General features: G+C 43.0%; 3 protein-coding genes across 4 annotated transcripts; 1 reads left to right on the top strand and 2 right to left on the bottom strand.

The window, feature by feature from the left end:
• Positions 1–21,892: 21,892 nt before the first annotated feature.
• LOC108318934 (uncharacterized) lies at positions 21,893–22,851 on the top strand. The gene is made up of 2 exons (XM_017549927.1): positions 21,893–21,952; positions 22,285–22,851. Exons 1-2 carry the CDS (start codon positions 21,893–21,895, stop codon positions 22,849–22,851), a joined length of 627 nt encoding a protein of 208 aa, XP_017405416.1.
• A 21,459-nt stretch (positions 22,852–44,310) lies between these two features.
• LOC128194435 (uncharacterized) lies at positions 44,311–46,317 on the bottom strand. Its single transcript, XM_052870039.1, has one exon. It carries the CDS (start codon positions 46,315–46,317, stop codon positions 44,311–44,313), a length of 2,007 nt encoding a protein of 668 aa, XP_052725999.1.
• A 1,105-nt stretch (positions 46,318–47,422) lies between these two features.
• Positions 47,423–52,733, bottom strand: LOC108318939 (uncharacterized). 2 transcript variants are annotated; one of them, XM_052869951.1, is made up of 10 exons: positions 52,456–52,733; positions 49,544–49,669; positions 48,845–49,461; positions 48,690–48,771; positions 48,526–48,615; positions 48,314–48,413; positions 48,107–48,235; positions 47,912–48,015; positions 47,737–47,827; positions 47,423–47,664 (listed from the first exon to the last, which is right to left on the bottom strand). In XM_052869951.1, the coding sequence occupies exons 2-6, from the start codon at positions 49,604–49,606 to the stop codon at positions 48,375–48,377; spliced, it is 891 nt and encodes a 296-aa protein (XP_052725911.1). In that variant the 5' UTR covers positions 49,607–49,669; positions 52,456–52,733; the 3' UTR covers positions 47,423–47,664; positions 47,737–47,827; positions 47,912–48,015; positions 48,107–48,235; positions 48,314–48,374. The 2 variants fall into 2 exon arrangements, with proteins under 2 accessions (XP_052725911.1, XP_052725910.1); XM_052869950.1 differs by lacking the exon at positions 52,456–52,733 and adding an exon at positions 49,754–51,001.
• Positions 52,734–72,089: the final 19,356 nt, after the last annotated feature.

The raw sequence follows: 72,089 nt of genomic DNA, 5'->3' as shown, positions 1-72,089 counted from the left end.
GGAGTGCAGGCAGCAGCAAGAGAGGTGATGAGATTGGAGAAGGAGGCAGCTGGTTGTTACTGGACGTGTAGAGGGGTGTGACGGCCTAGAGCTGGGGCAGCCACTACCGAGAAGACTTCTTCATTTATCTTAATTGGTTCATGCTTGAACGGGAGCGTGGAGATGAAGGGAAGATTGGTGTGTCATGGCTGAAAGACGAGGATCCACCACAGAGGAGAAGGTCACGGTTCTGCATGCACAGCAGAAGGAGCTACAGGAGTTTGGAGTGTGGGCACCACCGTCCAAGGAATTTGGCAATATTGGAAGAGGGAAGCAGAAAAAACACACGAACAGCACAAACGGAGGGCCTTTGTTTACTTTTTGGCACCTTTAATTGAAGAAAGACAAAATGCTAAGGAGACAATGGAACGGAAAAGCTGGCTGAAATTCGGCTGGAATAAAGGAGGGGTACACAGTATGTCCAGAGCATTGGTAATAAAAGGGCATCAGCAGCAGATTTAGGAGGCAGTTAGTTTTTAGGAATAGCAACCACGGACGTTTTGATTCTGAGCGTTTATTTTTCCTCCTCCCCTGTTGGGGAGGTTTGGGTTTATGTGTTTCAATTTTCTAGTTTCAATGTATTGGAATTTCATTGATGTTAATTGCAATTTCCATTTTGTCAGTTTTCAATTTACGGTTTCAAAACTTTATTCAATTGTTTCTCAATTTTTATTTTCTGCACTGTTAAATTCTGCCATTGCCTTTTACCGGTCATTTTATTTTCAAACGTTTTATATTTTTACCGTCGCTTGGTTTTACTGCTTTGAAATTTATTTCAGTATTTTTAATTTTGTTTTATTTAATTTCCAATTTTAATTTACTTTATTTTCTGCATCAAAAACATCCACAAAAACACCCCCCACTTCGTGTTAGATCTGAGACTGAACCCCAATATTGGTCCTTGAGAGACGATCTAGGAGTCACATCCTAGTTATACTGCATATTCTTAATTGCACATCAAATTTGTATGACCGCGACAGTCGTATCAGTGGTATTGGGTTGGACGGGATGGCGTGAGGCCGCAGTGGCGCAAGGAAGCTGACGGCTTTCAATGGTGGCACTAATGGCTATGACGTATCAATGGGGAATGGATGCGGTGGTCTCGATGGTGGCTTCGTTACACTCACGGTGATTTGGTTTGAAGGTGGTGTAGACGATGACAGTGAAGGGACGGGTTTCACTGCTGAGTCGCGTGAAGTAGTATGGTAGGGGTGATGAGTTTTCTAAGTTTTCCAAAGCCATGGTCGGGTTTGTTAGTTCTGAAGCTGGCGAAGTGGTCATGGTGGTAGCAGGGTTGAGAAGGTGATGGCATGCGGAGGGGAGTGAGCTGCGGTGGTGACTGTTACAATGGTTGTGGAGGTGCTGTTGCCGCAGGTCATGGTGAAGAAAGTGGTTTCGGTGGCGGCTTACAGTGACTGCCACTGTGGTGTTGGGTTAGATGGGAACATGATGAAGATGGAGGTGCGATTTGAGAGGAGGAGAAGTTTGGATGGGAGTAGTGAGGCAAGGTGATAGTGCGGCGGTGACTAGGATGACAGCAGCGGCTGAAGAATGGTGGCAGCAATTTGGTGGTTTGGATGGAAGGCTTCCGAGGAAGATGATGACGATGTTAGACTGGTCACGGTGGGGAGTTAAAGTTGTGCAATGGTGATGAAGGATTCGAGATGATAAGGCAGTGAAGCAAGAGTTGTAGAGGAAGAGATGATTCCCGGTAGTATCAGGCTTCCCGGTTGGTGTATGGTGGGAGGTAACAGTGATGAACCAGTGGTCTCAGTGATAATGGCGCAAGGTGGCTGGGTGGTTTGGTTTGTGTTAAGGATTGTTGGATGCATGGATATGGATATGGTTTATTGATAGAAAGATGAAACAATGAATTGGTGGATTATGCATGAATCTTCGAAATTCAGATTGAATAATGGGCATGGGAAAGATAACATGAACTCAGTGCAACATTATAATTCACAGTAACATCAACACACAAGATGATATTTGGCATGCATTTCAATATCATAGCTCAATAACTTACGTACTTTTGAAGCATTTCAACAATGAAGTACAGTCACAATTTAAAGTACACACCTCTTGAAGCTTCCTTTTGTTTCTTCCGCTCTCCGTAGCTCTTTCAAGTGTTGCGCCCTTCTCCTTTTTGCTGCTGCGTCACACTGGTAATACCTCTTCCCCCCAGTTCAGCAGAACTCTTCCCCCCTGAATGCGATGGTGTCCGTGAGAATGAAGAAGAAGGTTGTATGGCCGTGGGGTTGGTTATGGGAGATGAATGAAGAGTGGTCAGAGGTGTAACGATGATATGGTGAAGGAGCGGAGATGGAAATGACGGTGAGGTCCCGCCGGTATGAAGTGTTGGTAGTGGAGTTCGGTTTGAATATGCAGAGGTGACCTTGCTGGAGATTCAGTCTCGTTCTGTGAGGATGATAAGTGTAGTGAGTGATGGTCATGTAGTTATGAGGTGTTTTAGGGTGGCTGTGACAATGGGTGAATATGTGTGGAGATGGTCATTGGGTGAGGATAGGGGGTGGCCTTTTGGTGTTGGTAGTGGTTTTCGAGATGAATATCAGAGGTGACGAAGCTGGAGCTTGGGTCTGGTTTTGGTGAGGATGATAGGTGTAGAGAGGGATCAAGGGTCACGGAGATGAGAATAATGATGCTGGAGGTGGTGTCGGAGGTGAAAGTGATGATAGGATGTTGACGATGATTACTGGATATTGGTTGATGATTGGGGTGAGGAATATGGAGATCTCAGAATCAGGACGATGGGGTTGGCCGTGAGTCTCCAGCAATATCTTGGTGATTGAAAAAAAATGAAGATCCGGTGCAGTCAGTTTCCCCCGGTCTTGGAGATGATTGAAGAAACGTCCGGAGTGTAGACTGTGGGTCTCCTCGCTCTTCTCGCGAATGACAGTGTTGCATTCCTTAAATTGGCAGAAGATGATGAAGTTGTCGGCAAGCTTCCAATGGAGAATGGTGGGAAGTGGGGATAGTGGAAGTTGTTACCGTGGGACTCAGTGGAGCACTCAATGAAGTGAGCGGTTGGTGATGGTGAGTGGAGGTTGATATGGTGGGGAATGGTGGAATATTATGGGAAGGTTGGTAATGGTAAGTGGAAGTTGATACGGTGGGAATCCCTTTTTTAGTGAGTGTGTGGGGGCCCCCAAGATGAAGGTTCATCGTCTGTTCTATTGAGCCCCCGAAGGTCCCTGGGGCTGCCTCGTGGAGGACAAAAGCAAGTGGTGCCCCATGAACTCTGAAGTGCGAGCAAAATATTCTCCCTCTTTTTTAATTGCCAGAAACCCATACTGTGGATGCTTTGTCAGACCGTTAATGGCGAACAGTGGCAGCTGGAGGTGGGAATCCTTGGTGGAAAGCTTAGACCAATTTTAAAATGTAGCCACCAACTATTTGGACGCTCGGTCAAACAGAAAACAAACGTCCGTTCATATTAAATGAACGAACGCTCAAACCAAACGCTCACGAGGTAAAACAATCTGATACAGGCCGAACGCAAACAGTAACAAAGAACGAACTTTGACAAGGTCAACCAACGAAAACCGAATGCTCACAATCACTACCCGAACGCTCGACATCTCAAACAGACCGAACGCTCGGCTTGGACGTTCGCTAAACTGAGAACAAAAACACATTAAGAACGAACGTTCAAATAGTACAGACCGAACGCTCACAAGCACTGACCGAAATGTAACCTTGTCAGGCCGAATGGTTGATGACGAACGTCCAGAGGAAACGAAATGTCGAACGGTTGAACAGTGTAAAGGACGAACCACCTAAAAGACGAACGCTTTAAGATGAGGACGAATGTTCGCAATAGGCATAAAATGAACGGTTGGAAACAGAGGACGAACGTTCGCATAAAGGCGAGGACGAGCGGTTCGAAACAGAGGACGAACGTCCCAAATTAACACATGGCCGAACGGCCGAATAGTGAAAGACCGAACGCTCAAGCAGTCGCTTCTGGGCGAACGGTCGCAGAAACAGTGGGTGAGGACGAACGGTCACTGTGTGGACGAGCGGCCACAGTAACAATGGGGAAGGACGAACAGTTTCAGCAACAGTGGGGAGAACAGAACGGTCACTGTTTGGACGAGCGGCCACAGTAACAATGGGGAAGGACGAACGGTTTCAGCAACAGTGGGGAGAACCGAACGGTCACTGTTTGGACGAGCGGCCACAGCAACAGTGGGGAAGGACGAACGGTATTTGTTTGGACGAACGTTTTCAGTAACAGTGGGGAAGGACGAACGGTTTCAGCAACAGTGGGGAGAACCGAACGGTCACTGTTTGGACGAGCGGCCTCAGCAACAGTGGGGAAGGACGAACGGTATTTGTTTGGACGAACGTTTTCATCCCTTTTTTTTATTTTATTTTTTTTCTTTTTATATACATTTTTTTTTAATTGAGTGTTGACAAGTGTGATAAGTCATCATATCATCCATCCTTCTTTGTTGCATAAAGGCCATTTCTTCAATTTGTCTAGATATACTTTCTAGACTATATTCTTGTGGAGGATGGGATGGGCCAGCAACATTTGTTGGATGAGGCAGAGGAATATCTTCATCTTCTTCAGCTGATGCTTCCTCTTCTTGTGCAATATCATCTTCAGCACGGACAAACATATTTCCTTGTCGTATAAACCCCATTTGATGCAATGTTGATTCCTCAATTTCATGATTTCTTAAGACGGTGAGAGATTTCTCTCCCGTAACATCAACTCCTTTATAAACACAGATTAAGGAAATAAGGAGGGGATATGGAAGATGACCTCTATCATACCTCTTTGCCCTTACAATAGTGTCGGAGATGAGATCTGCCCAATTGATTTTGATATTTTGAGTAATGGCAGACATGATCATGAGATCAATTTCAAAGCATTGTGCTAAGTTTGAGCCTCTTGGACAAAGCAACCATACAATAAGATAATGAAGAACCCTTTCCTCCATTCTAAGATTTCCTCCAAGAAGATATCTCCTATTTGGTAGATGTTGTTGAGGGTTGCGCATGAAAGAGCGATATGCCAAAATTTTGTTAAAATCACCAAAGTCATTTGGCACATGCATGGTATTTTCTAAGATGGGAAGATGAGCAACATTTGTCCAAATGTCATTATCCAGAATGATATCTATCCCTTTTACACGAGTGTAAATAATACCATTTTGGGATTTTAGATTGTAGTAGAATACTCTTACCAAATCTGGATAGTAACTCCCTTGAAGTTGCAGTAGATGCTGAACACCTTGCTCAATCAATTGCTGAGAAAATTGAAATTGATGTGTGGTAAACCAATTGAGATCTACAAATTTTTGATGAAGAATCTTGCGTTCTTTCCACTTTTGTAGATATTCTTCATGCTTTCCATCATCGGAAATCCACCCATGAATATTTGGACCACGTGCAAGAGGTGTGCTTTCCGATCCATAGCTTCTTCTTCTTCTTCTTCTTGATGGTTACAGAGGGCCGAGATACCAATGACAAAAAGCAAAATGTTTGATTGCTTTGAATTTGAAAATTGGAATTGGTTGAAATTTTGAAAAATTTTTTTATTTTTGATTTTGATTTTTGATTTTTTTTTTTTGAAAATTTTTAAATTAAGAAACAAGGTGTTGCATTTTTGTACAAGTATATGGAATCTTGATATGCAAGAGAAACTTGGTTGATGAAAATTTTGAAATTTAGAGAAGAAAACTTTGATACATGTTGATTTTTTTGTCTTTTTGAAGAAGAAAAAATTTGATGAAATTTTGAAATTAGAGAGGAAAACTTTGATGCATTTTTTTTTGTCTTTTTGAAGAAGAAAAATTGATGTAATGTACATGGAGGGGAAAACTTTGATGCATTTTTTTTGTCTTTTTGAAGGAAGAAAAATTTGATGAAATTTTTGAAATTAGAGAGGAAAACTTTGATGCATTTTTTTTGTGTTTTTGAAGGAAGGAAAATTGATGAATATACATGGAGGCAAATTCAAAGTTGATGAAAACATGTACATGATGTATGGGTAGATTATGAAACTGTGACACATTTTTTTTAGAGTCAATTTGTTTCCTTTGAAATCATCAAATTTATGACGATCTAGACTTCCAATTTCCTTTCAATGGATGTCCAATTCTAAATTCAATTGTGCAAAATGAAGTTTGTGTGCTACGCATTTCTTGACGAGATACTAGTGTGTACATGCTTGATATCAGAGGTTGGTTAAAATATGTGGAGGATGATTGGAAGGATTTGGAGAGTACCGGGTTGGCTACTTGAACCTCTTACTCCTTAAACGGCTACAAAGGCCCATGTGAGGTAGTAGATACCCAGAAGCTGCTCCAGTTTGGAGCATGCTAAAAGTATTTGCATGGACAAATGTATCTGTGAATTGTGAGGGAATAAGTCACGAACCCGGGGAGTGAGAATATCATGTGGGATTTGCAAATTGCCCCAATTTTGGTGGTGATGGATTTCTTTGAAGTTCGGGGCTAACCAAGATCATGCAAGGCCCAACAAGGGATGCCCCAGTCTTTGTATGAGCTTTGAATACTCAGATGAAAAAATTTGAGATTTAACAAAGTTGCTCAATACTCTGAATGGGCTGAAGCATATGAAAGTCACGCCTTGGTTTTGGGTATGAGTCAATTAAGCGAGGTTCAACAAAAGGTTGCCCCCCATTTTGAGTTTACGAATGATAAGATGGACTCAAAATCATACAAAACCCCAAAGTGTCTGCCCCTGTTTTGAGGGTGGATCTATGAATTTCAGTACGGACAAATCTGAGAGGCCCAACAAGGGTTCAGATGGAACAAATCTGAGACTAACAAAGTTGCCCCAAGTTTGGGACCCGGGGGAAGAGTTTGAATGGGATTTGAATGTGTTCAGGAATTTGTGATGGATATGGAAAGGATTGGCTTGAAAAGATTGCCCCAAACGGTTTGATTTTCCTTTGTAAAATCTTAATCAAAAGGGAGTTCCCTTCATCCGAGGACATTTATTTTTCATCATTTTTCATTTTTTTTTATGACTGCATTGTTAGTCATTTTGATTTGTCTCGAAAATTAAACTTTATGAAAAATTAAGCAACCATTATTCAATCTGTGTGGACTTTTATTGGGCTGGTAATGTGGCTTGCGCTAAAGGGTGTTGAAAGAAAGGATATAAAGGCTCAAATAAATTTTTGTGGGTATTTTTTTTTTGAAAAACAAGGGTTACCATCTATACTTTGTATCAGTTATTCGTCAAAACTGTTTTGACTACTTTGCCCTTTCTCAAATTTCATTCTTTGCTTGCCATCACTTTGTGATTCTTTGTATTTTTACTTCACTTTTGAGGAATTTTCTTCATTTGATCACTGAGTGTGTTCCTCTTGCAATTTGAGTCGACTTCTACCGTGATGGTAACCCTTGTTTGGGTAAAATTTTGAAAAGAAATTTCTTATTGGCTCAAATTGGGTATCAAAGGATATATTTTTGTTTTTTTTTTTTGTTGTTTTTTTTTGGATGAAGAAAAATGGCCACACATCATTTCAAATATTGGTTGTTTCATTTTCAAAAGATTAATTAAGAGACAAAGACTAAATGATCTCAACAGAGTCATTTTTCATTCTTTTTTTCATTTTTTTAATTTTTTTTTCTAACGGATTCCAGGATCTCCCAAATGAAAGCAGTGGAGGTAACGAAAAAATCTGCCCCAGTGTAAAACTTGATGTTTATCATTTGGGCTCAAGAACATGATTGGGCCAATCTATTGGTATAGCGAAGGCTGAAGGATGATGTTTTCAAGCAATGCACACACAGATATCTCTTAAGAATATGTGACTCAAACATTTGACTACAGGAGATTATGACATCCATTACATTTTTTTTTTGAAATCTCATAAAATGGATGATTTGCATCGAAAACAAAATGACTCAACTTTTACGTATTTTTGGTTTTATGCATGAAGAAAAGTAAAATGAAATGAAAATGATGATACTAGTTGAAAAACAGATTTTTTTTGTTTGAAAATCGGGCTTCGCGGACCAGCCTGGAAACTGGACCTTGTGAGCCATTGGGGAAAATGAGATTTTTTTGGAATCTGGGTCTTGCGGGTCAGTATGGAAACTGAGCTTTGCAGACCAGCATGGGAAATGGGCTTTCTTGGCCATTGGGGAAATGGGATTTCTTGGCCAATGGAAAATGGGATTTGTTTTTGCCAATGGAAACTGGGTCCTGCGGGTCAGCATGAGAATTGAGCTTTGCAGACCAGTATGGGAAATGGGCTTTGAGAGCAAAAATGGAAACAAAGGCTTGGGAACCAGTGCAGAAACTAGGCTTGGTGAGCAATGCAAAAATTGATATGAGAAAACTTGATTTAGAAAAAACGTTTGAAAAATAAATGTTTTTTTTTGTTCAACTTTCTGACACGGGAAAATCCAGATCGGATCAGCCCTGAGGAGAAGTAACAAAGAAGGAAGTTGGACTTACCAGGTACATTGACCCAATGGATCAGATGACCTGAGCCGTGTAAACTTGTCACAAGAAGATGACGAAGAAAACATTTTTTTTTTTTGCATTTTTCAAAGTTTATGGAACAAGCTAAAAGAAAATCATTTTTTGTTATGAGAAGATTTCACAAGATTGAACTAGAGAAAATTTTGTAACACCACCAGACTCAATGAGTCCAACACTATTCTTGTTACAACCATGACAAAATCTTCAAACAAGGATCTGAATTCCTTTAATTTTATCTTTTGCACAAATACTTGTTCACACAAATGAAAAGGAAAATTTGAATTCAAAACACAAGATCTACAAAGACATGCATTTTTTATTTTTTCAGAAATTTGGATGCACCAGTTTAAGAGAAACCTCATATGACAAAGGGGCCTAATGGGCTCAAAAACTGTTCATCTTTCATTCTCAAATTTTTGTTACAAATGCAAAGAGAATTACACAAGCCAATTTGAACAAATGTACAAAACATCATTCAACAGCAAAAATGTGAAAACAAAATATTTTTGACATATTTTCAAAAGAAGTATACTCGAGAGAAAACCACGAAGGCCATTGGGCCTAATGGGCTCGAGCACTGTTCCTTTTTCAATATTTTTGTTCTTAGATTTATTCAAAATGTAGAAGAAGAAATAAAAACAAACAAAATGGTGTGATGTGAAATTACAAACCTGCCAAAATAATTCTTCACTGAAATTTATATTTCAGAAAGAATTGGGTTTAAAGAATGCTAACATGGTAATGAGGCCCAATGAACCTGAAAAATGTCCTTTATCATGCAAATGAAAAACAATTTTGAACACTTCAAATTTTACATCACTCCAATTATTATTTTTGAAAATTTTCCATTTATCATATTTTTGATTTTTTTGTTTTATTATTTTTTTGTGAAATCGGATCATCTAAGAAGTCTTGAATTGGGCCGGATCGACCCAACAAAACCCTACCCGTTTTCAGATTTTCAAATTTTTTTTTTTATGAATTCAGAAAGATCAGACCGACACCAGACATTTGCAGCGACCGGAACTGTAGCCACAGTGGATTTGCTCGGCAATAAAACGGGTATCCCTTCGGGGTCGAGCAAAATTTTCTGATTTTACTCTCTGTCTATCCTTCACTCTTCCTCTCTTCTCTCTCTTCTCTCTCTGAGCGTCTGGATTTATGAGAGGAGCCTTTGTCCCCGCGTGCCTTCGAAGGCGTCTGAGTCTTCCGAGGAGCTTATGTGTGTGTTCCACTTCCAGGTAAGTCTTCTGAGCTCTAAATCCTCTTCCTTTCCTACTCTTCTGATCTTTCCTTCTCTCCTTTCTCTGCTTTTCTTTCCCTTTACGCTTTCTTTGCCTTTCTTTCCTTCACGCTTTCTGTTCTTGCCCTTTACTCTTTAGCTTTCTGCTTCTGCTTTTCTTTTTACGCTTTCGCTTTCCATTTTTGCTTTCCTTCCCCTCTCCCCTTTATGTTTTTATTTTCTGCAAGCTCTTCCATTCTTCCTTTTGATTTATCTGCTTTTATTTCCGTCCTGCCCTTCTTTGCTTTTCTTTCTGAGTCCTCTTTCTTCCTCTTTTTTTTTTTAATTTTAAAAACTTAAAACATTTAAAAACACAACTGTCTTAAACTTAAGGGGTATATAGGCTGGAAACCAGACGTTTATCTCCCTTCGTTTGAAGGTATGGCAGAGACAATCGGGTAGAACAACGCCACGTACCCCATAAAATCAGAAAACTTAAAAAGAGAATTAATTTGTATGAACCGGACATGGACAATATGGACAAAGACAAAAGGACATAGATCCGTTTAGGACCCTCTTCCAAGGACCGTGAAACAGATCCGAGACCAGACACTGAAAAAAATAAAGACTGACCAGACAAAAAACTAAAAGGACACAAAAACGAAAAAGAAAACACCGAACAAAGAATCTAAAGAAAATTTTGTTATGCTTTTGTTAAGTTTTTGTTCTTTTTTTATTTTTTTATTTTTTTTAGAAAACTTAGAGAGGAAAGATGAGCGAGATGGAGATGGATAGGTACACCAGTCAGCGGTGGCGACCTACTGACGATCAGGTCAGAATGATGACCAATATTTACAATTACGGGGTCACACATCCCAGCAGAGCGCAAGTCGTCGAGATTGCGTCTCAACTAAGGGTTTTCGCAGATGTCAGCGAATACAATGTGCACTGCTGGTTTAACAACCACGGCAATCGGGTCAGGCGCTGGCAAGCGGAGATAGACCCCACTGGCACTCAGTTTTCACAACTGCCGCTATACATGTATGATAAGCATCCTGATCACCTCCACCCCTTTTTTTTTTTGAAAATTTCCCTCTTCATCTTATTATTGACAATTTTTTTTTTTATTTTTTTTTTGGAAAGAATACGACTGGGTGATCATGAGGGCGCCGAGGCTGCTGGACTTGTTCCCCGTTCCGATCATCATCGACGACGACAGGGACACACGACAAATCGCTCCACCCATGCTTCCCACATTCCGCACCAGAGCTCCCTCGACGGAGCTCTCCCTTAGACCACCGCAACCAGCCCGGGAATACTTTCGCTAAATTTCCTTCACTTATTATTTTTTTTGGTCTGTAACTTAACGATCACCAGTGATCGAACTCTGAACATTGTTTATTTGCTTTGCTTCCGCTTTTTTCGCTGCTTTTTTTTGTTTTATTTTGCTTTTATTTCCGAATTTGTAACTTTGCACCTTTTGTTATATCTGCTTTTTTTCTCTTTTTTATGCATTTTTTTTCAAATGTTAAGATCGTATGAGTGTATTTAAATTGATGTCCTTGTTCAAAATCATCTTTCCGACCTTACTGTAAATCTTGCCCAAATGATGAAATAAAATAGATTTTTACGGTTTTTCTTTGATTTCAGTCTAAACAAAATTTCTAATCTAAACGAAATAATGGAAAACCAGGTTCATCAGAAAATAAATTACTTACAAAGAAAATACGGAAAAATGACTTCTTATGAAATGAAATCCAAAGCGAACGCCACGAGCATGAAAAACAAAATTTTGAAATCATTATGCATATGAGACAATGCAGAAATAGGAAGAGAGGAACAATGAACTTGTAAACAAAATTTGCACAATTCGAATTTCGACAAACCTTTTTTTTTTATATCATCATTTTTTTTTGTTTGGCGACACCCTATTAGGACATGATTTCCAGTAAACCTTGGAGATACCAAGTAATGAAAGTTCACATTAAAAGTTCATGGATGAAAGCGTAATATCAATGAGCATAAACCTCATAGTGAGACAAATTAAAGCTCGAGCAAAACAACATCAGTTCCCACTTTTACAATAACTTATGCTTTCCAAATAATCCGAGAGTCCTCTTCACTCGTCCATGGCATTTGTAGAGGTGAACTCACGCCTTGCCGCAGTGCTAGATTACATTTCTTCAAACTTTAAACATCCTGAATCGATCAAAGATTGCACTTTACGTTTTAGAGCCTTGCATGCCTCAGTTGAATGTCCACATGGCATTTACGTCATAGTTCTTTGGGTACGGAGGTCGTATAGGCCTAGTTGGACAAATCTTCATGAGGTTTCTACGGAGAAGATCTGGTAGTAGCTCCGTATAGGTCATGGGGATAGGAGTGAAGTTGGCGACCCTCTCATCACGATTGTAATTTCTTCGTTCAGTGGCTCGACTAGACCCATAGGAATGTGACATTTGAGGATAGGCAGTAAAATGGGAATTAGCTCTTCGCTTCTTATCTTTCTCATGTCTAGGACCATACTCGTTTAAACTGGCTACTAGCTCTGGGCCTAGTGCAATTTTTCCATTTCTTATGCCACTCTCAACCCTCTCTCCAATTACTACTATGTCAGTAAAACTTGAGGAGACTGAGATGCTTAACATGTGCTCATAAAATGGTGGTTGCAGAGTACTCAAAAACGTGGTAGTCATCTCCTTGTCACTCAGACGCGGTTCTACTTGAGCAGCTATCTCTCTCCACCTTTGGGCATATTCTCTGAATGATTCAGATTCTTTCTTCACCATGTTCTACAGTTGTGCTCTATCAGGTGTCAAATCTTTATTATATCCATACTGCCTTAGGAATGTCTCAACCAAATGCTTCCATGAGTAGATGTGAGTAGTATCTAAGTGCATGTACCAAGTTAGAGCCTCGTCAGTTGAACTTTCTTGGAAGAAATGAATCAAAAGTTTTTCATTGCGGGCATAAGCTGCCATTTTCCTGCAGTACATGGTTATATGGCACCTCGGGCAAGTATTTCCCTGATATTGCTCAAACTCTGGCAACTTGAACTTTGGAGGTATCACCACATCGGGAACTAAACATAGTTTTTTAGCATCTCCAGATTCAAAACTTCCTTCACCCTCTCTGGCTCTCAACCTCTTTTCGAGGACTTCTAATCTACTCTTATCGTCCTTAAAATCTGCTGGTGTAATGACACAAGATGGAGACTTCGTCTCAGGTTGTTTTTTCATTATCATGATCTCAATACCTGGTTGGATCGTCTGCCTAGGAATTGTGAAAGTGGTTGCCCCAGGCTCATCTTCTACTTCAGCTGTATTACCTTCGGCCTTTTGAGTGTCAAGATGTCTCGAGTCCACTCCTGAGGGTGGAGTATAATTCGGGGGAAGACCATAGGAAGGGAAAGTTTGTGCTTCTGGAACTCCTTGTTGTGATCATTGTGTGCATAAACATCCAGGACTTTGTAAGGCATCCAGGGTCTTTAGGACCTGTCTCATTTGTTCCTTCAGCTGTCGGATATCGGCTTTCATTCCCTCTTGAACTTCTACTTGGTTCTCCATGATTTTGCCACTGGTTCGTGTCCTTTAGGGTGTCTTAGATGCTTAGCTGTATTTTTTGTGAAACAAATTAAGAAAAAAGAAAAATAAAAATAAAAAAGAAAAGAAAAGAAAAGAAAACATAGTTCAAATTCTCTAGTCAGAAACTATAAAGCTGTGAAAATATTTGCCCCGGTATAATTTTGGAAATTAACACGAAACAGAGTCAATAAGGTGGTTCATCATTCTGAAATCCCCAAAATGCTAGACATAGGAATTCTTGGTCAACCATCGCAGGCTTTAGTCATCTCATTCTTCATTTGTCTGATCAGTTTCTCACAGCAATTGAGGAATGTTTCAATCCCCTTAGGCGGGTTGATGATTGACATTACAGACCCAGCATCAACTAATATCTTAGGAACATTTTCAATGACTTCATTGATGAAGAAAGCTAATTGTGAGTGACTTGTCCTTCTTCAACGACATATTCCTTCATCTGACTCATCAACCTTTATGTCCCCTTTTAGCTGAATGGCAACGTTCCTTCTCTAGTTTTGTCATTGTTGCTTCTATCCACTGCTCATCATTTTGAAATTTCTTTTCGCAATTTGGGTTAGGGAAATTAATTACAACTTGATTGTCTTAACCCTTTCCGTGATTCATTGGCTAAGGGAAACTTCCACTAACAGTCCATGATCTTGGACCTTTCTTTGAAGCGAACAACATTTCCCCGAGTGTCTTTAACTTGATGAAACATTTCAGCAAAAGATTCATGCCTCATATGATCTGCAATGTGGCGAGAGATGCAGGTGTTAGCGATCCTCTCAGGATACTCAAATTATTTTTTGCGCTAACATAGGATTGCAATTAATACACCACCTAATACCCATGAGGGGTACATTAGGATACCTCCTGCAATGATATGTAATCTGATCTATGCTGCCAAGGGACACACCATTTATCTTGTTCTTCGTTTAAACTTGCACAAAGTTGCGCCCATTCATTTGCTCTTTTCACATGTGGTTCACAAGGAACATCCTAAGACAAGTGCAAAAGTTCCTAAAAAATCATATCTTTTTCCAATGGTGACCCATGTTCACCTGACTGAGTACCTGTGATGGACTTTTTGTACAAAATCCAACTTTCTCTCGGGTAATCGTTTACAATGTCCTTGTAATCGATTATATACCACAATAATTCGTCCATGGGGTACAGGGAATTTAAGGCATCTCCAGTCTCACGGGAAATGAACCACATATACAACACTGGTAGACAACATAACATCCTTCCCCCTTTAAGTTCATAACAACGATTAAGGGTCTCATAAACTTCAGCCAGGATGGCACTGACTAGATTCTCACAGCGCTCTTTGTCTCCCACAAATGCATTCATAGCGGCATAATCGACGAGGTTTTTGACATTTAGGAGAAAGCATGACACCATAGAGGAGAAGAGCTAATACATCCGTAAACATTTCCCAATTTTCCTCTTAAGCCAAATGATGTAGGTATTCCTATAAGTATCTTTGAGGAAGGCCCCTCACTTTGCCCTTGATTGTGAACTCGCTTTCTAACTTCATTGGCTGTACTTTATACTGCTCAAGGTAGTTGTATGGAGCTTTTTCCTTGAGAGGTATATTTAAGACCTTCTCGAATTCTTCCACTATTGGTACTAGTTGGAAATCTTGGAAAGTGAAGCACCTTAGTGATGGATCATAGTACTGGGCTAAAGTAGTAATTGCTGATGTTTGGACCTCCACCTCTAACAGACTCAACAAATTCTTATACCCCACCAATATTATCCTCCTTTACTCGACGTGCATCTTTTCGTCAAAATGTATGAACTCGAATACCTCTTGACTCAAACTTCCATGTTAATTCCCCTTTTTAGCTTAAGGCCTTAATCACAACTTTATAATTTTTGACTAGAATCCACAAAACATGACAAGACTATGAAGAAAAACAATGAGCGAAGAAAAAGGAAAAAGCAAAAGAAAGAAAGAAAAAACATAAAGAGATATGATGATATGTACGCGGTGCGTGATTTTTATTAAGCGAACATGAGGGTTATAGGAAAACACAATTCTCCCTTTTGTGCCTTATCAAAGGTTGGATGACTGAAGTTCTAAAGCCAAATATATGCACTCACAAGGATAGCTTCCTAATGCTTAAGTCAGGCCACCAGAGCTATGGCTCTTTTCACTGTTTCTCCACAACAGTCAGAGTAATCAACTAGATGTGGAGACACAAATGAAAAGAACAGACTCTGGCTGGGGTTCTCACGATAGCCAAACAGGAAGTACATCCCAGAGTGACACCGCTACACAACCCCTCTATTTCTAAGTTGCGCTCAGACCCGGGTATAGGGCCTCTCTCATGATATGCATATAATGTGTGTGTGTGAAGGGAGAATGCAATTGTACACCCCAAACCCTCACCTGCAAAACAACCAGAAAATTCCCAGGCAGATATAACATGTTTTCTATCCTAGGGTTCAATATAATCAAAACAAACACAGATACAATTATGACAAATATCAAATAAGGATAAAGAAAAAGAAAAAAAAAGGAAGAAGAACACAAAGAAAAACCACATTGAATTTGCACATCTAATTAAATGGCCTGACTCTCTGGTGATCCCCAGTGGAGTCGCCATCTGTCGCAACCGGAATCGCGACGGGACGACGATCCAATAAAAGGAATAAAATATTGAAAAAGAGATTTTGGAGTCGCCACCATAGTTTATTCTGGAAAACTACGGAAAAACCATAAAATTATAAGGCATGGTCAAATTGAACCAGATTCTTGGTTCGGGAGTCGGTTACGTGTAGGGAAGGTATTAGCACCCTACAACGCCTGCCCTAAGGCAGTACCTTTAACTAAATGCGCGAATGTGGATGTGGTTTTCAAAGTGTTTAACATTCCCTTGAAATAAAACTCTAAAGAAAACAAACAATATTTTTTAGCTTTTTGGGCCCGACAAGGATTGACCTTGCTCCTACGTATTCTCATGTGAGAATGAGAAATCAGGGTTCCGTAGTTCATTTAGAAACTGTTTGAGAAATTTGTTTGGAAAATTGTTTGAAAACGTGTTATGGATAATTTGGATTTTTGGGAGAATGAGCCTGACAAAGACTGGCCTTGCTCCTACGTATCTGCACTTTTGATGGAGAATCAAGGATCACGTAGTTCTGCAAGGCGATATTTTTTGTAGTTTTGAAAAAGTGAATGTTTTTGGTTTCCGAAGATTTTTATATTTTTTGGTATTTTTTATTGTAATATTTATATTTTTTTGCGTAATGAGTACTAGGCTGATGCGTACGATCGCACGAGCACTCACACGGCTTTTCCTTTATTGTTTTGCTTAACGAGTACTAGGCTGATGCGTACGATCGCACGAGCACTCACACGGCTTTCTCTTTTTATTGTTTTGCATAATGAGTACTAGGCTGATGCGTACGATCGCACGAGCACTCACACGGCTTTCTCTTTTTATTGTTTTGCGTAATGAGTACTAGGCTGATGCGTACGATCGCACGAGCACTCACACGGCTTTCTCTTTTTATTGTTTTGCGTAATGAGTACTAGGCTGATGCGTACGATCGCACGAGCACTCACACGGCTTTCATTTATTACATTAAATGTTTTTTAAGTTTTATATATTTTTTTTATTATTTACAATTTTTATAATTTTTATACAAAACAATACAAATAAGCTTACTATATACAAATAAACAAGGGGTTATAGTACAAGGGGCTACAAAGAGAAAAACTTTTGTTTTTTATCATTTTTTTTATCATGGGTCCGAGCCCAAGGGTAAGGACAGGGGGTGCGTGAGTGAAATATGGGGTGTGCAGGTGAAATATGGAGGTGCGGATGAAAGATTGAGGGTGTAAGAAAGGAAGTGGACGCAAGGCCCAAATTCCTTTTATCTCCAGAATTACAATAAAAACGGCTAAGCCCTTTTTCGGGTGGCCTAAGCCTTTCTTCATTCTTGCTAGGCAGAGAATCCCTTCAATCTTCACGCGGAGGCCAAACAAGACCGCTCCTACAGATGTGATCATTCCTGGACGTAGACGGCGGCCGCTATAGTGACCCCGAGATCGGTGCAAGTGAGGTGATGGGTTGATGATACGGCGATTGAGGGTTTCGCTGCAGATGAACGGTTGACGGCGAACGGTGATGGTCGGTGTGGGCTGGTGTTACAGGGGGAAGTTATGGTGGGAGTTTCACATATGGTATGGGTTTGGTTGCGAGTTTTGGTGCTCAAGAAAGCATGAGAGTATTCGGTGGTCGAGGAGATGAGTGGCTCGCGAAGGTGTTCCGGGAGGTTGATGATGGAAAGAAGGTTGTGTTGTTGTGGTGGTGGTTGGCTAGGATGACGCGAGGCCGCAGTGGCGCAAGGAAGCTGACGGCTTTCAATGGTGGTATTAATGGCTATGACACGTCAATGGGGAATGAATGCGGTGGTCTCGATGGCAGCTTCGTTACACTCAAGGTGATTTGGTTTGAAGGTGGTGTAGACGATGACAGTGAAGGGACGGGTTTCACTGCTGAATCGCGTGAAGTAGTATGGTAGCGATGATGATCTGGAGTGATGAGTTTTCTGAGTTTACCAAAGCCATGGTTGGGTTCGTTAGTTCTGAAGCTGGCGAAGTGGTCACGGTGGTAGCAGGGTTGAGAAGGTGATGGCATGCGGAGGGGAGTGAGCTGCGGTGGTGACTGTTACATTGGTTGTGGAGGTGCCATTGCCGCAGGTCACGGTGAAGAAAGTGGTTTCGGTGGCGGCTTACAGTGACTGCCACTGTGGTGTTGGGTTAGATGGGAACATGATGAAGATGGGGGTGCGATTTGAGAGGAGGAGAAGTTTGGCTGGGAGTAGTGAGGCAAGGTGATAGTGCGGCGGTGACTAGGATGACAGCGGCGGTTGAAGAATGGTGGCAACAACTTGGTGGTTTGGATGGAAGGCTTTAGACTGGTCACGGTGGGGAGTATAAAGTGGTGCAATGGTGATGAAGGAGTTAGGCAGTAATATTGAGAATGGAAATGGTGGCTGAGGGGCTTGAGATGATGACGGCTGTGACCCAAAGATGGGTTCCTGGTAGTATCAGGTTTCCCGGTTGGTGTATGGTGGGAGGTAACAGTGATGAACCAGTGGTCTCAGTGATAATGGCGCAAGGTGGCTGGGTGATTTGGTTGAAGTGATATGGTTGAAGATTCGGGTGTTGGAGGTGTTGTAGGTGATCGGGATGAAGTTGAAAAGGAGCGTTGTCCGTGAAAACAAAAGGGGCAAGGGTATATGGCCACGAGGTCTCAAGATGAGGATGATGATGTTGATGTGTATAAGGGTTATAGGTGTAGTGTTGGAACAGTGTTGGAGATGGAAGTGATGCAGTTGGTCGAATGGTAATGATGAAGTTGGTGGGCTGGAGTGGACGAGTATGGGTGTTTGGCCGTGGGTGTTAGCAGTGGCCGTGGGTGTCAAGATGGTTGTTCGGTAACAATGGATTGGTACGAATATTCACACAACATCTATTTAACTTAATACATGCAAACTTATCCACATGCAAACGTAGCAACAGTATGACAAAGATACACTCAAAGACGACTAACCAAACTCAGTAAAACATGGAACGGGCTGCATTACTTACCTCTTGAAGCTTGGTTTATCTTTGTTAAGCCCTGGGTCCTCTTCGTGGCTGGCTTTCCTCTTTCGATAAGGTGCTCCTCCCTCTGAATGCGGAGTATTGTAGTGGTCTCTCAGTCGTTGGAAGTGCTGGTGTAACGTGCTGCTGGCAACACCTCTTCCAGGCACTCCTCTAGCCATTGGATGTTCCTTGCTGGGATGTTGTAAAGCGTTTTCAATGCTGGATGAAGGCTTACTGGATGAAGATGAGTGCGATGGAGCTGGAGTTGCTATGTGGATGGTGTTCGAGAGGAATATCAGAAGTGATGAAGCTGGAGCTTCTGTCTGGTTTTTTCGGTGAGGATCCCCCTATAGTGAGTGATGGTCGTGTCTGGTTTCGCTGTGGTTGGTAATGAGTGAAGAGTTTTTTTTGGTTCAGAGATGGATGATGGGTTGGAGGCAATGGACGTTGGAGATGAAAATGAAGAAGATGAAGGTGGCCGACCGTGAGTTGTTGGTTGTGTGGGAATATGGAGGTGAAGGCGGCTTTTGGGAGGCTGACCCGTGAGGTGTTGGTGATGGGTGGTGGTCATGCGATGTTGGAGTTGAAGGTCATGGTGTTCAGTAATGTGGTAAATGAATATGGATGAAGGTGGTGATGATCTCGGCTGTGTGCCAAAAAATGGAGGATCAAAGAATCAGGATCATGGTGTTGGCCCTCCGTATTGGTTATTGGGAATAGGTGAAGATGAGGTGATTAACCGTGAGCCCCCAAAACCAAGGTTGGTGTCCCCTCCCTGTATCCATGATGATGAAAGAATCCCCCCGATCATGGTGTTGGCCGTGGGTGAATGTCATAGTGGCGTAGCAGGCTTTATAGATGCCATACGGAATCTGTACAGAGATTCCAGATGGGCGCTCGTGGAAGACCAACTCAGGTGGAAGTGTCAGCTAGGAATATTCTCTTCTTCTTTTTTTAAATTGTGAAAACCCTACTGCGAGTTGTTTTCACTTTGGCCGCGTGCTTGCTTTCACCACGTGCCTCCAACAATTTCTCTGCCGTCTGGGTGTTGAGTGGAAGCCAGGGTGCTGAAGGTAAGTGGGAGCAAGATGAATGGGAGGCAGACTCAGGTGCCAGCAAAATGATTCTCCCTCTTTTTTAATTGCCAGAAACCCATACTGTGGATGCTTTGTCAGACCGTTAATGGCGAACAGTGGCAGCTGGAGGTGGGAATCCTTGGTGGAAAGCTTAGACCAATTTTAAAATGTAGCCACCAACTATTTGGACGCTCGGTCAAACAGAAAACGAACGTCCGTTCATATTAAATGAACGAACGCTCAAACCAAACGCTCGAGGTAAAACAATCTGATACAGGTCGAACGCAAACAGTAACAAAGAACGAACGTTCACAAGGTCAACCAACGAAAACCGAACGCTCACAATCACTACCCGAACGCTCGACATCTCAAACAGACCGAACGCTCGGCTTGGACGTTCGCTAAACTGAGAACAAAAACACATTAAGAACGAACGTTCAAATAGTACAGACCGAACGCTCACAAGCTTGAACATTGACCGACCTTGTCAGGCCGAATGGTTGATGACGAACGTCCAGAGGAAACGAAATGCCGAACGGTTGAACAAGGTAAAGGACGAACGTCCTAAAAGACCGGGACGAACGCTTTAAGATGAGGACGAACGTTCGCAATAGGCATAAAACGAACGGTTGGAAACAGAGGACGAACGTTCGCATAAAGGCGAGGACGAGCGGTTCAAAACAGAGGACGAACGTCCCAAATTAACACATGGCCGAACGGCCGAATAGTGAAAGACCGAACGCTCAAGCAGTCGCTTCTGGGCGAACGGTCGCAGAAACAGTGGGTGAGGACGAACGGTCACTGTTTGGACGAGCGGCCACAGTAACAGTGGGGAAGGATGAACGGTTTCAGTGGGGAGAACCGAACGGTCACTGTTTGGACGAGCGGCCTCAGCAACAGTGGGGAAGGACGAACGGTATTTGTTTGGACGAACGTTTTCATCCCTTTTTTTTTTTTTTTTTTACTTTTATTTTATATACATTTTTTTCAATTTTTCTTTTTATGAGGAGAATACAATAAAACAAAAATATTTAGTCAATCCGGAGGAAATTGAGTGTTGACACGTTGCCTTTGGGAACCCATTCTCCTTCATCATTTTGCATATAACCAAATGATGCTACAACTTCACAACCAATTCTTTGCTTCAACTTCAGTTCTGAAATGGGATAACTTTCAGTAGGCACTTCAAAGTGTTCCATGAAGATGGTTATCAAATGTGGATACGGCAACTTTGCGTTCTCCCTTAATGCTCTTTTCATCTTATATCTAATAAGATGTCCCCAGGTAATGTGAATGGAATTGAAAAATGCCCATAGCAGCATAATATCCTCTTCGGATGCCTGACCAATATTGGTTGCACGAGGAATTAATACTCTAGTGAGAACGTAATGAAGTATCCTTGGTTGAACCTTCATGTGCCCCGCTAGTATTCTAGATTGTATGGCTGCATCATCTCTACACACTAGTTGCCTTGCAGTGACAGAATCGTATTGTTCTTTCCACTCATCTACAACTTTGCCTTCGTAACAAACACCATCAGATGGGAGATTAGTCAGTTGTTGAAAAAGATTAGGGCTGACCCTAATTTTTACACCTCTAACTTCGCTTCGAATAACCCCAGTATCCGATATTGACATGTTGCTATAGAACACTCTGACTAATTGTGGGTGGTAATGTCTTCTTAAACACACAAATTCAGTCAGCCCAGCTTCGTGTAATATGTCATAGAATTGAAAATTTTTTCCTTGAAAGTATTCGTCCTCTAGATACTTACTCTCCAAAATTTCCCGATTTACGAAATGTTGGGCATATTTCTCCTGTTGCTCATCCGACGAGAAGAGATCATTGGTAGCCATTGGAGGGGATGACGATGGTGACGGGGTTGGACTCCGCCGACGGCGACGTCCACCAATGGAAGAAGATGCCTTTTGTTTCTTCGTTCCACGATCAGCCATTCTATTTCGTTTAGGGTTTTGCACTGAGAGAAGAGAGGTTTTCGAAACGAATTTGAGGAAGGATGTGTTTTGGGCGGTTATGAACACGATTGCAAGTTATACACGTTATCCAGTGGGATAATTTGGTTTAATTAACTGAACACAGTAATCGATTACCACAGGGTCGTAATCGATTACAATAGCCTCGTAATCGATTACCTGAGCCTCGTAATCGATTACAATAAAAATACTGGTGTGGTAATATGCATTAGATACTTTTGAAGCTCTATATGGAAGGAAATGCCGAACGCCTTTGTGTTGGTTCCAGGAAGGGGAAAAGGTGTTAACAGGACCAGAGCTCATTCAGCAGACGACTGAGAAAGTGAAGCTGATTCAAGAAAGGTTGAAGACGTCCAGGAGTCGACATAAATCTTATGCTGACAAGAGGAGAAGACACTTGGAGTTCGATGCAGGAGATCATGTCTTCCTTAGACTACATCCGACCACTGGTGTAGGGAGAGTTATCCGACCAAAGAAGTTGTCTCCCAAGTTCGTCGGACCTTATCAAATCTTGAGGAAGATTGGGCCAGTTGCGTACGAGTTGTCTTTGCCGCCTCAGTTATCAAACTTGCATCCAGTCTTTCATGTTTCTCAACTCCGGAAGTATGTAGCCGACCCCTCTCACATATTGGAATTAGAAAACATTCATCTTCGTCAAGATCGTACGTTGGAGATGCAGCCGGTACGCATTGAAGGCAGTGACACCAAATACTACAGAAGAAAAGCAGTCAGATTGGTAAAAATAGTGTGGGACGAGAAGACAGGAGACTCTACATGGGAGGTGGAAGATGCCATTAAGGATTTGTATCCCCATCTGTTCGAGACTCAGTACTAATTTTCGAGGACGAAAATTTTTGTAGTTGGGGGAATGTCAGGCCTCGAAAAACGTGCATCCACGTGGCGTCCACGTGGCAGCAGGAGAGCACGCCACCTCAGCAGTACACATGGCCGACAACAATGCCCGACACCCACTGACGAACGCCAACTGTCGCACGCCCAACTGAGTCAGAGCACAGTGGGAACGTGCGTCCGGCGTAGTGGAGAACAGTGTGTCAGCCAGACTGAACGTGCGTCCGCGGTGGTGGAAGACGCGTGGCAACAGTGCCGTGGTCGACCGTCCGGCATGGGCTGTCAGAGGCGTAGTGGAGTGCGCAGGCAGAGTGCAGACGTGCGCTGGCGGGATGGAGTGCGCTGGTGGAGTGCGAACGTGCGCTGGCAAGTGGGAATTTTGAACTTATTCCCCACTTCCCCTGCATGTCCCTCTCTTTACTTCATTTCTGAGAAACCTAAGTTCTCTCCTCCTTCTCTCTACACTCTCTGCACCCTTCCCTCTCTAAGGAACCACCACTGCACCTCCTCCGATCAGTATCTCCGGCGCAGCTGAAGGACGCTCGACGTAAGACTCCAGAAGGACGTTCGGTTCGTTAAAACTGAACCGGTAAGTCCTTTCCTTCCTCTCAGACGTTCGTTCTTCGTGCATGCAAACTCAATTCTGAGTTGTGCGTTCGTTATTTTCTTTGAGTAGAGAAGTTCTGAGTTTGGTCTTTGGGGTTCTTCTGAATAGTGGATTAACGAGCGATGGCGATAAGGATTTGAGTGGAGAGCGTCTGTGTGCGTCTGTGAACGTTCGTTCATTTCCGGGTAAGGGAAGCTTACTTAATTTATCTGTTTTGATGTATGTATGTGTGTGAACGTTCGTTATTTTACTGTATAAGGAAATGCATGATGGATGATATGAATGATGATATTAACGTTCGTTATTTCACTGTATGATGTTGCTGTGGTAGATTGCATGAACGTTCGTTTTTATGGAATGAGAATGATATATGACTAAGTTACATATTATGCATGAGATGTTGGATAAAATGAGATATATGAAATTTGAGATTTTGGGTTGATATGAACGAATGAGATGAATATGATTTTATGAGAAATGAACCTTCCATGAGACATTGTACGTTCGTTCTGGACGGTCATTGACCGTTCGGTTTTTCTTTGAAACAGTGCATATTTCGTTCGTATTACTTCTTCAAAACTCCCTTAGTTTATTTTCAAGATCTATCAATCTGAGTTATTGAACGTTCGGTCTTACACCTGACGTTCGTCCAGAATAGCGTTCGGTCTCATACCGGACGATCGTACTGGAAAGCGTTCGGTCTTACACTGAACGTACGCTTAGAGTGACGTTCGGTTTCACACCGAGCGTTCGCTATAAATGAGGCTCGGTCTTAATCCGAGCGCTCGCTCAAATTGGGACTCGGTCTCACACTTAGCGTTCGTCCTAATAGTGCTCGGTTTTGAAATGAGCTTTCGTCCTAATAGTGCTCGGTTTTGAAATGAGCGTTCGGCCTAATAGTACTCAATTTTGAAATGAGCGTTCGTCCTAATAGTGCTCGGTATTATTTTGAGCGCTCGTTCTCTTTTCCCATCAAATAGCGTTCGTCCAATGAACAGTACCATACTTGGCCATTTCCTGAACGTAATTGTTTCTCTGCCGTTCGTACTTTAATACGAACGAGCGTTCTTTTAGTCTCGCTCACAGCGTTCGTTCTCGTTTCTTTGGAGATAGAACGTTCGGTTTTTTATGCTTTCCCCATTAAGATGAAAATGATTATGGATTGATGAATAGTGAATGATGAACTGAGATGAAATGAAAGTTATGAATATTGAACGAGCGTTCCAGGTAGGAACGACTCTTGGAAATTATTGGAAATTGTCAAGTATGACTGTGGGAAGTTAATGTTGGTTGTTCGATCCTGATGTTCCGTGAGTGCTCGTCCTCAAGTAGAGAACGCACGTCATGTGTGGGAACGGCAGGAGGTCGTCGTCCTTAGGAGTACTTTGGACGAGCGTACTAACCTCGGGTGGACTCACCCCACCCTCCTTGGACTCACATCACATCACCAGCCACCCTCTCCCACCATTGCAACACCTGCAGCAGCCTCAGACGGGTGCAGAAGTGCCTAAAACTGAGTTTTTTTTTTAATAGTGACCCATGTTGACCTGACTGAGTATCTGTGATGGACTTTCTGTACGAATTGGCTATTTCTCTCGGGTAATCGTTTACAGGGGTGCTGTAAACGATTACCAGACCCTTTGTTCACCACTCTCAGTCATTCCTTGCACAGCTTGCTCCCCCAACTCATGAGGGGTCACCCCACCCTCCTTGGACTCACATCACATCACCAGCCACCCTCTTCTTTCTGTACGAATTGGCTATTTCTCTCGGGTAATCGTTTACAGGGGTGCTGTAAACGATTACCACCCCCTTTTTTCACCACTCTCAGTCATTCCTTGAACAGCGTGCTCCCCCAATGCGGGGTCACCCCACCCTCCTTGGACTCACATCACATCGCCAGCCACCCTCTCCCACCACTGGAACACCTGCACCAGCCTCAGACAGGTGCAGAAGTGCCTAAAACTCACTTGTTTTTCCAATGGTGACCCATGTTCACCTGACTGAGTACCTGTGTTGGACTTTCTGTACAAATTGGCATTTTCTCTCGGGTAATCGTTTACAAGGGTGCTGTACACGATTACCACCCCCTTTTTTCACCACTCTCAGTCATTCCTTGCACAGCTTGCTCCCCCAACTCATGAGGGGTCACCCCACCCTCCTTGGACTCACATCACATCACCAGCCGCCCTCTTCTTTCTGTACGAATTGGCTATTTCTCTCGGGTAATCGTTTACAGGGGTGCTGTAAACGATTACCACCCCCTTTTTTCACAACTCTCAGTCATTCCTTGAACAGCTTGCTCCCCCAATGCGGGGTCACCCCACCCTCCTTGGACTCACATCACATCACCAGCCACCCTCTCCCACCACTGGAACACCTGCACCAGCCTCAGACAGGTGCAGAAGTGCCTAAAACTCACTTTTTTTTCGAATGGTGACCCATGTTGACCTGACTGAGTACCTGTGATGGACTTTCTGTACGAATTGGCTATTTCTATCGGGTAATCGTTTACAGGGGTGCTGTAAACGATTATCATGCCCTTTTTTCACCACTCTGAGTCATTCCTTGAACAGCTTTCTCCCCCAACTCATGAGGGGTCAGCCCACCCTCCTTGGACTCACATCACATCACCAGCCACCCTCTCCCACCACTGGAACACCTGCTACAGCCTCAGACAGGTGCAGAAGTGCCTAAAACTCACTTGTTTTTCCAATGGTGAACCATGTTCACCTGACTGAGTACCTGTGTTGGACTTTCTGTACAAATTGGAATTTTCTCTCGGGAATCGTTTACAGGGGTGCTGTAAACGATTACCACTCCCTTTTTTCACCACTCTCAGTCATTCCTTGCACAGCTTGCTCCCCCAACTCATGAGGGGTCACCCCACCCTCCTTGGACTCACATCACATCACCAGCCACCCTCTCCCACCACTGGAACACCTGCACCAGCCTCAGACAGGTGCAGAAGTGCCTAAAACTCACTTGTTTTTCCAATGGTGACCCATGTTCACCTGACTGAGTACCTGTGTTGGACTTTCTGTACAAATTGGCATTTCCTATCGGGTAATCGTTTACAAGGGTGCTGTAAACGATTACCACCCCCTTTTTTCACCACTCTCAGTCATTCCCTGCACAGCTTGCTCCCCCAACTCATGAGGGGTCACCCCACCCTCCTTGGACTCACATCACATCACTAGCCACCCTCTTCTTTCTGTACGAATTGGCTATTTCTCTCGGGTAATCGTTTACAGGGGTGCTGTAAACGATTACCACTCCCTTTTTTCACCACTCTCAGTCATTCCTTGCACAGCTTGCTCCCCCAACTCATGAGGGGTCACCCCACCCTCCTTGGACTCACATCACATCACCAACCACCCTCTCCCACCTCTGGAACACCTGCACCAGCCTTAGACAGGTGCAGAAGTGCCTAAAACTCACTTGTTTTTCCAATGGTGACCCATGTTCACCTGACTGAGTACCTGCGTTGGACTTTCTGTACAAATTGGCATTTTCTCTCGGGTAATCGTTTACAAGGGTGCTGTAAACGATTACCACCCCCTTTTTTCACCACTCTCAGTCATTCCTTGAACAGCTTGCTCCCTCAATGCGGGGTCACCCCACCCTCCTTGGACTCAGATCACATCACCAGCCACCCTCTCCCACCACTAGAACACCTGCAGCAGCCTCAGACAGGTGCAGAAGTGCCTAAAACTCACTTTTTTTTCGAATGGTGACCCATGTTGACCTGACTGAGTACCTGTGATGGACTTTCTGTACGAATTGGCTATTTCTATCGGGTAATCGTTTACAGGGGTGCTGTAAACGATTACCAGGCCCTTTTTTCACCACTCTCAGGCATTCCTTGAACAGCTTTCTCCCCCAACTCATGAGGGGTCAGCCCACCCTCCTTGGACTCACATCACATCACCAGCCACCCTCTCCCACCACTGGAACACCTGCACCAGCCTCAGACAGGTGCAGAAGTGCCTAAAACTCACTTGTTTTTCCAATGGTGACCCATGTTCACCTGACTGAGTACCTGTGTTGGACTTTCTGTACAAATATGCATTTTCTCTCGGGTAATCATTTACAGGGGTGCTGTAAACGATTACCACTCCCTTTTTTCACCACTCTCAGTCGTTCCTTGCACAGCTTGCTCCACCAACTCATGAGGGGTCACCCCACCCTCCTTGGACTCACATCACATCACCAACCACCCTCTCCCACCACTGGAACACCTGCACCAGCCTTAGACAGGTGCAGAAGTGCCTAAAACTCACTTGTTTTTCCAATGGTGACCCATGATCACTTGACTGAGTACCTGCGTTGGACTTTCTGTACAAATTGGCATTTTCTCTCGGGTAATCGTTTACAAGGGTGCTGTAAACGATTACCACCCCCTTTTTTCACCACTCTCAGTCATTCCTTGCACAGCTTGCTCCCCCAACTCATGAGGGGTCACCCCACCCTCCTTGGACTCACATCACATCACCAGCCACCCTCTTCTTTCTGTACGAATTGGCTATTTCTCTCGGGTAATCGTTTACAGGGGTGCTGTAAACGATTACCACCCCCTTTTTTCACCACTCTCAGTCATTCCTTGAACAGCTTGCTCCCCCAATGCGGGGTCACCCCACCCTCCTTGGACTCACATCACATCACCAGCCACCCTCTCCCACCACTAGAACACCTGCACCAGCCTCAAATAGGTGCAGAAGTGCCTAAAACTCACTTTTTTTTCGAATGGCGACCCATGTTGACCTGACTGAGTACCTGTGATGGACTTTCTGTACGAATTGGCTATTTCTATCGGGTAATCGTTTATAGGGGTGCAGTAAACGATTACCAGGCCCTTTTTTCACCACTCTAATTTATTCCTTGAACAGCTTTCTCCCCCTACTCATGAGGGGTCACCCCACCCTCCTTGGACTCACATCACATCACCAGCCACCCTCTCCCACCACTGGAACACTTGCACCAGCCTCAGACAGGTGCAGAAGTGCCTAAAACTCACTTGTTTTTCCAATGGTGACCCATGTTCACCTGACTGAGTACCTGTGTTGGACTTTCTGTACAAATTGGCATTTTCTCTCGGGTAATCGTTTACAAGGGTGCTGTAAACGATTACCACCCCCTTTTTTCACCACTCTCAGTCATTCCTTGCACAGCTTGCTCCCCCAACTCATGAGGGGTCACCCCACCCTCCTTGGACTCACATCACATAACCAGCCACCCTCTCCCACCACTGGAACACCTGCACCAGCCTCAGACAGGTGCAGAAGTGCCTAAAACTCACTTGTTTTTCCAATGGTGACCCATGTTCACCTGACTGAGTACCTGCGTTGGACTTTCTGTACAAATTGGCCTTTTCTCTCGGGTAATCGTTTACAAGGGTGCTGTAAACGATTACCACCCCCTTTTTTCACCACTCTCAGTCATTCCTTGCACAGCTTGCTCCCCCAACTCATGAGGCGTCACCCCACCCTCCTTGGACTCACATCACATCACCAGCCACCCTCTCCCACCACTGGAACACCTGCACCAGCCTCATACAGGTGCAGAAGTGCCTAAAACTCACTTGTTTTTCCAATGATGACACATGTTCACCTGACTAAGTACCTGTGATGGACTTTATGTACGAATTGGCTATTTCTATCGGGTAATCGTTTACAGGGGTGCTGTAAACGATTACCAGGCCCTTTTTTCACCACTCTCAGTCATTCCTTGATCAGCTTTCTCCCCCGACTCATGAGGGGTCACCCCACCCTCCTTGGACTCACATCACATCACCAGCCACCCTCTCCCACCACTGGAACACCTGCACCAGCCTCAAACAGGTGCAGAAGTGCCTAAAACTCACTTGTTTTTCAAATGGTGACCCATGTTCACCTGACTGAGTACCTGTGTTGGACTTTCTGTACAAATTGGCATTTTCTCTCGGGTAATCCTTTACAAGGGTGCTGTAAACGACTACCACTCCCTTTTTTCACCACTCTCAGTCATTCCTTGCACAGCTTGCTCCCCCAACTCATGAGGGGTCACCCCACCCTCCTTGGACTCACATCACATAACCAGCCACCCTCTCCCACCACTGGAACACCTGCACCAGCCTCAGACAGGTGCACAAGTGCCTAAAACTCACTTGTTTTTCCAATGGTGACCCATGTTCACCTGACTGAGTACCTGCGTTGGACTTTCTGTACAAATTGGCATTTTCTCTCGGGTAATCGTTTACAAGGGTGCTGTAAACGATTACCACCCCCTTTATTCACCACTCTCAGTCATTCCTTGCACAGCTTGCTCCCCCAACTCATGAGGGGTCACCCCACCCTCCTTGGACTCACATCACATCACCAGCCACCCTCTTCTTTCTGTACGAATTGGCTATTTCTCTCGGGTAATCGTTTACAGGGGTGCTGTAAACGATTACCAACCCCTTTTTTCACCACTCTCAGTCATTCCTTGAACAGCTTGCTCCCCCAATGCGGGGTCACCCCACCCTCCTTGGACTCACATCACATCACCAGCCACCCTCTCCCACCACTGGAACACCTGCACCAGCCTCCGACAGGTGCAGAAGTGCCTAAAACTCACTTGTTTTTCCAATGGTGACCCATGTTCACCTGACTGAGTACCTGTGTTGGACTTTCTGTACAAATTGGCAATTTCTCTCGAGTAATCGTTTACAAGGGTGTTGTAAACGATTACCACCCCCTTTTTTCACCACTCTCAGTCATTCCTTGCACAGCTTGCTCCCCCAACTCATGAGGGGTCACCCCACCCTCCTTGGACTCACATCACATCACCAGCCACCCTCTTCTTTCTGTACGAATTGGCTATTTCTCTCGGGTAATCGTTTACAAGGGTGCTGTAAACGATTACCACCCCCTTTTTTCACCACTCTTAGTCATTCCTTGCACAGCTTCCTCCCCCAACTCATGAGGGGTCACCCCACCCTCCTTGGACTCACATCACATCACCAGCCACCCTCTCCCACCACTGGAACACCTACACCAGCCTTAGACAGGTGCAGAAGTGCCTAAAACTCACTTCTTTTTCCAATGGTGACCCATGTTCACCTGACTGAGTACCTGCGTTGGACTTTCTGTACAAATTGGCATTTTCTCTCGGGTAATCGTTTACAAGGGTGCTGTAAACGATTACCACCCCCTTTTTTCACCACTCTCAGTCATTCCTTGCACAGCTTGCTCCCCCAACTCATGAGGGGTCACCCCACCCTCCTTGGACTCACATCACATCACCAGCCACTCTCTTCTTTCTGTACGAATTGGCTATTTCTCTCGGGTAATCGTTTACAGGGGTGCTGTAAACGATTACCACCCCCTTTTTTCACCACTCTCAGTCATTCCTTGAACAGCTTGCTCCCCCAATGCGGGGTCACCCCACCCTCCTTGGACTCACATCACATCACCAGCCACCCTCTCCCACCACTGGAACACCTGCACCAGCCTCAGACAGGTGCAGAAGTGCCTAAAACTCACTTTTTTTTCGAATGGTGACCCATGTTGACCTGACTGAGTACCTGTGATGGACTTTCTGTACGAATTGGCTATTTCTATCGGGTAATCGTTTATAGGGGTGCTGTAAACGATTACCAGGCCCTTTTTTCACCACTCTCAGTCATTCCTTGAACAGCTTTCTCCCCCTACTCATGAGGGGTCACCCCACCCTCCTTTGACTCACATCACATCACCAGCCACCATCTCCCACCACTGGAACACCTGCACCAGCCTCAGACAGGTGCAGAAGTGCCTAAAACTCACTTGTTTTTCCAATGGTGACCCATGTTCACCTGACTGAGTACCTGTGTTGGACTTTCTGTACAAATTGGCATTTTCTCTCGGGTAATCGTTTACAGGGGTGCTGTAAACGATTACCACTCCCTTTTTTCACCACTCTCAGTCATTCCTTGCACAGCTTGCTCCCCCAACTCATGAGGGGTCACCCCACCCTCCTTGGACTCACATCACATCACCAGCCACCCTCTTCTTTCTGTACGAATTGGCTATTTCTCTCGGGTAATCTTTTACAGGGGTGCTGTAAACGATTACCACCCCCTTTTTTCACCACTCTCAGTCATTCCTTGAACAGCTTGCTCCCCCAATGCGGGGTCACCCCACCCTCCTTGGACTCACATCACATCACCAGCCACCCTCTCCCACCACTGGAACACCTGCACCAGCCTCAGACAGGTGCAGAAGTGCCTAAAACTCACTTTTTTTTCGAATGGTGACCCATGTTGACCTGACTGAGTACCTGTGATGGACTTTCTGTACGAATTGGCTATTTCTATCGGGTAATCGTTTATAGGGGTGCTGTAAACGATTACCAGGCCCTTTTTTCACCACTCTCAGTCATTCCTTGAACAGCTTTCTCCCCCTACTCATGAGGGGTCACCCCACCCTCCTTTGACTCACATCACATCACCAGCCACCCTCTCCCACCACTGGAACACCTGCACCAGCCTCAGACAGGTGCAGAAGTGCCTAAAACTCACTTGTTTTTCCAATGGTGACCCATGTTCACCTGACTGAGTACCTGTGTTGGACTTTCTGTACAAATTGGCATTTTCTCTCGGGTAATCGTTTACAGGGGTGCTGTAAACGATTACCACTCCCTTTTTTCACCACTCTCAGTCATTCCTTGCACAGCTTGCTCCCCCAACTCATGAGGGGTCACCCCACCCTCCTTGGACTCACATCACATCACCAGCCACCCTCTTCTTTCTGTACGAATTGGCTATTTCTCTCGGGTAATCTTTTACAGGGGTGCTGTAAACGATTACCACCCCCTTTTTTCACCACTCTCAGTCATTCCTTGAACAGCTTGCTCCCCCAATGCGGGGTCACCCCACCCTCCTTGGACTCACATCACATCACCAGCCACCCTCTCCCACCACTGGAACACCTGCACCAGCCTCAGACAGGTGCAGAAGTGCCTAAAACTCACTTTTTTTTCGAATGGTGACCCATGTTGACCTGACTGAGTACCTGTGATGGACTTTCTGTACGAATTGGCTATTTCTATCGGGTAATCGTTTATAGGGGTGCTGTAAACGATTACCAGGCCCTTTTTTCACCACTCTCAGTCATTCCTTGAACAGCTTTCTCCCCCTACTCATGAGGGGTCACCCCACCCTCCTTTGACTCACATCACATCACCAGCCACCCTCTCCCACCACTGGAACACCTGCACCAGCCTCAGACAGGTGCAGAAGTGCCTAAAACTCACTTGTTTTTCCAATGGTGACCCATGTTCACCTGACTGAGTACCTGTGTTGGATTTTCTGTACAAATTGGCATTTTCTCTCGGGTAATCGTTTACAGGGGTGCTGTAAACGATTACCACTCCCTTTTTTCACCACTCTCAGTCATTCCTTGCACAGCTTGCTCCCCCAACTCATGAGGGGTCACCCCACCCTCCTTGGACTCACATCACATCACCAGCCACCCTCTTCTTTCTGTACGAATTGGCTATTTCTCTCGGGTAATCGTTTACAGGGGTGCTGTAAACGATTACCACCCCCTTTTTTCACCACTCTCAGTCATTCCTTGAACAGCTTGCTCCCCAATGCGGGGTCACCCCACCCTCCTTGGACTCACATCACATCACCAGCCACCCTCTCCCACCACTGGAACACCTGCACCAGCCTCAGACAGGTGCAGAAGTGCCTAAAACTCACTTTTTTTTCGAATGGTGACCCATGTTGACCTGACTGAGTACCTGTGATGGACTTTCTGTACGAATTGGCTATTTCTATCGGGTAATCGTTTATAGGGGTGCTGTAAACGATTACCAGGCCCTTTTTTCACCACTCTCAGTCATTCCTTGAACAGCTTTCTCCCCCTACTCATGAGGGGTCACCCCACCCTCCTTTGACTCACATCACATCACCAGCCACCCTCTCCCACCACTGGAACACCTGCACCAGCCTCAGACAGGTGCAGAAGTGCCTAAAACTCACTTGTTTTTCCAATGGTGACCCATGTTCACCTGACTGAGTACCTGTGTTGGACTTTCTGTACAAATTGGCATTTTCTCTCGGGTAATCGTTTACAGGGGTGCTGTAAACGATTACCACTCCCTTTTTTCACCACTCTCAGTCATTCCTTGCACAGCTTGCTCCCCCAACTCATGAGGGGTCACCCCACCCTCCTTGGACTCACATCACATCACCAGCCACCCTCTCCCACCACTGGAACACCTGCACCAGCCTCAGACAGGTGCAGAAGTGCCTAAAACTCACTTGTTTTTCCAATGGTGACCCATGTTCACCTGACTGAGTACCTGCGTTGGACTTTCTGTACAAATTGGCATTTTCTCTCGGGTAATCGTTTACAAGGGTGCTGTAAACGATTACCACCCCCTTTTTTCACCACTCTCAGTCATTCCTTGCACAGCTTGCTCCCCCAACTCATGAGGCGTCACCCCACCCTCCTTGGACTCACATCACATCACCAGTCACCCTCTTCTTTCTGTACGAATTGGCTATTTCCCTCGGGTAATCGTTTACAGGGGTGCTGTAAACGATTACCACCCCCTTTTTTCACCACTCTCAGTCATTCCTTGAACAGCTTGCTCCCCCAATGCGGGGTCACCCCACCCTCCCTTGACTTACATCACATCACCAGCCACCCTCTCTCACCACTGGAACACCTGCACCAGCCTCAGACAGGTGCAGAAGTGCCTAAAACTCACTTGTTTTTCCAATGGAGACCCATGTTCACCTGACTAAGTACCTGTGATGGACTTTATGTACGAATTGGCTATTTCTATCGGGTAATCGTTTACAGGGGTGCTGTAAACGATTACCAGGCCCTTTTTTCACCACTCTCAGTCATTCCTTGAACAGCTTTCTCCCCCAACTCATGAGGGGTCACCCCACCCTCCTTGGACTCACATCACATCACCAGCCACCCTCTCCCACCACTGGAACACCTGCACCAGCCTCAGACAGGTGCAGAAGTGCCTAAAACTCACTTGTTTTTCAAATGGTGACCCATGTTCACCTGACTGAGTACCTGTGTTGGACTTTCTGTACGAATTGGCTATTACTATCGGGTAATCGTTTACAGGGGTGCTGTAAACGATTACCAGGCTCTTTTTTCACCACTCTCAGGCATTCCTTGAACAGCTTTCTCCCCCAACTCATGAGTGGTCACCCCACCCTCCTTGGACGCACATCACATCACAAGCCACCCTCTCCCAGCACTGGAACACCTGCACCAGCCTCAGACAGGTGCAGAAGTGCCTAAAACTCACTTGTTTTCCAGTGGTGACCCATGTTTACCTGACTGAGTACCTGCGTTGGACTTTCTGTACAAATTGGCGTTTTCTCTCGGGTAATCGTTTACAGGGGTGCTGTAAACGATTACCACCCCCTTTTTTCACCACTCTCAGTCATTCCTTGCACAGCTTGCTCCCCCAACTCATGAGGGGTCACCCCACCCTCCTTGGACTCACATCACATCACCAGCCACCCTCTTCTTTCTGTACGAATTGGCTATTTCTCTCGGGTAATCGTTTACAGGGGTGCTGTAAACGATTACCACCCCCTTTTTTCACCACTCTCAGTCATTCCTTGAAAAGCTTGCTCCCCCAATGCGGGGTCACCCCACCCTCCTTGGACTCACATCACATCACCAGCCACCCTCTCCCACCACTGGAACACCTGCACCAGCCTCAGACAGGTGCAGAAGTGCCTAAAACTCACTTGTTTTTCCAATGGTGACCCATGTTCACCTGACTGAGTACCTGTGATGGACTTTCTGTACGAATTGGCTATTTCTATCGGGTAATCGTTTACAGGGGTGCTGTAAACGATTACCAGGCCCTTTTTTCACCACTCTCAGTCATTCCTTGAACAGCTTTCTCCCCCAACTCATGAGGGGTCACCCCACCCTCCTTGGACTCACATCACATCACCAGCCACCCTCTCCCACCACTGGAACACCTGCACCAGCCTCAGACAGGTGCAGAAGTGCCTAAAACTCACTTGTTTTTCCAATGGTGACCCATGTTCACCTGACCGAGTACCTGTGTTGGACTTTCTGTACAAATTGGCATTTTCTCTCGGGTAATCGTTTACAGGGGTGCTGTAAACGATTACCACTCCCTTTTTTCACCACTCTCAGTCATTCCTTGCACAGCTTGCTCCCCCAACTCATGAGGGGTCACCCCACCCTCCTTGGACTCACATCACATCACCAGCCACCCTCTTCTTTCTGTACGAATTGGCTATTTCTCTCAGGTAATCGTTTACAGGGGTGCTGTAAACGATTACCAGGCCCTTTTTTCACCACTCTCAGTCATTCCTTGAACAGCTTTCTCTCCCAACTCATGAGGGGTCACCCCACCCTCCTTGGACTCACATCACTTCACCAGCCACCCTCTCCCACCACTGGAACACCTGCACCAGCCTCAGACAGGTGCAGAAGTGCCTAAAACTCAATTTTTTTTCCAATGGTGACCCATGTTCACCTGACTGAGTACCTGTGATGGACTTTCTGTACGAATTGGCTATATCTATCGGGTAATCGTTTACAGGGGTGCTGTAAACGATTACCAGGCCCTTTTTTCACCACTCTCAGCCATTCCTTGAGCAGCTTTCTCCCCCAACTCATGAGGGGTCACCCCACCCTCCTTGGACTCACATCACATCACCAGCCACCCTCTCCTACCACTGGAACACCTGCACCAGCCTCAGACAGGTGCAGAAGTGCCTAAAACTCACTTGTTTTTCCAATGGTGACCCATGTTCACCTGACTGAGTACCTGTGTTGGACTTTCTGTACAAATTGGCATTTTCTCTCGGGTAATCGTTTACAGGGGTGTTGTAAACGATTACCACTCCCTTTTTTCACCACTCTCAGTCATTCCTTGCACAGCTTGCTCCCCCAACTCATGAGGGGTCACCCCACCCTCCTTGGACTCACATCACATCACCAGCCACCCTCTTCTTTCTGTACGAATTGGCTATTTCTCTCGGGTAATCGTTTACAGGGGTGCTGTAAACGATTACCACCCCCTTTTTTCACCACTCTCAGTCATTCCTTGAACAGCTTGCTCCCCCAATGCGGGGTCACCCCACCCTCCTTGGACTCACATCACATCACCAGCCACCCTCTCCCACCACTGGAACACCTGCACCAGCCTCAGACAGGTGCAGAAGTGCCTAAAACTCACTTTTTTTTCGAATGGTGACCCATGTTGACCTGACTGAGTACCTGTGATGGACTTTCTGTACGAATTGGCTATTTCTATCGGGTAATCGTTTATAGGGGTGCTGTAAACGATTACCAGGCCCTTTTTTCACCACTCTCAGTCATTCCTTGAACAACTTTCTCCCCCTACTCATGAGGGGTCACCCCACCCTCCTTTGACTCACATCACATCACCAGCCACCCTCTCCCACCACTGGAACACCTGCACCAGCCTCAGACAGGTGCAGAAGTGCCTAAAACTCACTTGTTTTTCCAATGGTGACCCATGTTCACCTGACTGAGTACCTGTGTTGGATTTTCTGTACAAATTGGCATTTTCTCTCGGGTAATCGTTTACAGGGGTGCTGTAAACGATTACCACTCCCTTTTTTCACCACTCTCAGTCATTCCTTGCACAGCTTGCTCCCCCAACTCATGAGGGGTCACCCCACCCTCCTTGGACTCACATCACATCACCAGCCACCCTCTTCTTTCTGTACGAATTGGCTATTTCTCTCGGGTAATCGTTTACAGGGGTGCTGTAAACGATTACCACCCCCTTTTTTCACCACTCTCAGTCATTCCTTGAACAGCTTGCTCCCCAATGCGGGGTCACCCCACCCTCCTTGGACTCACATCACATCACCAGCCACCCTCTCCCACCACTGGAACACCTGCACCAGCCTCAGACAGGTGCAGAAGTGCCTAAAACTCACTTTTTTTTCGAATGGTGACCCATGTTGACCTGACTGAGTACCTGTGATGGACTTTCTGTACGAATTGGCTATTTCTATCGGGTAATCGTTTATAGGGGTGCTGTAAACGATTACCAGGCCCTTTTTTCACCACTCTCAGTCATTCCTTGAACAGCTTTCTCCCCCTACTCATGAGGGGTCACCCCACCCTCCTTTGACTCACATCACATCACCAGCCACCCTCTCCCACCACTGGAACACCTGCACCAGCCTCAGACAGGTGCAGAAGTGCCTAAAACTCACTTGTTTTTCCAATGGTGACCCATGTTCACCTGACTGAGTACCTGTGTTGGACTTTCTGTACAAATTGGCATTTTCTCTCGGGTAATCGTTTACAGGGGTGCTGTAAACGATTACCACTCCCTTTTTTCACCACTCTCAGTCATTCCTTGCACAGCTTGCTCCCCCAACTCATGAGGGGTCACCCCACCCTCCTTGGACTCACATCACATCACCAGCCACCCTCTCCCACCACTGGAACACCTGCACCAGCCTCAGACAGGTGCAGAAGTGCCTAAAACTCACTTGTTTTTCCAATGGTGACCCATGTTCACCTGACTGAGTACCTGCGTTGGACTTTCTGTACAAATTGGCATTTTCTCTCGGGTAATCGTTTACAAGGGTGCTGTAAACGATTACCACCCCCTTTTTTCACCACTCTCAGTCATTCCTTGCACAGCTTGCTCCCCCAACTCATGAGGCGTCACCCCACCCTCCTTGGACTCACATCACATCACCAGCCACCCTCTTCTTTTTGTACGAATTGGCTATTTCCCTCGGGTAATCGTTTACAGGGGTGCTGTAAACGATTACCACCCCCTTTTTTCACCACTCTCAGTCATTCCTTGAACAGCTTGCTCCCCCAATGCGGGGTCACCCCACCCTCCCTTGACTTACATCACATCACCAGCCACCCTCTCCCACCACTGGAACACCTGCACCAGCCTCAGACAGGTGCAGAAGTGCCTAAAACTCACTTGTTTTTCCAATGGAGACCCATGTTCACCTGACTAAGTACCTGTGATGGACTTTATGTACGAATTGGCTATTTCTATCGGGTAATCGTTTACAGGGGTGCTGTAAACGATTACCAGGCCCTTTTTTCACCACTCTCAGTCATTCCTTGAACAGCTTTCTCCCCCAACTCATGAGGGGTCACCCCACCCTCCTTGGACTCACATCACATCACCAGCCACCCTCTCCCACCACTGGAACACCTGCACCAGCCTCAGGCAGGTGCAGAAGTGCCTAAAACTCACTTGTTTTTCAAATGGTGACCCATGTTCACCTGACTGAGTACCTGTGTTGGACTTTCTGTACGAATTGGCTATTACTATCGGGTAATCGTTTACAGGGGTGCTGTAAACGATTACCAGGCTCTTTTTTCACCACTCTCAGGCATTCCTTGAACAGCTTTCTCCCCCAACTCATGAGTGGTCACCCCACCCTCCTTGGACGCACATCACATCACCAGCCACCCTCTCCCACCACTGGAACACCTGCACCAGCCTCAGACAGGTGCAGAAGTGCCTAAAACTCACTTGTTTTCCAGTGGTGACCCATGTTTACCTGACTGAGTACTTGCGTTGGACTTTCTGTACAAATTGGCGTTTTCTCTCGGGTAATCGTTTACAGGGGTGCTGTAACCGATTACCACCCCCTTTTTTCACCACTCTCAGTCATTCCTTGCACAGCTTGCTCCCCCAACTCATGAGGGGTCACCCCACCCTCCTTGGACTCACATCACATCACCAGCCACCCTCTTCTTTCTGTACGAATTGGCTATTTCTCTCGGGTAATCGTTTACAGGGGTGCTGTAAACGATTACCACCCCCTTTTTTCACCACTCTCAGTCATTCCTTGAAAAGCTTGCTCCCCCAATGCGGGGTCACCCCACCCTCCTTGGACTCACATCACATCACCAGCCACCCTCTCCCACCACTGGAACACCTGCACCAGCCTCAGACAGGTGCAGAAGTGCCTAAAACTCACTTGTTTTTCCAATGGTGACCCATGTTCACCTGACTGAGTACCTGTGATGGACTTTCTGTACGAATTGGCTATTTCTATCGGGTAATCGTTTACAGGGGTGCTGTAAACGATTACCAGGCCCTTTTTTCACCACTCTCAGTCATTCCTTGAACAGCTTTCTCCCCCAACTCATGAGGGGTCACCCCACCCTCCTTGGACTCACATCACATCACCAGCCACCCTCTCCCACCACTGGAACACCTGCACCAGCCTCAGACAGGTGCAGAAGTGCCTAAAACTCACTTGTTTTTCCAATGGTGACCCATGTTCACCTGACCGAGTACCTGTGTTGGACTTTCTGTACAAATTGGCATTTTCTCTCGGGTAATCGTTTACAGGGGTGCTGTAAACGATTACCACTCCCTTTTTTCACCACTCTCAGTCATTCCTTGCACAGCTTGCTCCCCCAACTCATGAGGGGTCACCCCACCCTCCTTGGACTCACATCACATCACCAGCCACCCTCTTCTTTCTGTACGAATTGGCTATTTCTCTCAGGTAATCGTTTACAGGGGTGCTGTAAACGATTACCAGGCCCTTTTTTCACCACTCTCAGTCATTCCTTGAACAGCTTTCTCCCCCAACTCATGAGGGGTCACCCCACCTTCCTTGGACTCACATCACTTCACCAGCCACCCTCTCCCACCACTGGAACACCTGCACCAGCCTCAGACAGGTGCAGAAGTGCCTAAAACTCAATTTTTTTCCAATGGTGACCCATGTTCACCTGACTGAGTACCTGTGATGGACTTTCTGTACGAATTGGCTATTTCTATCGGGTAATCGTTTACAGGGGTGCTGTAAACGATTACCAGGCCCTTTTTTCACCACTCTCAGTCATTCCTTGAGCAGCTTTCTCCCCCAACTCATGAGGGGTCACCCCACCCTCCTTGGACTCACATCACATCACCAGCCACCCTCTCCTACCACTGGAACACCTGCACCAGCCTCAGACAGGTGCAGAAGTGCCTAAAACTCACTTGTTTTTCCAATGGTGACCCATGTTCACCTGACTGAGTACCTGTGTTGGACTTTCTGTACAAATTGGCATTTTCTCTCGGGTAATCGTTTACAGGGGTGCTGTAAACGATTACCACTCCCTTTTTTCACCACTCTCAGTCATTCCTTGCACAGCTTGCTCCCCCAACTCATGAGGCGTCACCCCACCCTCCTTGGACTCACATCACATCACCAGCCACCCTCTCCCACCACTGGAACACCTGCACCAGCCTCGGACAGGTGCTGAAGTGCCTAAAACTCACTTGTTTTTCTAATGGTGACCCATGTTCACTTGACTGAGTACCTGTGTTGGACTTTCTGTACAAATTGGCATTTTCTCTCGGGTAATCGTTTACAAGGGTGCTGTAAACGATTACCACTCCCTTTTTTCAACACTCTCAGTCATTCCTTGCACAGCTTGCTCCCCCAACTCATGAGGGGTCACCCCACCCTCCTTGGACTCACATCACATCACCAGCCACCCTCTCCCACCACTGGAACACCTGCACCAGCCTCAGACAGGTGCAGAAGTGCTTAAAACTGAGTTTTTTTTTCCAATGGTGACCCATGTTGACCTGACGGAGTAACTGTGTTGGACTTTCTTTACAAATTGGCTATTTCTCCCGGGTAAGCGTTTACACGGGTGCTGTAAACGATTACCAGACCCTTTGTTCACCACTCTCAGTCATTCCTTGCACAGCTTGCTCCCCCAACTCATGAGGGGTCACCCCAACCTCCTTGGACTCACATCACATCACCAGCCACCCTCTCCCACCACTGGAACACCTGCACCAGCCTCAGACAGGTGCAGAAGTGCCTAAAACTGAGTTTTTTTTCCAATGGTGACCCATGTTGACCTGACTCCTGTGTTGGACTTTTTGTACAAATTGGCATTTTCTCTCGGGTAATCTTTTACAGGGGTGCTGTAAACGATTACCACACCCTTTTTTCACCACTCTCAGTCATTCCTTGCACAGCTTGCTCCCCCAACTCATGAGGGGTCACCCCACCCTTTTTGGGCTCACATCACATCATCAGCCACCCTCTCTGTTAGGTTCCAGACTTGGGAACCTAATATCAATGCTCACTTTCACTCCAAGAAACACAGAAAGATTGGAAGAAATCAATTGTATTCACAGTAAACGGTTTGTACAAACAGCACCCAGAGGCCTAACCCTCTTCAACAGGTAAGTACCCGTTAACAATCTAAACAATCAACAACCCATAACTCTTCTAACCAGCCAGTATTAATACAATCTTACACGCTCTCCCCTTAACTGTCCTAGACAGTTAGTTCGTTATAGTCAGTTACACTTATTCCTTCTCTCATACACTAACCACCTTTTCTTATTCCTATCAATACCCCCCCCCTTCATCATCAACCTTGTCCCCAAGGTTGAAATCAGGGTACTGCTCCTGGATTGTTATTTCATCTTCCCAAGTGGCCCCTTCTTGCCCTCCTTGTTGCCATTCGACCAGCACCTGCTGCACACTTCCTCTTTCTTCGGTCCTCTGCCTCCTTCCCAAAATTTTCATGGGCCAAAACGAAGGCCCCTCTGCCTGCAGGTCCGGTGGTAACTCCCTCTCCACCTGATGTTCTCCTACTGCCTTTTTCACCTGTGACACATGGAACACAGGATGTATTCGAGCTGTCTCTGGAAACTGCAGCTTACAGGCTGCCTCCCCTACCATCTGAATTATCCGGAACAGCCCAAAGTATCTGGCTGATAGCTTTGGGTGGAGTCTGGTAGGCATCGAGGATTGCCTATGGGGTCGTATCTTCAAATACACCCAGTCCCCTACTGCCACGTTCGCAACCCTCCTCTTTTTATTAGCTTGTCGCACCATAAGATCTTGCGCGCGCTCAAGATGAAACTTCAATTGTTTCAAAGCTTCGTCCCTGGTTTGAAGCTCTTGATTCACAGCCTCCACTAGAGATTCTCCAGGAATGAATCTGTGCAAGGAGGGAGGTGCTCGCCCGTAAACAGCCTCAAAAGGGGTGCATCGGATTGCCCCCTGATAGCACGTGTTATACCAAAACTCCGCCCACGATAACACAGTCATCCACCCTTTCGGCTGCTCGGAACAGAAACACCTGAGATATCCCTCTAACACCCGGTTCACCACCTCTGTCTGCCCGTCTGTCTCCGGGTGATACGCGGTGCTCATTTTTAACTGCGTCCCTTGGCCTTTGAACAATTCATTCCAGAACATGCTTAAGAACAAAGGGTCTCTGTCGGTCATGATGGATTTTGGAATCCCATGCAATCGTACTACTTCTCTTAGAAAAATCTCAGCCACCGTCCTTGCCGAATAAGGATGCTTGAGTGGTATGAAATGGGCATACTTGCTCAGTCGGTCCACCACCACCAAAATAGCATCGTACCCCTGAGACTTAGGCAGCCGCACCACGAAATCCATGCTAAGCTCTTCCCATATTGCATTCGGAATGGGCAAGGGTTGTAGTAATCCTTGCGGTGATGACGCTAAATACTTGTGTTGTTGGCACACAAGACATTTAGCCACGAACTCTGTAATGTCCTTTTTCATCCACACCCAAAATAAGGACTGAGCTATCCTCCTATACGTCCGGTAAACTCCTGAATGACCCCCCATCTGCGTTAGGTGAAACTCTGCCATCAATCTTGGTAGCCACGGAGACTGCGCCGACAACACCAACCTCCCCTTATAGTGCAGTCTTCCATGTTCTATCGTGTATGCTGGGTGAGAATTTGGGTCCACCTCTATCTCTTCTATCACCTTACGTAGTTTCTCGTCCTCAGCTACCTCCTTCATTACTTCTTCGAAATCTTGCCAATAGGGCCTGGCTATCACCGACAACTCCTTATCTTCGTCGTTCACCCCCTCATCTCTCCAGGACAACGCATCTGCCACTCGGTTGGTAGTCCCCACCTTATATATGATTTCAAAATCGTATCCCAGCAATTTAGCTATCCAGTTTTGTTGATTCTGTGTCGTGATACGCTGCTCCAAGAGATACCGGAGGCTCCTCTGGTCAATGTGGACTATGAATCTCTGTCCCAAAAGATAAGGACGCCAGTGCTGGATCGCTAATACCAGAGCCATCAGTTCTTTTTCATAAATGGACTTGCTGAGAGCTCCTTCCGATAAGGCCTTGCTGAAAAAGACTATCGGCTTCTTCCCCTGCATCAATACAGCGCCAACCCCTTTGCCCGACGCATCGCACTCAATGTGAAAGGGTTGCTGAAAATTTGGGAGGGACAATACCGGGGCTGTCGTGACGGCTGTCTTCAACGTTTGCCATGCCTCCTCTGCTTTCTCATTCCAGGTAAATCCTCCTTTTTTCAATAGATCCGTTAGAGGCCTGGCAATTTTGCCGTAGTCCCTGATGAACCTTCGATAATACCCCGACAAACCCAAAAATCCCCTCACACTCTTCACTGATTTTGGCCGTTCCCAGTCCACCACCGCCTTTATCTTTTCATCGTCCATCTCCACGCCTCTGTGAGAGATAATGTGTCCCAAGTATTTGACTTGGGTTTGCCCGAACTCACACTTCCTCCAATTGGCCACCCACTGATCCCGTCTCAGGGTTGACAGGACTTTCCCAACGTGCTCCAAGTGCTCCTCCCAGGTTCGACTGTAGACCAGTATATCGTCGAAGAATACGAGCACAAACTTCCGCAAATAGGGCTTGAAGAGATGGTTCATAGTGCTCTGGAATGTTGTCGGCGCGTTGGTGAGCCCGAAAGGCATCACGACAAATTCGTAATGTCCCTGGTGTGTGCGGAACGCCGTCTTCTCGATATCCTTCTTGGCCATGCGAATTTGGTGGTACCCGGCCTTCAAGTCCACCTTAGAAAAATAGGAAGCCCCCCTAACTCGTCCAATAGCTCTTCTATCACCGGTATGGGAAACTTATCCGGCACCGTCGCTCTATTCAGGGCTCTGTAGTCTATGCAGAAACGCCAACTACCATCTTTTTTCTTGACTAAAATTACTGGGCTGGAGTACGGGCTATGGCTCGGACGGATCACCCCCGATCGGAGCATCTCCGAAACTTGCTGCTCGATCTCATCTTTCATTACATGTGGGTATTGGTACGGCCTGACATTGATCGGACCATCTCCCTCTTTAAGGTGTATCTGATGCACCATCTCCCTGCTAGGTGGCAACCCCTCAAGCTCCGTGAACACCACGTCATGTTGTTCTAGTAAATCCCCCATCTGCTGCTTATGTTTTTCAGTAAGGCCCGAACACTTTGGGCTGCTTGTATGAGTCTCGCACAAGCCCAACTCCCAGACCAAAAAACATGTTGCCACCTCATCTATTTTTTTTAAAGCTTCGGGGCCCACCACCCTCCTCTCTAACGTGGGATCCCCTTGTACAGTTATCCTCTTGTCTCCTTGTCTGTACTTCATCGTTAAAACTCTCCAGTCCACCGTCACCTCCCCAAGCTTTGCTAGCCACTCTACCCCTAAGATGACCTCCACCCCTCCGAGCTTGAAGATGTAAAAACGTTCCACGACTTGAGCCTCTCCTATCTCCAATGCTACCTTTTCGCAACAGCCACTGATTCTCTTCCTCTGCCCGTCCCCCAAACTCACCAAATACGGCTGTGTTTTTGTCACCGTCATCCGCAGTTCCTCCACCAACCGTCGATCAATGAAATTGTGGCTCGCGCCACTATCAATTAGAATTACTACCTCTCTTTGTCCGATGTGTCCTCGTAACTTCATTGTCTTGGGTGTCGTCAGCCCTCCGGCGGACAGTGCCGACAACTCCATTGTCGCAAGGTTCGTCTCTGACACTTCTTCGCCTTCGACCTCTTCCTCTTCCTCAACCACAATTAGCATTTTGAGGCCCCTCTCTGGGCAGCGATGGCCGGGGCTGAAGGGTCCGCCGCATCTGAAACAACGACCCTCTTCCCTCCGTTTAAGATACTCCGGGTAAGGTAGATTGCGAACAGTCCGATCACCTCCACCGCTGGTAGCCAGCCCCTTATTCCGTCCCTGTGTCGCGTCTTTATTAACAGACCCCACACTTTCCGTCGTTCCTCCTCGCACCGTCACCGAACCCGACGCCTTCCCCCAAGAATTCTTATTCTTGGGTAACCACCCTCCTCCGGTCTTCGTGCATAATTTCTCCACATCCCTCGCCACTCGCATGGCGGTCATCAAATCCGGTGGATCATGTGGCCGGACATGATCGCCCACCTCCTCCCTCAGACCGGACAGGAAATACCCCATGATCTGCTCCTCGGGTATCTGGGTCGTCTGCCCCACCAGAACTTCAAAATCGCGTATGTACTCCTCCACCGGTCCCGACTGTCGTATGGTTGACAGCCTTTCATACACCGTTCCTCGTGTTCCTCCTCCAAAACGGATACCAAGAGCTCTCTTCAACCCATCCCAAGAAGAGTTCTTGGTTTTCTCTCGCCAGAATCGGAACCAGCTTCCGGCGTAGCCATCCATACTGATAAAGGCCAGTTCCAGTTTCTCCTCCTCCGCCACCTTCTGTACTTCGAAAAACTTCTCTGCTCTGCCAATCCATACCCAAGGTTTGCCCCCCTCAAAGACTGGTAATTCGACTCGTTTCCTCCATTGGCTCGTACCTCCTTGGTTACCGTCTCCATTTCTTCCCCCTCCGCCGCTTGGACCACCACCATTATCGTTCACCGACGACTCACTCTCCCCCTGTTGCTTCCCGTGGTTATTGCGGTGACGTTCTCCAAGCGCCTTCAAGATTGCCTGGACGTCCTGGCGTATCGCCGCCGTATCAGCTTTCATCTCTGCAATTGCCACTTCGACCGCCTCTAAGTGCCCTTCGACTACCACCATTCTTCCCTCCATCTCTACGTGCGATGACACTCCGATTGGGGATCCGGCAGGTCGGACCAAATGTTAGGTTCCAGACTTGGGAACCTAATATCAATGCTCACTTTCACTCCAAGAAACACAGAAAGATTGGAAGAAATCAATTGTATTCACAGTAAACGGTTTGTACAAACAGCACCCAGAGGCCTAACCCTCTTCAACAGGTAAGTACCCGTTAACAATCTAAACAATCAACAACCCATAACTCTTCTAACCAGCCAGTATTAATACAATCTTACACGCTCTCCCCTTAACTGTCCTAGACAGTTAGTTCGTTATAGTCAGTTACACTTATTCCTTCTCTCATACACTAACCACCTTTTCTTATTCCTATCACTCTCCCACCACTGGAACACCTGCACCAGCCTCAGTCAGGTGCAGAAGTGCCTAAAACTGAGTTTTTTTTCCAATGGTGACCCATGTTGACCTGACTCTTGTGTTGGACTTTCTGTACAAATTGGCATTTTCTCTCGGGTAATCGTTTACAGGGGTGTTGTAAACGATTACCACACCCTTTTTTCACCACTCTCAATCATTCCTTGCACAGCTTGCTCCCCCAACTCATGAGGGGTCACCCCACTCTTTTTGGGCTCACATCACATCACCAGCCACCCTCTCCCACCACTGGAACACCTGCACCAGCCTCAGACAGGTGCAGAAGTGCCTAAAACTCATTTTTTTTTTCCAATGGTGACCCATGTTCACCTGACTGAGTACCTGTGTTGGACTTTCTGTACAAATTGGCTATTTCTCTCGGGTAATCATTTACAGGGGTTCTGTAAACGATTACGAGGCCCTTTTTTCACCACTCTCAATCATTCCTTGCACTACTTCGTCCCCCTACTCATCACGGGTCACTCCACACTTCTTGCGTTCACATCAATCACCAACACCCATCTCCCCACTCAGAACTTGATCAAATCCTTCCCATTAATTACCATTAATTTTAGTGAAAATGGTCTCGTACTTTTCAAATCTTTATTATAATGCTGCGTTCATTTTTCAATCACTAATTTTGTCATTATAACAAACACAAACACAAAGTAAAAACTATTCATTTCGAAATCCAACCACTAATCTTATTACAAACACATATTGTACATTGTCAAATAACATTAGGTACATATTTGAACATCTTATACATGTCAAAATTGTCAAATAACATTAGGTACATATTTGAACATCTTATACATGTCAAAATTACATAATTTCTTAGCAATCCTAGACAATGCCGTATAGCTGTAGGGCTTCCATTCTTCTAATGTTGTTGTTGTCCAGGATCTACTCACACACATATTTCTTTCTAATCCCAAGCAGCTCCTCCTGAAACCAACATTTTCCACATTAGAAACCACGACATACAAGAATATTATCAAACACACAGTTCCAACTTACAGTTGTATATTCAGGCATGCTTTTCCCGTTGTATTTTTCATCTCCATCCCAGATTTCCATTGCTTTCAACATTATTACTCCACAATCATGTCTGAAATAATATACCCACAACATCAGATTACTTTTGCCCATATACATCACAATATAATCCGGCAGTACAGTTGAAGAAACTTACAAGTTTGGTTGGGATGGGATATTTGCTTGTTTAACTGTCAAAGGACCAATACTACCTTCCGGTGTATTCATCAGGATGCAAAAAAGTCGTGCCATATTTTCAGCCTACCAGTTAACAAATACAATAAATACTTAAACAATACAGGGTTATGTCATAATCACACGGTAATCAACAATGAAAGATGTTGAATCTTACAACGGCTGTGTCTATCCTTTTGCGGTCTCTAATCCCCTTCCCCAATGAATCAATCACAAAAATCTCCATTGACCTCAATTTCACTGAATAACACCACCAATGATCATCGTGGACAAATGGCAGAAACAACTACAAAAAATATAAACAATTTCAGTAACACATTTACAACCAAAAGTCGACAAAATTTGCAAATTCAAGGTTACTCACAAAGTCCGCTGTGGCTAACTCTTTAAGTCCAAAATGATCGGAACACAAATAACTGTTATAGTTATGAAGCGTGAATACATGGCGATTCTGTGGACGCTTCCTATAATATGTAAGAATATGGTGTTGTGGACAATTTCAAAATCATCAATAAAAAATCAATCAAAAATACTTTCGTCAATCAGAAATATGATACAATATCAAATTTCATTTACCGAGTATAACGGACTAAAATGAATCCTCTTAACAACACCGCACAACCTTTTCTCAAAGTACATAAAGATCGTAGAAGCAAATAACACCACCTACACAATAAAAAAATTTCACATTAATAACATAAACTAAAACATGAAACACAACCAAATGTGACAATACTAACCATGTTATCAACGTATTTCATTGGGGCCAAAGTGTAAATTGAAGTCGTGCTCAAGCTTTGCCCAATTATTTCGCTTACAACCCTAAACATACAAATATTAGTCAATCACAAACAATACATATTCCTCAACCACAACTACAATTCATACCATATACCTGTGTACGTTCATCTCTCTGATGCTGACTGCTGTATACAATTGGTTTACATCAACACTAGTGCTTGGATCACCAACAAAACTCCGCAATGGGGGTATAGCCAATGGCACGACCTCCCGTTCTTCTTCATCAGCATCATCATCTATTTCAATAAAATTGATGTTACCAACAGTATTATCATCCCCTCTTACTTCAGCATCTGCACCTAGGGGGTCATCAACTTCATTTCCATCACCTTCTTCTTCTCCCCCAACGTCAGCATTCTCCTCACCTCCAACTCCATGTCCTTCATCAACTCCACCCCCAACCTCTTCATCAGTGCCACATGCATCTGCTTCATGAAAGATTGGAGTTTGATAAATTTCAAATAACTCCCTAGTCAGAACTCCAATCTTGGCATTCAATGCTCTGATATCTTCGTTGTTTTTCCTCAATCTCTCCTCCGCACCTGCTTCCCATGCCCCGTCATCAGAACTTTCGTCATCATCATCATCTTTGTCAACCTTGGATCCTTCACCCAAGGATCCTTCACTCATTCCTCCGTCATCCATGTTGAAAGCTGCATGGATTTCCGGCCTATGACGATCTTCATTTCGTACATACCACTCCATATTTAACTGCACCAATAGCACACAACAAATTCAGACAAAATACACAATCCATTTTAACATACAAAATTACGAAAAACAAAACACTTACATCTCCGGTCATAAAAATATGTTCAATTTTTTCCGTCCTTGATTTAAACAGGAACCACCTCATTATGCGCGGGAAAAACCGGTGCGAAGGATGACCATGCAAAGAAAGTCTCTCAACCGCCCAAGCCTAAAATATGATAAAATTATTTCATCAAACATAATTCACAATGTTTTGCACTACATCAAAATAGTGAACTACATATCATATTACCTGAAACACTGCCACATTGCCACTGAGAGTGACTGACTGGGGGATACCTGCTCCCATAATTTTCTTCTTACATTTATTTAAATTCTCTACAATATGTTTATGTACACCGGTGCACCAATCATATAGACACAAACGGTCTAACTCGTCTAACACTCCAAAAGGCATGTTACAAACATGCCTTGATTTCCTAGGGAAATAGAAAACAACCAAACAAACTAATATATATAACCTACACACTACATCAACATCAATGTTTTTATCATCAACAATGACATTAAACATGTCCGTCAAGTCCTTCAAACTGATGGTTTTTGATTTGAACATTTCACCAACCAATCCACCAACTACTTCATCAAAGGGAATCTCTAAACCACCTATTTCTAAACCTAAGTGTCGCAACCGGGATCGCGACGGGACGACGATCCGAAAAATAAAAACGAATTTTGAAAAAGAGATTGGAGTCGCCACCATAGTTTATTCTGGAAAACTACGGAAAAACCATAAAACGATAAGGCATGGTCTATTAGAACCAGATTCTTGGTTCGGGAGTCGGTTACGTGTAGGGAAGGTATTAGCACCCTACAACGCCTGCCTTAAGGCAATACCTTTAATTAAATATGCGAATATGGATGTGGTTTTCAAAATGTTTAACTTTCCCTTGAAATAAAACTCGAAAGAACAAACAATATTTTTTAGGTTTTTTAGGCCCGACAAGGATTGACCTTGCTCCTACGTATTCTCATTCAGAATGAGAAATCAGGGTTCCGTAGTTCGTTTCTGAAATTGTTTGAGAAATTTGTTTGGAAATTGTTTAGAAAATTTGATTGGAAAATGATTTTGGATTTTTAGGGAAATGAACCTGACAAGGACTAGCCTTGCTCCTACGTATCTCCACTTTTGATGGAGAATCAAGGATCACGTAGTTCTGGCTAGGAAGATTGTTTGTTGTTTGAAAGTGTTGATTGTTTTTTTTGATTTTTAAAGATTTTATATTTTTTAGTATTTTTTAATGTAATGTTTTTTATTGTTTTGCGTAATGAGCACTAGGCTGATGCGTACGATCGCACGAGCACTCATACGGCTTTTTCTTTGTTTTTTATTGTTTTGCGTAATGAGTACTAGGCTGATGCGTACGATCGCACGAGTACTCATACCGATATTTATATTATTACATGTTTTTTAAAGCTTTATATATATTTATTATTATTATTTTATTTTTATTTGTTTTTGAGAAAAGAATGTGAAAAGGTTTTTTTTTAATATTATTTTATTGGTAATTTTAATATTGTATTTATTTTTTCTTATTTTGTAATTTTTATATGAAACAAACTAGTCTAATAAATATTGTTTTTTGTAATTTTTAATTATGGGAATAATAAAAGCCTAAAACTTATTTTTGTGTGATTTTATGTTTTCAAATTTTTTATTTTATTAAAACAATATTTGCAGCAACGTGGTATATAAAAAAAACTAAGCTATACCATTTTTGGAATCTCCATAAAACAAATGGACCAAAGTCCAAACTCTTTTTCCAGAGTTTCAAAAAAAACGGGTCACGTATTTTATTTATTTCTTTTTTTTAAAATTTCAGATTTGGACCAAGCCCAAATTTCCTTCTCTTTTTCGCAAGATGGGTTAAACCATATACTCTTTCTTCCAAAAACATGGACCGGGCAGGAGCCAAGCCTCTTTTTGTAGGGTAAACTTTGTCAAGACAGAGATCTTCTTTCTTCCCATTCTCGGCAGCCAGCAGCCAGGGGCCGTTTCCCCTTTCCTCCCAAATTCATCTCCTCTCTCCGACGCCGGCAATCCAGGGAGGGATTCACCTCCGCCAGCTTACACGCACGGATCGCCGCCTCCATCGAAGCCGCCAAGCAGGCCGCCACGGGTCACGGCCTCAATCGTAACGGGCTCCCCTTTTTGTCTTCTTCTTGCACGGCCCAGACTTGCCGTCGGTACGCGCGGCTGATGCCGGCAACCGCTCGGACTCCACAACCAACGGGCTGGAATGCTAACAACGATTTTTCTCTTTCGAGTTGGGCTTTATCTTCTTACAGATCCACTTCCGCGAGATGTGGTTCCTTACCGGCACCGTTGATCATCATCGAGATTGGGAATATAATGTTTCTTGCTTGGGGATTTCATTTTGTTGACGATCGGAGATGGCTTCGGTATAGAACGAATGAGGCTGAGGAAATGATTTCCTTCTATTGAAGATGGTGAGAGAAATGGAGAAGGTGAAGTGTGAAGAGAAAATAATGAGTAATGAATGGTTCCGTTAAAAGTGCAGGTGATGAAAGGATGTTGTCGGGTGATGAAAATGGAAGAATTGGTTTTGGAGGGTGTGATTTTGTTGAGTGAATAGGGAAGAGAGTGAGAGTGAATGGACAATAGGAAAATGATGGGTTCTGCTTGTCTGATGCTGCTTGCTTTTATTCACGTGTTTTCTGGGTATAAATGACTGAACACTCAAATTTTATGTTGAGGGAGAACGTCTATATTCTATTGTTACCTTGTGTAGTTTTAATTAACAGGTGAAGTTACAAATGAGGAAAACAATTATGTAGTGATCAAACATCCTTCATACATATCCAGAGAGCATCGTTCATTCATATCCAACATCATTCATTCATATCTAAACACGTAACAGAGGGCATATGTTCACATCAGACAAGGCCAACAGCTTAGATAGAAAAACTTACCTTTGCAGCTTCAAACAAAACTCTTCTCTTTTTTTTATTTTCTTGGATTGGATTTCCTTTCTCTGTCTCTTCTGTAAGGTCTCTTTTTTTTTTTTAGAAAATTGATCCCCCTATCTGTGATCAAACATATTTAAAGGAAAAGGAACTCCAAGCTTGCTGCAGTGCTTCCCACGAGCCCAGATAGATCCTGTCAGACATACTCCTTAATCTGGGATTCTTGTTTTGTCTTTTTTTTGCTTTTTTTTTTTTAGACAACTTTCCAGGAATTCAGAGACACATTCCTGATTCCGGATCTTTGTTTTGGCACATACCATATGAACATTTATCTTTATTTATTTTTTATTATTTTTTTTATTTTTATTTTTCATTATTTTTATTATTATATTTTTATTAAAACAAATAAAGTGCAACTAAATAAAAGACGAACGCCCCACTGCTTGGACGAACGTCTCAAAACAACAAACGGCCGATGACGAATACAAACATCATATAGAACGACCGTTCACTATGGACACAGAGACCGAACGTTAAATTGAGAATAAACCATAAAAACCGAACGTTCAACTAACAAAAGAAAATGACCGAACGCTGGACGAAAATAAGCATCGTACGAACGCTGAAGAGAGACAGGAGACCGAGCGTTCAAATGAGTTTTACAACATCAGGTACGAACGTTCAACACGTCAAAACCGAACGTTATTTGATCAATAAAAACAGTAACGAACGTTATTTGCTGAACGACCAGAGATCATGAGATACTAGGACGAACGCTCAAAACCGAACGCTAGTCATAACTAGTACATCAAGATCGAACGCTCCCTACCTGAGAGAAAGTATTGGTTTGACAAAATTAAAGGACGAACGGTAACACTACATGGCTGAACGAACGAACGCCGGAGGCTGACAATTGCCGAACGTCCATGACACCAAATGGCCGAACGCTTTAGGACGAGCAGCCTAACAGTTGGAAAGGTTGTGGATAACCGAACGGTTGAGGCTGAGGACGAACGTCCAAAACGACTGAAGGGCCGAACGGTCGAATAGTGAACGGTTGAGGATGACCGAACGGTAAAGGCCGAGGACGAACGTCCTGAAAGACCGAGACGAACGTCTGTGATATTATTCAATAAAGAACGAACGTTTGCATGCAGAGGGAAGGAACCGATTGTCAAAATATTCGGAGCAGAGAAGCGAACGGTCCGAAAGGCAGAGGACGAACGGTCCGAAAGGGAGAGGACGGAGCCGAAAGTCAGAGGACGAACGCTCTTGTAGGGGAAGGAGCCGAACGTCAGAGGACGAACGCCCTTACATTTTATTTATTTATTTTTTTTATTTTTTATTTATTTTATTTATTTTTACATTTTTTATTTTACACTCCTGATAAAAATAAAATAAATCTATTAGCCAATCCGGACGAAATTGGGTGTTGACACTAAGCTCATGAACACATCAACAACTCTAAAGGGCACCAACTTTTGACTAACTCTAAAACTGTTATCATTTCCAACCCACCTGCAAACCATAACCTTCAATAATTTTAAATTCACCTCCACAGACCTTTGAATATTCAAACACCACATAAATGGTGTCATCCTAATCCGATCCACATGACACTGTCGGAGTAAACGATTCATTTCAATAATCAACGATGAATCCATCGCGATAAGAAGTCGCCACTACAAAAAAAATGATAAATATTTATTACTAACAAAAATTAATACCATAATTAAATAATATATAAACACAACATTAAAATTTTTCTTACACTTGCTTTTTTCCCTTCCATTGAAACGACCCTAACAAGATAACATTCCACACTCAGTTATATCATTCAACTTAACGAAACGCCAAAAACACAATGTAAAACACAATGCCAGGGCTCGCCCATTTTTACTTACACCAATAAACGTCCGTACTACAGTAAAGATTGAACGACCGACAGAGCGAGAGAGCGAGAGAGCGAGAGACCGTGAGAGCGAGAGAGCGAGAGAGCGTGAGAGCGAGAGAACGAGAGAACGAACGTCTTTCCCACCCTAAACCGCCAAACCCAATTCTTAAAATTTTAACCTGGAAATCCCAAACTACCCCTCGCCCCGTAACCCTTTCTCTGTTTTCATTTCAAATCACTGAGCCAATGAAGCGCTGACACGTGGCGTTGTCAAAACAGTGTTAAAAAAAGGTTTAATCATTCACTAAGTCCCTATTTTCGCATGGAATCTCAATTTCGTCCCTTTCTTTCTGAAAATATCAATTGGGTCCCAATTTTATGAAAATTGCAACAAATCGATCCTTTTCGTTAATTTGGCTGGACGGCGTTAAAAAAATTGATGAGTGAATGCTGAGATGACGAACGAGCGCTCGTCCACCAGCGAACGAGCGCTCGTCCAGCAGCGAACGAGCGCTCGTCCACCAGCGAACGAGCGGTCGACCACCAGAGAACGGACGCTCGTCGACCTCTTACTGCTGGACAACCGTTCGTTCCACACTGGACGACCGTTCGTTCGGTGGTCGAGCGCTCGTTCGCTGCTGGACGAGCGCTCGTTCGCTGCTGGACGAGCGCTCGTTCGCTGCTGGACGAGCGCTCGTTCGCTGCTGGACGAGCGCTCGTTCGCTGCTGGACGAGCGCTCGTTTGTCATCTCAGCATTCACTCATCAATTTTTTTAACGCCGTTTGACACTATTTAACGGAAAGGATCGATTTGTTGCAATTTTCATAAAATTGGGACCCAATTGATATTTTCAGAAAGAAAGGGACGAAAATGAGATTCCATGCGAAAATAGGGACTTAGTGAATGATTAAACCTTAAAAAAACGTTGTCCAAATAACATTTTCCTATGGAAAATGTTATTTGGACAACGAAATTTTGACACATATTTAACAACGCCACGTGTCAGCTCTGCATTGGATAAATAATTTGAAAATAAAACAGAGAAAGGGTTACGGGGTGAGGGGTATTTTGGGATTTCCAGGGTAAAATTTAAAGAATTGGGTTTGGGCGATTTAGGGTGGGAAAGAAGTTCGTTCAACCCTTCCATATTGTGTCTCGCTCTCTCGCTCTGTCGTTCGTCTTCGAAGCTTCCATCTTCGCTGTCGTTGTCTCGCTCTCTCGCTCTATCATTTTTACTTTGTGTTAATCTCACTTATAATGACAAAAGTAGTGATTGAAAAATGAACGCAGCATTATAATAAGAATTTGAAAAGTACGAGACCATTTTCAGTAAAATTAATGGTAATTAATGGGAAGGAGTTGATCAAATTCTGAGTGGGGAGACGGGTGTTGGTCATTGATGTAAACTGTGACATCCCAAAAATACAGTCATAACTATAAATTCAGAAAAATCACATTTAATAATAATCTCAAACAGTTTTCCACTAAAAATTAAAAACGAACGAATGATCAAGGACGAACGTCCTTGAGTACAGTACAACATTAAGGGACGAGCGTGCACAACTGCACGTCCACACAAGAGTTTATAATTTAAAACCGAACGTACAAGAAAATCTGACCGAACGGTTTACACGGTACAAATACTGAACGGTCAAACTTAACAGAAAACGAGTGAGTAGGTCGAACGACCACTCATGCCAACAACTAATAGCAGAGCGTCTCACTGCTCGATCTTCACTTCGACATCAACCAGGTTCTCTTCATTCAACGCATCTTCCAAACGCTCATCTCCCTCTGCTCACATCCACACGGATGATCATTGCAATGACAAGACGAACGTACAAGTACAATGGACAACACAAGGAAAACGAAAGGGTAAGCTTACATAATTTAACTCATGCATCAACATACAATTTCAGGTAAATAATTCAACATACATGCATATTTCAACATACACATTCATTAAATAACGACCCACTTTAATGTATTCACAAATTAAAACTCAACACGACTGACTGTCCGGACTGTATGAACTCTGTGTAGCTTCGGTGTTTGTGCACCCGGGTGATGTAGTAACTGGAACTCTCATCAGCTGCCACCCGAGGTTAATCCTATCTGTCCAAATAATCATCAGGACTAGGACCTCCTGCCGTTCCCACACATGACGTACCCCCTCTACGTGAGGACGAGTACTCACGGAACATCAGGATGAACAACCGGATAAGCTTACCACATTCATACATTATAACTCTTAATAATCAAGTTCTGAGTCGTTCCTCCTTGGAACGCTCTTTCAAAAGTCACAACATTTCCATTCATCTCATATACTCTTCATCATTTACTATTCATCATTTATCATTCATCATTTACTGTTCATCATTCACTATTCATAATTCCTTAGTCATCATTCCATAATCATTTTCATCATTAATAAGGAAGCCATTAAAACGAACGTTCTGTCCCCAATAGGACCGAGGACGAACGCTGTGAGTCGAGACCCAAAAAGGACGCTCGTTCGAATCAAAGAACGAACGGTTTAAGTTCAGAAATGTACAAGTCTGGTACTGTTCACTGGACGAACGCTATTTGTGGAAAATAGTACGAGCACTCAAAATGATACCGAGCACTATTCGGACGAACGCTCAATTCAAAACCGAGCACTATTAGGACGAACGCTCAGTGTGATACCGAGCACTATTTGGACGAACGCTCAATTGGAGACCGAGCACTATTAGGTCGAACGCTCAGTTGGAGACCGAGCACTATTAGGTCGAACGCTCAGTTGGAGACCGAGCACTATTATGAACGAACACTAAACAGAACGAACGTTCAGTATAAGATTAAATACCAATTAGGACGGACGTTCAGTATAGAACCGAACGCCCTTTAGGACGAACGCTGGTGTGAGACCGAACGTTAATAACCTTAAAATAATAGACTGTGATATCGAAGAAGTACGAACGGTAAAATACACTATTACATATGTGCATACAATAGAAGGGCTTTTATCAAAGAATACCAAACACAGTGCTTGGCCGAACGCTCAAGCATAGCCTTTAGACACGAGGACGCTCGTCCTCAACAAGGGATCCTTCCAAATGAACGAATCCCACTTCTACTACTTTATCAGGAAAACCGAACGGTCAAGGACCGTTCAGCAACGAACGTATATATTCATAGGGAAAGTTTCTTAGTCAATTTCTTTTGTATTCCAGTTCATCTTTTGTCATTCATACTCATAGATTTCACACGTTCATATCAACATCAACTTCCACATTTTATACAATCCATGTCATGTAAATTCATACATCTCATTTCACCGAGAAAACGAACGTTCATGCAGTTCAATAAATCAGATATCATGCATTATACACATACCATCAAATAACGAACGTCACATAGCCAATCATAGAAGCATACAACAGTAAAATGACGAGCGTTCATTCATTCATACATCATGCCTTATTTTCTTACAAATAAATAACGAACGTTCACATAGCATACATCATACCAGTTAAATTAAATAAGCTTCCCTTACCTGGAATGAACGAACGTTCACAGGCGCACACAGACGCTCTCTACTCAAATCCTTATCACCAACGCTCGTTAATCCACTATATATGAACGAACGCTCAGAAACCAACCTATATTAGGTCATATACTGTTAGGACGAACGTTCAGAATAATTTGGACGAACGCAATGAGCGAACGCTCGTCAGGCTAAAGAAAAACGAGCGTTCAAATCAACGTGGACGAACGTTCAATTTGTCTAGTGGACGAACGTTCAATTCGTCTTAATTTGGACGAACGTCCAATTTGAAACCAAATTGGATGAACGCGATTCTACAGATTCTGCAGAATCACAGGTTTTCCAGAAAACCTCCATTTTTAACTCTAAAGCTTTTAGATTTCTACAAAAACAGTAAAATTAACTAATCAAAACGCAAAATCTAGCACCCCTTACCTCTTGAAGACTTCCTTTGTGAATTATTTGAGTCTATCTCCTCCAAAACTTTAAAAGTTCTCCACTTCTCCTCTTTCCCAGAACTTGCAGCAAGAACTTCTCCTCTCTCACAAAAATTTGGCAGCAATCATTTCCCCTCCCAGCAGAACCCATAGCTTCCCTTTTTAACTTCCCAAACTCTTCCCTCTTCCCCTCTTCTTCTCTTTCCTTTTCTTGTTTTCTATTGGTTTTGTTTTCAAAGGGGGAAGCAACGTTCACTGTCCCTTTGTGGCAGCGCACGTTCCTTCCTCCCCGTTCTCTCTCTCTTTTTTTTTTTTTTTTTTAATTTACGATTCCTTACATAAACGCAAGAAGTGTGGAGTGACCCGTGATGAGTAGGGGGACGAAGTAGTGCAAGGGATGAGTCAGAGTGTTGAAAAAATGGTCTGGTAATCGTTTACAGAATCCTGGTAAACGATTACCCGAGAGAAAATTGGATTTTGTACATAAAGTCCAACAGGTAGTCAGCCAGGTGAACAGGGGTCACCATTGGAAAAAAAGCTCAGTTTTAGGCAGTTGTGCACCTGTCTGAGGCTGGTCCAGGTGTTTCAGTGGTGGGAGAGGGTGGTTGGTGATGTGATGTGAGTCCAAGGAGTGTGGGGTAACCCCTCATTAGTTGGAGGAGCAAGCTCTGCAAGGGATGACTCAGAGTGTTCAAAAAAGGGTTTGGTAATCGTTTACAGCATCCGTGTAAACGATTACCCGAGACAAAACTGGATTTTGTACAGAAAGTCCAACACAGGTAGTCAGTCAAGTGAACAGGGGTCACCATTGGAAACAAAGCTGAGTTTTAGGCACTTCTGCACCTGTCTGAGGCTGGTCCAGGTGTTTCAGTGGTGGGAGATGGTGGTTGGTGATGTGATGTGAGTCCAAGGAGTGTGGGGTCACCCCTCATCAGTTGGAGGAGCAAGCTCTGCAAGGGATGAGTGAGGGTGTTCAAAAAAGGGTATAGTAATCGTTTACAGCATCCTGGTAAACGATTATCCGAGACAAAACTGGATTTTGTACAGAAAATCCAACACAGGTAGTCAGTCAGGTGAACAGGGGTCACCATTGGAAAAAAAGGTGACTTTTATGCAAATCTGCACCTGTCTGAGGCTGGTACAGGTGTTTCAGTGGTGGGAGAGGGTGGTTGGTGATGTGATGTGAGTCCAAGGACTGTGGGGTGACCCCTCATCAGTTGGAGGAGCAAGCTCTGCAAGGGATGAGTGAGGGTGTTCAAAAAAGGGTATGGTAATCGTTTACAAAATTTTAATTGTTTGGGTACAAAATTTGGATTCAGTTCTTCCATGACAAATAACATCATCAGTGATGCAGGCCAACTAAGATACGATACTGGTGCATGCAAGTCAATACCACTTACTCCAGTTGGAACTTTCTGTACAAGCCATCCACCCTCTCCCACCACTGGAACACCTGCACAAGCCTCAGACAGGTGCAGATTAGCCTAAAAGTCACTTTTTTGTCCAATGGTGACCTGTGTTTATCTGACTGAGTACCTGTGTTGGACTTTCTATACAAATTGGCAATATCTCTCGGGTAATCGTTTACAGGGGTTCTGTAAACGATTACCAGCCCCTTTTTTCAGCAGTCTCACTCATTCCTTGCAAAGCTTGCTCCTCCAACTCATGAGGGGTCTCCCCACCCTCCTTGGACTCACATCACATCACCACCCACCCTCTCCCACCACTGCAACACCTGCACCAGCCTCAGACAGGTGCAGAAGTGCCTAAAAGTCACTTTTTTGTGCAATGGTGACCTGTGTTCATCTGACTGAGTAACTGTGTTGGACTTTCTGTACAAATTGGCAATTTCTCTCGGGTAAACGTTTACAGGGGTGCTGTAAACGATTACCAGAGCCTTTTTTTCTGCAGTCTCACTCATTCCTTGCACTACTTCGTCCCCCTACTCATCACGGGTCACTCCACGCTTCTTGCGTTCACATCAATCACCAACACCCATCTCCCCACTCAGAAATTGATCAAATCCTTCGCATTAATTACCATTAATTTTAGTGAAAATGGTCTCGTACTTTTCAAATCTTTATTATAATGCTGCGTTCATTTTTCAATCACTAATTTTGTCATTATAACAAACACAAACGCAAAGTAAAAACAATTCATTTCGAAATCCAACCACTATTCTTATTACAAACACAACTGTACATTGTCAAATAACATTAGGTACATATTTGAACATCTTATACATGTAAAAATTGTCAAATAACATTAGGTACATATTTGAACATCTTATACATGTCAAAATTTGATAATTTCTTAGCACAGCTTGCTCCTCCAAGTCACGAGGGTCACCCCACACTCCTTGGCCTCACATCACATCACCATCCACCCTCTCCCACCACTGAAACACCTGAACAAGCCTCAGACAGGGGCAGAAGTGCCTAAGAGTCAGTTTTTTTGCCAATGGTGACCTGTGTTCACCTGACTGAGTACCTGTGTTGGACTTTCTGTACAAATTTATTTTCCTTTTCTTCTTAGTTTTCGAATTGTTATCTTTAAAAAAAACATAAAAAAAATTTGTGTTAAAAAAAAAAAATTGTTTAAAGCGTGCAAAATCTTTCCTTTCAATTAAAATTTAATTGTTATGAGATGTACATATATTTATTTTTCATATATTTAAAAAAAAAATAATGTGTTTTGTGTTTTATTTGCTTCGTGATTTTTAGAGTTTTTACTAAATATATATAAAAAAAATCAAAAATTCAAAAAAATTATTTTGCATATTCCTTGATTTTATTTTGACCCTCACTATCTTATTATTTCATACCAATAAAAATTTTCACTTCTGATCTTAATTTTCCTTATTTTCCTTCACTGTAAATAAATTTCTTAGTTATTTCATACTCAGTATTGTTTGAGAATTTGTTTAGACTAAGAAAATATTTCATTCATCAATGCAAAATTACAGTAATGGAAAATTGGAGATTTAACAGATCTGAAAATAAAATTTGCAGTAGATTCATTTGTGAAAATTAAGATGTTCGGGGGTCGATCATTTCTGATCGTTAATATTACAAGCCATATAATAATAAAAAAAAAACATAAAAACATAAAAACATAAAAAAAATTAATTGTTCATATTACATGCCTCATTAATATTCTGGCCACACTTGGCCAATAAAAACATAAAAAAAAAACATTAAAAATGGAAGAATTCTCGAGCTGGTTGTGGTGGTCTAAGGGAGAGCTCCGTTGAGGGAGCTCTGGTTCGGAATGTGAGAAGCATGGGTGGAGGGATTTGTCTCTCATCTCTATCATCGTCAATGATGATCGGAACGGGAAACAGATTCAGCAGCCTCGGTGCCCTCATTATCACCCAGTCGTATTCTTTCAACAAAAAAAAAAAAAAAAAAACTTGTGTTAATAATTGAAGAGGAAAAAAAAATCAATAAAAATTGAGGTGTGATCAGAGTCTTACCGTACATATATAGCGGCAGTTGTGAAAACTGAGTGCCAGTGGGGTCTATCTCCGCTTGCCAACGCCTGACCCGATTGCCGTGGTTGTTGAACCAGCAGTGCACGTTGTATTCGCTGGCATCTCCAAAGATCCTTAGTCGAGATGTGATCTCGACGACTTGCGCTCGGCTTGGGTGTGTGACCCCAAAGTTGTAGATTCTGGTCATCATCTGGGTCTGATCTTCGGTAGGACGCCACCGCTGACTGGTGTATCTCTCTGATTCCATCTCGCTCGTCATCTTTCCTCTACTAGTATTCTAAAAAAATAAAAAAAAATAAAATATAAGAATAAAAAGAACAAAAACATAAAAAAAAGAAAAGCAAAACATAAAAAAAAAGCATAAAAAAAATTAGATTCTTAGTTCTGTGTTTTCTTTATTTGTTCTTGTTTCCCGTTAAATTTATTTTGTCCTGTCAGTCTTTGATGTTTCTGTGTCTTGTCTCAGGTTTGTCCATTTTCCAGTTTTAGGTCCATCAGTTTTGTCCATGTTTAGGTCCAGGTCCTCGCATAGGGTCCTAACGGATCTAGGTCCAGTGTTTTGTCCATTCTTTTTTATTTTAGTTTGATTTTTAGTTGTTTTTAGTGTGAGTAATAATAAACAGAAAACTGGAAAAGCTGAAATTGTAGGAGATGAAAGAAGATAGATCGGGCAGGGGGAGAGGACAAGTATTGCAGAAAAGAAAAAAAAAATACAGAGAGCAGGACAGGATGAAATATAAAGGAAAGCAGGAAGTGGAAAATAATCGGCAGAAGAAAAAAAAAATGAAATGAAAGACTGGAAAGCAGGAAAGCAGGAAAGCAAGAAAGAAAGAAGGTATAATAGCAGAAAAAGCAGTAAAGGGAGGAAAGAAAGGAAAGAAGAAAAGTGATAACGTACATAAAGGAAAGAAGGAAGGTGTCGAGGACTTACCCGGAGAAGTAGGGTTGGCAGAGGAGCTCCTCGCTGATCTCGGACACTTCAGATGGCACGGTGTCAGAGCTTCCTCGCAGATCCAGATGCTCGAGAAGAGAGCAGAGAGAGAAAGAGAGAAGAGAGAAGAGAGGAGAGCAGAGAGAGAGGCTAGGTCAGGAAATGGCGCTCTGACGCTGAGGAGGTACCCTTTTATAGCCAGCTTTCTTTCCACTGTAGCAACAGTTCCGGTCTTTGCCACCGAGACTGTTGTCACAGTACCGGTCTCCTTTTTCAAAAAAAAAAAAAATTAAAAATTATTAGCATCTTCTGATGGGTGTTAGGTGATCTAAACATCTACTGATGGATGTTATCTGACGACATCTACTGATGGGTGTCACTGAAAATTTCTTCCCTTTTTCCTACTTTTTATTGCACTTGTCTAAATTATTTGACTGCTCTGAAATTGATAATCTGATGATTGTTACACACTGAGGACATTGTGTGATTTAAGTGTGGTCTACTGGGGAGAAATTCTGATTTTTCTGTTAGTTTCTGTTAGTATGCATTTTGTGTGTTAAATTTTTTCTATTTTAAGTTATTTTTATCCAGTTTTGTGTGCAATAAATTTTACATTTTTCTCTTGATTTCTGGATTATCTAAGTTGTAGATTTTTCCTTCACTTACTTACTACTTATAGATTGTAATCCTTGCTTTTCTCTACCTGGAAAGATGATTATACGTTTGAGAGGTTGATTTGATTGTGACGAATACCCTGTGTGAGATTTGAGCCACTTAATTTTCTTTCTTGTGTGTGATATGTATCTTGATTGCTTGCACATATGCCTTGGCTTGATTCTTTTTGAAATACTTGATTGATATGCATGTTTAGAAGTGATAAAGGCATTTTTGTTCTTGAGCCTCTTTAGCCAAATAAGCCTACCATGTTATTATCCTTTGATAACCCCTTTGAGCCTATACTGTATATATTTCTTTGTGTTGAAGCTCATACACTGATCCTAAGTGAAAAATAAATGATTACCTTAACCTTAGGAAAGTCTGGAGCTATAGAAATGTTTTGTGAATAAGTGTGGTCTCCTTGGGAATTCTGATGAATTGGCTAGTTGTTTCCTCATCATGTTTTGAAATGATAATTTATATCCTGTTGTGTGAAAAAAAAAAAAAAGAAGACAGGATAAAAAAAAATGATGAGAAAAAGAGAAAAATTGAAAAATAATTTTGTGAATAATGGAGTCGAGAAGAGGATTGAATTAGAGGTTTGGGTGAGATTTCACTGTGTTTACATTTTTTCCCTAGTGCACCTCTATTTCTTCTGAGCTATAGCTACTTATCCAAATTTATCCTCCCCTGTCCTTGGCCCCATTACAACCCAGTAAAGACCTTTTGATCTGAACATGCATATGTTTTAAGTATTGATAATTAGAGACTTGTCAAGTCTGCTTGTGTTTGCTTTCTTGAGTGCATTTAGTGACATTGATTTACCTTGAACACTTGAGAGAAACACTGTAGTGCATCTGTGAGGTTTAGTTATTTTTGAATCACCTCTTGAGCTGATTAATCATTTTGCTGTGTATTGAATTGCTTGGATGATTTCTGTAAGTATCTGCTTTATTTGATTTGTGTTGGATAATTTCTACTTCTTTTATTTGTCCAAGAATTCTTGAGAACTGTGTAAATTTGGTTTATTTTTCTCGTGAATCTTTATTTTCTGTGTGCTGCGTTTTATGTCACCATTCCTGAAAGTCCTTTGAATTATTCCCTGATTTGTGTCTTAATTTTGCCCAGGAGTGCAAAAGACTAAGTGTGGTCTATTTTGATGAATCATTATTTTATTCACTTCATTTAGTTTATTGTGCTAGAATTAATCAGGGAATTGTGCTTAATTGTCCAGTATTTTCCCATTTTACTGAATTGAGCCTAATCCGATCAGAAATTCTTATTTTAATTAATTTGAATTATCTGAAACGAATTATTTACATTATTGAGTGTAGGAAAAATTTTGGAAAATATTTTTGGACATTTAGACTTTCTGTACAAATTCCCAATTTCTCTCGGGTAATCGTTTACAGGGGTGCTGTAAACGATTACCAGTTCCTTTTTGAACACTCTCACTCATTCCTTGCACAGCTTGCTCCTCCAAGTCACGAGGGTCACCCCACACTCCTTGGCCTCACATCACATCACCATCCACCCTCTCCCACCACTGGAACACCTGAACAAGCCTCAGACAGGGGCAGAAGTGCCTAAGAGTCAGTTTTTTTGCCAATGGTGACCTATGTTCACCTGACTGAGTACCTGTGTTGGACTTTCTGTACAAATTTGCAATTCCTCTCGGGTAATCGTTTACAGGGGTGCTGTAAACGATTACCAGTGCTGCGTGAATGTTGTGTCAACTTGTGTGTCTTCGTTTGAGTTCAATTCTTATCCGTTTTGCATGCAATTTTTTTTCATAGTTTCGTCTAGATGTCTATTTTCACGTATAGCTTTTCGTTTGTTAAAATTCGTTTTGTGCTGTTCCCAGTATTTGTTTTACTCTCCTATGTCAGTCCAGTAATTACTGTTTTGAGTGTTCTAAAATGTTTGCATTGTTTGCTTGATGTTTAGTACTTGTGGTGGCTGGAATTGATCATTTGAGGTGCAAGACATGCATTTGGAAACATTCACATAAGCACAACTTTCATGGGAAGAAAGTACTTCATTTATTCAATTTCAAGAAGCATAAAATAGCTTGTAACAATGCACCACACGACCATTCATTTTTGTTGTAGCAAGCATTACATATATTGAAAGGAAAAAAAGGAGGGGACCACTTTGCAAGTGTTCACGGTTTTATTGAGAAGCTTATATGATGATTGGCAAAATAAGTTCAGAAGAGTAGCTTGCATACGTCCAAACCAAATTGAAAAGCAATCCACATGGACAATTATTTTGGCAAAGATGGGAGCCATCACTTAGGATACTTTGGCATAAGGAAATTGTAAAATAAAATTGGGGCCACCACTTATTATAACCTCACGGTTTTATAGCTAGAAGAAAACAAATGTGCTGCCACATTAGAATGAAGTGTACGTGAAAATGGATGGAAAAGAGGGGACCACACGTTGAAATCTCACATCCAAAAAGAAGCTACAAAGTGCTGAATTTTATTCAATGTTTCACGGCTGCAACTCCAACTCCTTTCTTTCAGAATTATTTGAACCAATTGAGGGGACCACCACAAAGTAAAAGAGCTCACGGGTTTCTTCATCCAAGCATAAGCATGCAGAGGAATAGGAAACAAGGATGGTAGGCAGAGAATGCAGAATGTGTCAGAGAGAATTTGCTATAAGATGCAAGCAGCATCAGAGTAGAATTCATTAGATTTTAGGAGTAGGATTTAGGATAGTTAGGAAGCAACTCTCGGTTCCTCTCTTCCTTTCTGAATTTCAATTTCAAACAGTGCCAAAATGTAGTTTTAATTTCTGAAGCTGTGTCACCTTTGCTCGTTCATTTTTAATTGTATTGTTCAAGAATTTTTATTTCAAGTGTTAAATCTTTGATGAATTTCATTTCCAGTTAAATGTTTTCTATTTTTATTTTACCGGTTATGTTTTCCATATCGTTAATTTCAGTCATTACTTTTTACCGTTCAGTTTATTTTCAACGTCGTTTTTACTGTCATTTTCACTGTTGCTTTGGGTAAATTTTATCTACACTGCTGTTATGTTTTCTGCATGTTTATTGTTACAGTATTTTAATTTCAAACATTGTTGAATTTTCCATTTTACGTTTTTCCATTTTTACCGTTCAGTTTTTACCACCGTTAAAACTTGTTTCAGTGTTTTTAAATTCTGTTTTATTTAATCAATTCACAACCCCCCCCCCCCCCACTTCGTGTGTAAAATCTGAGACTGAACCACATAAATTGGTCCTTGAGAGACGACCTAGGAGTCAAATCCTAGTAATATACTGCATTAATTCTTGTATCAAATTTGTATGACCGCGACAGTCGTACCACATACTCTTTTTACAAAATCAAAAGAGGGAGGTAAAATTTTAATTGTAAGCCTTTATGTTGATGATTTGATATATACTGGAAATGATTGGGGCATATGTGATGAATTTAAAAAGTCAATGATGTCAGAGTTTGACATGTCTGATTTAGGAAGAATGAGGTATTTTCTTGGAATAGAGGTTGTGCAAAATTCAAATGGAATTTTTATTTGTCAAAGAAAATATACTCATGAGATACTAGCAAGGTTTGGCATGGAGAATAGCAATGCAGTAAAGAATCCTATTGTCCCAGGTACAAAACTGTCAAAGGATGTTGCAGGGACTAAAATTGATCCAACCATGTTTAAGCAAGTAGTTGGCAGTCTAATGTACTTGACTACTCGTCCAGATATTATGTATGGAGTAAGTTTAATTAGCAGATTCATGTCTTGTCCAACTGAATCACATTGGGTGGCAGCAAAACGCATATTAAGGTACTTAAAAGGTACCACTGAACTGGGCATTTTTTACAAGAAGGGTGGCAGCACAAATGTTGTGGCTTATTCTGACAGTGACTTTGCTGGAGACTTGGATGATCGTAGAAGCACTTCTGGATCTGTGTTTTTACTTGGCTTTGGAGCAGTTTCATGGTCCTCTAAGAAACAACCTATAGTAACATTGTCTACTACTGAGGCTGAGTATATAGCAGCTGCCTCTTGTGCTTGTCAATGTGTTTGGATTAAAAGGATATTGGAGAAGCTTGGCCTTAACGAGCAGAACAGTACGTTAATTCTGTGTGATAACAATTCAACCATACAATTATCCAAGAATCCAGTGTTTCATGGGAAAAGCAAACACATTGATATAAGGTTTCATTTTTTGAGAGATTTGGTGAAGGATGGAGTTGTCAGGATGAGCTATTGCAAATCACAGATTCAAATTGCAGACATTATGACCAAGCCTCTGAAACTGGATCAATTCTTAAAGCTTCGTAGTATGCTTGGCATGATTGAAATTTCAAAATTAAACTAGATGTCATAGCATATAGTTTAAGGGAGGGAATGTTGGTTGGTTTAGGAGATATTTATTTTATGTTAGTCTGTTTCCAGTTTGTTAAAATAAGTTGTGCAATCCTATTTTCTAGGATATGCAGATTAAATCTAGATCAGTTAACCATTCACGTAATTTTAGGATGAAAAATCGTGGGTGGATACAGTCCTTTCAGTCCTTCTTTTTCGGTCAGTTATCTGTATTTTGGCTTTATAAGCCAACTTATGTTTTGTTAATAATAAGAGATTATGCAGCACATACCTTAAGTGAGTATATTATTCTCAGTTAACAGACTGCATTTGCTAAATGTTCTGTTCTTTTAGAAATGTTAGGTATTCACAGGCCTTTCCAATAATTAATATTTACGAAGAACTAGTTTACTATCTTTAATGGGGTCTTCTTTTTTAGAGAGGTCTATTCCATCCACACGATAGATGTTGTGTGATGTTATAAATTAGTAAACCAATATGCAAATACTGGTTGAAACTCACATCAGAGAGCTACTGATGCAGTTTAAGTGGAGACTTATACTCTATCCTAGCTAATTGATCTACCTGTGTGACAAATTACTAGTTCCTTAGTACTAGAAAGTTGTTAAATTAACTTGTTGGTTCCGCAACATTATTGTCTTAGCGTATGTTGCTTTGCGTGATATTCATTAAATCAAACAAGATAATGAGTTTAGTCTCAGCATGGTATCAGTTTCTACACTCTACAACCTCTGATTTTCTTTCTTGCACTTATTCCAGTTTCTTCACTGGTGAATGGAGCCAGCGAATTACCATTCTTGGGTGATTAGGGATAACAAGGTAAGACGGGTGCTGTAAAAAGGTGTGGGTAGGCTGGACATTTAAGCCCGTCAATCTGCATGGGGCATTATAACCTGCAGCCCATTGGCCAAAGTGTGGGTGAGCCTGCCCCTCAACATGCATGACTCTTCTATTGAAGAATTAACTGAATTTTGTCTGTTACAACTAATCTAACATTGTGGTTTAATTCTTTTTATCTATTTCGGGAGGTGTTGCAATTTAGTGATTCTTTCATGTTAACTTTTCATTGCTTAGCGCATGCGGTGGCTTGACAAGGCTTCGGGGAAAAAATTACTTTGTTAGTCTTTAGGGTTTAATAGGTCCTTTCTCTGTCACTTTCCTTCTATCAGTCTATTATTTTTGGTGATGTATGATTTGCTAGATCAGTGAACATTGCTTTTTATGTTATGAAAACTTTCAATTATTGGATTTATAGTTCTAACATGCCTTGCTTTCCCTTTTTGGTTCATTTTTTTTTATGTTTAGGTAAAGTGATAGTTCATGCACTTGATGAAAAGGCCAGAGCTTACTACAATTTGGAGGGTCTTTGGACCCGAGGGACAATTCAAAATGAACCTGATGGGGTAAGTACGAGGCTAGCTTATATTCGTTTTAAGTTGTAAGATAGTTAGATATAGTTTGGGTTTGTTACAGGTTTACTATTTAATCATTTTTTGATTTATAGCTTATATTTACACTGTCATACCTACCAAATTTTTTATTGGTTAATAGTGTAGATAATAGCGCACCAAATAAAACTCAATTTGAAAACCATTAAGTGGAATTCACCATTTCTTACTTCTGTGCCTGCCACCTTAACATTCATTCACTACTTGGATTTATACTATGATGGTATTGCCACACCAAATCTTCCTATGGATTAGGCGTTGTGATTGAGGCCAATTCCTGTACCAGTTTGTGTCAAGAGTAGTTCAAAATGGTACTTTAAGTTATTCTTGGTGGAGGTTTTAGAGCATGCATTTGATGGGTTTTGGGGGCTCGCGCGAGTTATCTGATTAGGCTTATGTTAGTGTATATGGCTTGGTTCAACTAGGCTTGAGCAATTACATAGACATATGTCTTTATTATTTTTATTATGATGATGAATATGTATTCTTGAGATAAATACTGTAGGATGAATGATTCGAATGATCATTTTTCTTTTCACTGATTGTAGGATTTACAGAAAGCTTTGGTGAAGGTTCGTCGAAAAAACAATTCGAAGAAACCAACACAAAAGAATACTTAATTGGTGTCTCAATGTAAACAACCTTTTAAAACTGTAGCTTCTGACTGCATCTGATCTAGACAATTTAGAAGTTTGTATACATATCACGGTTTTCTGATATGTTATTTTAGTTGTTTTAAATACAAATTTTGCTATGGTTGTCTAGCTGCAATGGTAAAGATAGAAAAGAGGTAACATTGAAGGTCTCCATCATCATGTACTCCACTTTTACTTTTGGTGAGTCATGAATCGTTACCGGAGCTGGACTTTTACATCACCTACATAAATATGTGAATTAAAAAACCTGTTTACAAACAGAAAATATATATATTAAACATACATCTCATTCTCCTAGGTGACAAAAATTACTTGAGTTGGAAAATGGCTAAAAAAATGAAATATTTTCAACTTAGAGTGATGAAAACGGAGGAAAGTATATTTTTCAATATAAAAATCAACTTTAACTTTTTTTAACAGTCAGATAATTATCTTTAGAAATGGTTCTAACTTCTGAATTCTTTTTCTGACGAAGTAAATTATTTTGAAAAAATTTCAGCTAATAATTAGAAGTTAATTTTAAATAAAAATGTCAAGAAATTCTATTTCTTAAATACTCTTTTTAATGTATATTAACAACTTTGATGGCGCAAAATTTGGTAATATTTTCTAAATTCTTTTAGAATTTTTAATTTTTTACATTTTAAAATTAGAATTTACAGTTGTAAGTTTAACTGTACTTGCATTCGTAATAAATTTAAAATAATAATATATATATTTTTTACTTATTGTATTTGCACGAGTATTTTTAACAATACATATAAATTAATCAATGAAATAATGTATTATTTCAACTCTTATGAGATAGTGTGACATCCCAAAAATACAGTCATAAACCATATAATTAGAAAATCACTTTTAATAATAATTCAAAACAGTTTTCCAACTAAAAACAAAACCGAACGAACGAACGCTCAAGGACGAACGTCCTTGAGTATAGTCTTAGAATAATAAAGAACGAACGCGCAAAGTCGCACGTCCATACAATAAGGGTTACAAATTAAGGTCGAACGTAAAATAAAAACCTGACTGAACGGTTTACACGGGACAAATACCGAACGGTCTTAACCAAAATGAAAGAAGGAGGTGGTCGAACGACCACTCAATTCAACAACTCCACTACTAGCCGAGCGTCTCATTCTCACTGCTCATTCTTCACTTCAACTTCAACTAAGTTGGCTTCGTCCAGTGCTTCTTCCAAACGCTCGTCTCCCTCTGCTCACATCCACACGGATGATCATTGCAACGACAGGACGGATGTACAAAACGAGACAACACAAGGAAAAACGCAGGGTAAGCTTATGTAATTTAACTCATGCATCAACATACAAATTCATGTAAACAATTCATCACACATGAACACAATTCAACGTACGTACTACATAAAACTCAACACTCGACTGAACGTCCGGACTGTATGAATTCTGCGTAGTCACAGGCGTTCGCGCACCCGAGTGGTGTGGTAACTGGCATCCTCATCAGCTGCAACCCGAGGTTAATCCGTTCCGTCCAAAGTACCCCTAAGGACGAGGATCTCCTGCCGTTCCCACGCATGACGTACCCCATCTACTTGAGGATGAGTACTCACGGAACATCAGGATCGAACACCCAGCATTAACTTCCCACAGTCATACTTTACAAATTCTCAAACTCTCAATCAGGAGTCGTTCCAACCCGGAACGCTCGTTCAAATCCATAATATTCTTTTCATCTCAAATAACATTCATCATTTATTTTTCATCATTCCACAACCGTTTTCATCATTAATAGGATGACCATCAAAAACCGATCGTCTTGCCCTCACCAAGAAAACGAGGACGAACCATGCTGACTGGACCAAAAGGACGCTCGTTAAGAATCGGAGTACGAACGCTCAGTATATGACCGAGCACCATTTTGAGCGAGCGCTCAATCTAAGACCGAGCCCCTATTTAGAACGAGCATTCAGTATAAAACCGAACACCCTTTAGAAAAAACGTTCGGTATAAGACCGAACACCAATTAGAACGAACGTTCGGTATAAGACCGAACACCAATTTGAACGAACGTTCGGTATAAGACCGAACACCAATTAGAACGAGCGCTCAGCATAAAACCGAGAACCCTAAAGGACGAACGCTCAGTTCAGAACCGAGCACCATTAGGACGAACGCTCAGTGTGAGACCGAGCACCAATTAGAGCAAGCGTTCGGTATAAGATTGTCGCAACCGGAATCGCGACGGGACGACGATCCGAAAA

The sequence above is a fragment of the Vigna angularis genome, chromosome 10, assembly GCF_016808095.1.
Source record: "Vigna angularis cultivar LongXiaoDou No.4 chromosome 10, ASM1680809v1, whole genome shotgun sequence".
NCBI lineage: Eukaryota > Viridiplantae > Streptophyta > Magnoliopsida > Fabales > Fabaceae > Vigna > Vigna angularis.
Note: the sequence above shows the minus strand (reverse complement) of the source record. Positions and strands in the feature narration are given on the sequence as shown.

Coding starts and splice junctions, on each gene's coding strand:
- LOC108318939 (XM_052869950.1), bottom strand. CDS start 50,224: ATGGTGGCGACTCCAATCTCTTTTTCAAAATTCGTTTTTATTTTTCGG. Junction 49,670..49,753: donor GCAATGTGGCAGTGTTTCAG/GTAATATGATAT, acceptor ATCATATTTTAG/GCTTGGGCGGTTGAGAGACT. Junction 48,616..48,689: donor TGAAATACGTTGATAACATG/GTTAGTATTGTC, acceptor TTTATTGTGTAG/GTGGTGTTATTTGCTTCTAC.
- LOC108318934 (XM_017549927.1), top strand. CDS start 21,893: ATGGTGACGGGGTTGGACTCCGCCGACGGCGACGTCCACCAATGGAAG. Junction 21,953..22,284: donor AATGGAAGAAGATGCCTTTT/GTTTCTTCGTTC, acceptor TGTTGGTTCCAG/GAAGGGGAAAAGGTGTTAAC.
- LOC128194435 (XM_052870039.1), bottom strand. CDS start 46,317: ATGGAGGGAAGAATGGTGGTAGTCGAAGGGCACTTAGAGGCGGTCGAA.